This window comes from Pygocentrus nattereri, chromosome 9 (assembly GCF_015220715.1).
Source record: "Pygocentrus nattereri isolate fPygNat1 chromosome 9, fPygNat1.pri, whole genome shotgun sequence".
Taxonomy (NCBI): domain Eukaryota; kingdom Metazoa; phylum Chordata; class Actinopteri; order Characiformes; family Serrasalmidae; genus Pygocentrus; species Pygocentrus nattereri.
In genome coordinates this window covers 44,277,811-44,349,419 of record NC_051219.1, presented here as the reverse complement: position 1 = coordinate 44,349,419, position 71,609 = coordinate 44,277,811, and the positions used below count along the sequence as shown (strand labels likewise).

General features: G+C 44.1%; 3 protein-coding genes across 3 annotated transcripts; 2 read left to right on the top strand and 1 right to left on the bottom strand.

The window, feature by feature from the left end:
* Positions 1 to 19,913: 19,913 nt before the first annotated feature.
* Positions 19,914 to 24,804, top strand: krt5 (keratin 5). Its single transcript, XM_017700935.2, has 9 exons — positions 19,914 to 20,584; positions 22,207 to 22,415; positions 22,508 to 22,568; positions 22,686 to 22,781; positions 22,898 to 23,062; positions 23,155 to 23,280; positions 23,384 to 23,604; positions 23,688 to 23,749; positions 23,845 to 24,804. Exons 1-9 carry the CDS (start codon positions 20,018 to 20,020, stop codon positions 24,084 to 24,086), a joined length of 1,749 nt encoding a protein of 582 aa, XP_017556424.1. The 5' UTR covers positions 19,914 to 20,017; the 3' UTR covers positions 24,087 to 24,804.
* Positions 24,805 to 36,316: 11,512 nt separating this feature from the next.
* Positions 36,317 to 41,235, top strand: LOC108429265 (keratin, type II cytoskeletal 8-like). Its single transcript, XM_017700904.1, has 9 exons — positions 36,317 to 36,817; positions 38,068 to 38,276; positions 38,379 to 38,439; positions 38,557 to 38,652; positions 38,769 to 38,933; positions 39,026 to 39,151; positions 40,274 to 40,494; positions 40,578 to 40,639; positions 40,735 to 41,235. Exons 1-9 carry the CDS (start codon positions 36,332 to 36,334, stop codon positions 40,935 to 40,937), a joined length of 1,629 nt encoding a protein of 542 aa, XP_017556393.1. The 5' UTR covers positions 36,317 to 36,331; the 3' UTR covers positions 40,938 to 41,235.
* Positions 41,236 to 45,509: 4,274 nt separating this feature from the next.
* zgc:171775 (STKc_p38 domain-containing protein) lies at positions 45,510 to 68,465 on the bottom strand. Its single transcript, XM_017700936.1, has 12 exons — positions 68,167 to 68,465; positions 66,028 to 66,157; positions 62,720 to 62,778; positions 57,792 to 57,903; positions 57,544 to 57,573; positions 56,745 to 56,792; positions 56,490 to 56,604; positions 53,802 to 53,873; positions 51,118 to 51,197; positions 50,586 to 50,664; positions 48,998 to 49,171; positions 45,510 to 45,832 (listed from the first exon to the last, which is right to left on the bottom strand). Exons 1-12 carry the CDS (start codon positions 68,283 to 68,285, stop codon positions 45,771 to 45,773), a joined length of 1,080 nt encoding a protein of 359 aa, XP_017556425.1. The 5' UTR covers positions 68,286 to 68,465; the 3' UTR covers positions 45,510 to 45,770.
* Positions 68,466 to 71,609: the final 3,144 nt, after the last annotated feature.

Sequence of the window (71,609 nt, the reverse complement as noted above, 5' to 3'; positions counted from 1 at the left end):
CACGGTACCACGCTGGAACTCACTGAGCTCCTGAGAGCGACCCATTCTTTCACTAATGTCTGTAGAAGCAGTCTGCAGGCCTAGGGGCTCGGCTTTATACACCTGTGGCCATGGAAGTGATTGGAACACCTGAATTTAATTATTTGGATGGGTGACTGAATATTTTTGGTTATATAGTGTACAACATCACACGTAAAGACAGCATAAATCTGACCTCCCACGCATCATAAAACCCAATGGAACATAAAACTGAACAAGTACCGTCAAAGATCTTCAAATGTGTAGTGACCGAGAGATCAGACCTGTCCAGGCTATGGTCTTTTTAGTGGTTCTGAAAATGAATATGAATACTGGACAATACAAATATCGCTGCCTTTGGACTTCTGAGGCTTTTGAAGACTTATGAGAGTGACTTGACAGACGACAATCAAATGGATTCTTGATCATGTGTCTCTCTCAAAGTCCAGGTATCTAAAGCAAAGCTCTCTTATCTCCTATTTAACTATACATTAAAGAAGAAGAACCAGCTCACTGAAAAAGGCGATTATGCTTGAACAGTTGAAGGTAAAAGTGGAAGAGAACAACCAGTAACAAGATGGATAAGCAAAATCAGAAAAACCGTGATCATTAGGAACCTTGAATGCACAAACAGAAGATCTGGAGAAATATGGTCATCAGGAGCTGGAGCTGACTTAATAATAACAATAGACTGCATGCCTACATCATCACACTTGCATCAAACCAGGCTGAGTTGTTAAGTAATCTTAAAAACTTACTTATGACTTGCTTATGAGGTCTCATACAGTGTTTAACACACTATTAGCTGTAAAAGTGGACAAAAGTATGCTGCATCAAATTTTTCGGCTGCTGTTTATTTCATCAACCCTCTACTGCATGCATTATGATAGCAATTTGATCATTAAACTAAAAAACATAACAAAAAATGTGTGCAAGGGTCCTTTTGGAGTATGTTGCCTTGAGGCAACGTGGTGAGACAATGGGAAGAAATGACAAAGCGCTGTGTTCCCTGAAGTGGTGAGATCTGGCTTGTGATTGGCTAAATCCATTCCACTGCCGCACAATGTTGCTTCTAGGCTTCTTTATGCAAATCCTCAAAACAGAAAATCATACTGAATGTTAAATAAAGAGGTTTAAATGTCCACTAAGAGATCATTTTACCAAGCACATGCTTTTTATTGGCTTACTCAAACTCTTCCCTTTACTGTTAACCCTGTCACTGTCTTTAAATATGTATAACGTTATTGTGAAGTGAGGAAAATGAGTTTGTTGCCCTGAGGCAACATCGTGCAATAGAGGGTTAAATAATCAATTTGTAAATTCTGAATTTCGGTTTACATAGTCTACCTTTAGCAACGTTGATGTAATATTGTAACATCCTGCCACTGGTTATGCTGCCATAGAAGCACTTTTCCATGCAAAGTGGCCACGCGTAGAGGCTCTCGGGTCGGCGTCGCGCTCCTGACAAGGAAAGACATTTAATGTTCATCTTGATGCTGTTCAGTCTAAGATGTGCACATGTGATTGGTGCTGTTCTGCACTGGGCTATTGGGTAGTTGGCATCCGGGTTTGTACCTACTATAAAGAGAAAGTGCCTGACTCGAAGTGACCTGTCCGCTATCCTGACCGTTTGACCAGCACAATGTTTCCCATGTCACCTTCTTCACTAAAGCTACATGTTATTAATGTGAAAATTCTCAGAATCCAGTAAATTCAAAGCAACATGCCATATGTGCACACTCAGAGTTGAAGAGAGGACATGTCAAATTTACAGTCGTCACTGTAGCGAATCATGTAATAACACATAACGGATACTACAGGGTGGTGCCAGGTGATTGGCAGCTTCTCCCTACAGGGCAAAGCAAGTGGAATTCACACTCCATTCCATGCCAACCCTCAACATTCCCCTTTAAATAAAGCTTACGTGATTGGAACAACACTGCTGCAGCCTCTTTGTAATTCAGCTTAGTGTAAACACAGGACAGCAAGAAGACCAATCAGCATGTTAGGCACAGCTCTAGGCCTCAGGGGCACCGCACCCTCCTGTCAGATGCAAACCCAGCAAAAACTGAACAAGATTCACAGTCGCAAACAAAACAAGATCATAACTTATTGATTTACTGCCATTTGGTGAAGGGGAGGATCAAGAGGATCACTGGTGAATAGCTGTTGCTTTATTAATGCGCTTCTTTAATAATACGAAGTGAAAGCAGCTTGTGGGTGAAACAGCGTAGCTCCATGTTAAAAGAGAGCAATTATGTGACACCAATATTAAGTGTTCTCACAGTTATCTAGCCTATCTGTTTCATCAGGCCCTCAGGTTCAGTTTGGGACTGTAAAGCAGCCTCGCCCTTCAAAACACATTCACTTTCTTCGCACCTGTAGTGGCTATTCTAATTAGCTCAGCAGGTTCGGAATGGTCTCTGGCTCTCGGTTTCTAGGAGTCTCCAAAGGATCTAATGAGGCCAATTTCGGATTCTTGCCTCGACTTGACGGCCTGTAATGAGTTTCCCAAAGACTGTTTCATAACAGAAAGATACCAGAGCAAGTGTTACACTGAGAACTGAAACTAATGATCCGAATTTTATACGCTCTGAAAAATAAAGGTTCCCTAAAGAAGTTTCAGTTCAGCGGTTTCACTTTAATTTTAAAGAACTGTCCTTTGAAACGAAACCAAAAGGTGGTGCCATAAACTGAGCATTCTTATAATATTCTCTTTGTAGCTTGTCAGGCATTGTAAAAACACACTAATGTGTCAGCAGGAGGATCTCAAATAAGTATACAAAAAACATTCGTGCAAATCATCCACTGGCATTCCGTGAGTATTCCCGGTGTGTAAATGATCAAATCAGATTTTTTCAAGGGGAGACATTTAGAAGCATGCAATGCCAGTAAAGAATTCCATGCGCATGTTGATTTCCAAATATATGATGATGATGATGTTCGCCTCTTTTTAACATTCTTTAAAATAAAACAAAATGAAAACTACTTTATGCAACTCCAAAAAAGTAAAAAAATGTCTTATTTATTATTGAGCATTCCCAAAATACCTGCCAGTGGGCAGCTTCCTGCTTCCCACACATCCTCCAACATCCCTGAGGTTTCTGCTTTGGAGTAACAGAAAATCGAGTAACACACTTCCACCCAAATTCTCTCCAGACATGTCAATTATCTTTAATTCCACTGAAATTCACGTCTTAAGCCATATTTCACTCGAAATGGTAATACTACTCTCTTTCTGGGGCAGTCGTGGGGTGGAGGTTAGGGATCTGGCCCTGTGACCGGAAGGTTGCCGGTTCGATCCCCAGGGCCGACAGTCCATGACTGAGGTGTCCTTGAGCAAGACACCTAACCACCAACTGCTCCCCAGGCGCCGTGGATAGGGCTGCCCACCGCTCCGGGCAAGTGTGCTCACTGCCCCCTAGTGTGTGTGCGTTCACTAGTGTGTATGTGGTGTTTCACTTCACGGATGGGTTAAATGCGGAGGTGGAATTTCCCCGGTTGTGGGATCAAAAAAGTATCGCTTAACTTAATTTTTTCCCATTTTTGCTTCATATATTCTGTTGAACTTCCTTTCTTTACCATTAAGCCTTTGTACATTTTAGATATGATTCCTTTGTGAGGCTGAGACTGATACAAACAAATGAAGCTCATATGAACAAATTCAATATGACGTTTTTTTTAATCTAATGAAACAGTGGAAGGACGTTTCCTGAAAAACACTAACAGGACTTTTATTCTATACTGTACATGCCAGTTTTCTGTTCTATAGAATAGCTAAAGAGAAATTCCACTGTGTTACTGTGCAATGAAAGGCATTCAGAGTGGGTTACTGTGAAATATGGCATCGTAGACAAGCTCACCGAGTCAGAACTGTTCTCAGGGGTGATGAAGAGAACCAGAATTCTGTAGTATTTAAAGCTTCGAAAAGCATCCTCACAGAAAATTATTACAGGGAATGGCTTAAAAATACGCTGCCTGAACCCTGAGTCTTCGTTTTAGAACACTTTTACAATAAGCTTTTGGCCTAAAACATATTTTTAAAATCCACTCATGCTGGAGAGGTAAATGCAGGGCTTTGTGAGGCAAAATTGTTCTATTTTTATTTTTATTATAGTTTTATTCTCTGATTTATCACTAGTTTACGATTATCAATATTACAAATACAACCCCATTCCTAAAAATGTTGGGACACAGTGCAAAATGTAAATAAAAGCAAAATGCAATGATTTGCAATTAATTTAAACGCTATATTTCACTGAACACAGTACAAAGACAACATATCTGTAACGCCGGGGAGCGAGAAAGCGGACGCATATGTGGAGATAAGCGAGATTTATTAGGGGCAAATCCAGGGTCACGGTCAAGACAGTCCAGGTTCATGTAGCCAACACGGATAGATTTGGGTACAGACATGACGCAATAAACACAGACTGAAATCTACAACAGAGAAACAGGCCAAACAAATCAAACAGCATGAGCATACAACCAAACAATTCAAACAAAGACCAGCACTAGACTAAGGAAACCACAAGGCTTAAATACAAGAGGGCTAACGAGGGTTCACAAGACACAGGTGGAAAACACAGGTGGGAACAATCAGGGGTGGAGTAACCAAACAAGGGGCCTGACTGGGATCAAAACAAAAAGCACATGGACTAGACCAAAACACAACACGAACACATGGACAAAACTGGGAGGGGCTAATCGTGACAATATCAAACGTTGAAGCTGAGAAGTTTTAGTTTTTTGAAAAATAAATGTATTTTTTTTTGTATTTGATGCCAACAGCATGTTCCAAAAAGTTGGGACGGGGGCGTCACTGTGTTTCACCACCTCTTCTTTTAACAAACTCTGTGCATTTTAAATGAGCTCAGGCCCAGAGAAGGTGGCAGCGTTTCTGGATCCTGTTTATATTTGGGTTCTTCTTTGTGTTTTAGAGTTTAACAGCGTTTGTGGATGCAGTGATGAACTGTGTTCACAGTCAGTGGTTTTCAGAAGTGTTTCTGAGCCCATGCAGTGATTTCCACTACAGAACCATGTCTGTTTTTAATGCAGTGCTGCCTGAGGGCCCAAAGATCACGGCCAGCAGATACTGGTGTTCAGCCTCGTCCCTCACAGACAGAGATTTCTCCAGATTCTCTGAGTCTTTAATGATATTCTGCACCGTAGACGATGAAAAGCAGAAGCTCTTTGCTGTTTTATGTTGAGAGACGTTCTTCTTGAGTTGTTGCTCTATTTGATGGTGCCGTCTTTCACAGAGTGGTGACCCCTCCTCCTCTTTACTTCTGAAAGACTCCGCCTCTCTGAGATGCTCTTTATACCCAGTCATGTTACTGACCTGTTGTCAATCAACCACCAGGTGGTTTTTTTTTTAGCATTACACGATTTTACCAGCCTTTTCTTCCCCTGTTCCAACTTTTTTGGAACGTGTTCTTGGCATCAAATTCAAAACAGGCAAATATTTTTCGAAAAAACTAAATTTCTCAGTTTCAACATGCCAAACATTGTCTTTGTACTACTTTCAATGAAATATAGGATTTAAATGATTTGCACATCATTGCAATTTGTTTTTATTTACTTTTTGTAAAATGCTTCATTTTTTTGTGATGGAACATATGACATATCTGAATTATTAAGACTGTGCAGATTTACTGTTCTACAATTGTAAAGATAAATTATTACTCTTAGTCTGAGTAATCTAAGGATTAAATGCTATTCTTGTATCATGCCTAATGAGTTTGACAATTCAAGAGGCTTTCATAACACTTTCACCAACTTCATATGTGTGAAAAGCCCCAAGGTGTGGCGGTAAATCCTTCGAGGACGGCATTCAGGAGACTCTTAAGCATACCATACATAGCACATTCCTTATATAACCTTACATATAATGCACAGGCCAACAAAAACCAGCAGATTATATTGTATGTCCTGACACAATTCAGCAGCATGTATGAAGTAAAAGGGGCATTCTACTGAGTACTGATGCTCAGTCTTTGGGACTTTGTAACCACATATCTGTGGTTATACAACAGCGAGCTCCAACAAGACAATCTGACTGGTTTTAAGCCTTTTTAACCATATTACTCTAAACAAAAGAAACTGCCAATATTGAAAACATACACCGATCAGGCGTAACATCATGACCACCACCTCGTTTCTACGCTCACTGTCCACTTTATCAGCTCCACTTACTGTATAGCTGCACTCTGTAGTTCTACAGTTACAGACTGTAGTCCATCTGTTTCTCTGATACTCTGTTACCCTGTTCTTCAGTGGTCAGGACCCCCATGGACCCTCACAGAGCAGGTACTATTTGGGTGGTGGATCATTCTCAGCACTGCAGTGACAGTGACATGGTGGTAGTGTGTTAGTGTGTGTGCTGGTCTGACACTGGAGTTTTTAAACACTGTCCACTCTATTAGACACTCCTACCTTGTCGGTCCACCTTGTAGGTGTAAAGTCAGAGATGACAGCTCATCTGCTGCTGCACAGTTTGTGTTGGTCAACCTCTAGTCTTTCATCAGTGGTCACAGGACGCTGCTGGCTGGATATTTTTGGTTGGTGGACTATTCTCAGTCCAGCAGCGACACCGAGGTGTTTAAAAACTCCAGCAGCACTGCTGTATCTCATCCACTCAGACCAGCACAACACACACTAACACACTACCACCGCATCAGTGTTACTGCAGTGCTGAGAATGATCCACCACCCAAAGTAATATTTCTAAAATTAGATTGACACTAGGCAATGTCATTAGGTCCTGAAGCCCCACTTAACAAAAAAACAGCTTATTAAGTTTTAAATAATTAATTAAGGGGCCCTTATTCCCCACAACGGGGAAATTTCACCAGCACATTTAACCCATCCGTCAAGTGAAACACCACATACACACTAGTGAACACACAGTGAGCGGCAGTGAGCACACTTGCCCGGCGGGGTGAGCAGCCCTATCCTCAGTGCCCAGGGAGCAGTCAAGTCAAGTCAAGTAAAGTCAAGTCAAGAGGCTTTTATTGTCATTCCCTCTCTGTACAAGTACAGAGTGGAGTGAAATTACATTCGTCCAGGATCATCACGGAGCAACAAGGAACAAAAGTACAAAGTGCGAACGTGCAGACATCGTGTGCAAACAAAAAAATTAAACTAGAAACAATAAATACGATAAATTAAACAGACAGTAGACACAGTAAACAGACCGGACAGTGCAGCACCGACACAGCACTCACTCTGGACATGAGGTCGTGGAATAAGGTGCAGAGATATTAACCTGCTGTGATCTGAGAGTCACACAGTCAGACGACGGACAGAAACACAGCAGTTACTGAGGTAGAAAAACCAGAGTAAACAGTGTAAACACAGTGTAGCAGCAATGATCCAGATAGTGCAGGTAGAACATCAAAAGAGTTGTGTGTGTGTGTGTGTGGAGTGTGTGTGTGAGGAGGTGTGTGGTGGGGGGGTTAGCTCAGTCCTTGTGAGTATAAGAACCTGACTGCTTGAGGAATAAAGCTGTTGCAGAGTCTGGCAGTGGTGGCACGGATGCTCTGGTACCTTCTGCCAGACGGGACCAGTGAGAAAAGTCCTTGTGAGGGATGGACGGGGTCGTCCACAATGCTGGTGGCTTTCCGGATACAGCGTGTGGTGTAGATGTCCATGATGGAGGGGAGAGAGACCCCGATGATCTTCTCAGCTGTCCTCACTATACGCTGTAGGGTCTTGCGGTCTGAGGCGGTGCGATTCCCAAACCAAGTGATGATGCAGCTGCTCAGGATGCTCTCCACAGTCCCCCTCTAGAACATGGTGAGGATGGGAGGGGTGAGATGAGCCTTCTTCAGTCTCTGCAGGAAGTAGAGGCGCTGCTGGGCTCTCTTGGCTATGGAGTTGGTGTTGAGGGACCAGGTGAGGTTGTCTGTGATGTGGACTTGGTGCTCCTGACGATTTCCACAGCAGAGCCAGTGATGTTCAGTGGGGGGTGGTCACCTCGCACTCTTCGGAAGTCAACAACCATCTCCTTAGTTTTGTCTACATTCAGAGACTCATTCTTGCTGATCAGACCCACCACAGTCGTGTCATCAGTGAACTTGATGGTGTGATTTGACCTGTGCTTTGCAGTGCAGTCGTGAGTCAATAGAGTGAACAGCAGTGGACTGAGCACACAGCCCTGAGGGGCACCGGTGGTGGTGCTGGAAATGTTCTTACCCATCCTGACTAACTGAGAACGGAAAGTGTTCAGGTCCAGTAGGCTCAGTTTTCCAATCAGCTGCTGAGGGATGATGGTGTTGAATGCTGAACTGAAGTCTATGAACAGCTTTCTGACGTAGGTGTCTTTATTGTCCAGGTGGGAGAGAGCCAGGTGGAGTGTGGTGGAGATGGCGTCATCTGTTGAGTGGTTTGGGTGATATGCAAATTGCAGTAGGTCCAGTGAAGGAGGAAGCTGGTCTTTAATGTGCCTCATGATAAGCCTCTTGAAGCACTTCATGATGATGGGAGTGAGTGCAACGGGATGGTAGTCATTGAGGCAGGACACTGGAGACTTCTTCGGCACAGGGATGATGATGGTGGACTTGAAGCACGTTGAGATGACATCAGAGAGATGTTGAACATGTCCGTGAGAACATCAGCCAGCTGTCCGGCGCATTCTCTGAGCACTCTGCCTGGTATGCTTTTGGATCCTGGGGCTTTTCGTGGGTTGACTCTGTGTAGAGTTCTCCGCACATCAGCAGTGGACAGACACAGCATCTGTTCGCTTGGAGGAGGTGTGGTTTTCCTCACCGTCGTGCCGCTCTGTGCCTCAAACCGAGCATAGAAGTTGATAAGCATGTCAGGAAGGGAGGCCTCACTGTCACAAGCAGGTGGAGGTGACTTGTAGTTGGGGATGGCCTGGATGCCCTGCCACATGCGCCATGTGAGAGCAGTGTTTTGAAAATCATCATGGATTTTCTTTGAGTGGGCACACTTGGCCTCTTTGGCCCAGGAGAGATTGGCTCTTGCCACCCTGAGATTTGCTTTGTCCCTCAACTTGAAAGCCTTGTTGTGGGTTCTCAGCAGCATGCTCACCTCTGCAGTGAGTTGGTTTCTGGTTGGGGTGAGTTGTGATGGGTTTGGAGTCAGTAACATCATCAGTGCACTTGCTGATGTAGCCAGTCACTGATTCTGAGTATTCCTTCAGGTTGATGGAGTCACCGGTAGTTGCTGCTACTCTGAACATCTCCCAGTCAGTGCACTCAAAACAGTCCTGAAGAGCAGAGATAGCTCCTGGCGGCCAGGTTCTCACTTGCTTCTGGTCTGGTTTGGCACGTCTGATGAGTGGTCTGTGTGCTGGAATGAGCATCACAGAGATGTGGTCTGAGTAGCTGTAGTGGGGGCGGGGCTCGGCCCAGTATGTGCCGGGGATGTTTGTGTAAACAAGATGCAGCACAGAGCCCCCCCGGGGTACAAAGTCCACATACTGATGAAATTTGGGGAGCACTGACTTCAGATTGGCATGATTAAAATCACCGACAACAATAAACGGTCCGTCTGGGTTTGTGTTCTGGAAGTCACTGATTGCTCTGTACAGCTCATTCAGTGCGGCGTTAGTGAACTTGGCTCTCTGGGCAAATAAACTGGCCCGGCTCTGACAATCGCACCAGCGGTGAGCAGCGACTGGAGACCAGCGCCACGTCTTTACACCATTCAGTGTTGACGTAAACGCACAGGCCTCCTCCTCGAGTCTCACCGCTCAGCTCAGCGTCTCTGTCCACACGGAAGCACAACAGGCCGTCGAGCTGAACGGCTGAGTCCGAGTGGAGCTCGTCATCCACGTCTCCGTAAAAACGAAAACACAGCAGTCTCTGAACTCACGTTGGGCAGCCCGCTGAATCCGGAGGTAGTCCAGTTTATTCTCCAAGGAACAAATGTTAGAGAGAAGGAGCGATGGAACGGCTGGTCATGTGGGGTTAGCCATTAGCCTAGATCTCACGCCGGCTCGCTTCTGCCTCCTTGTGGCCAGCAGGCTCATGCAGCGCCGGGGACCGTAGCAGGCCTAGCTTGCGCAGCTCTTCCCGCAGTTCGCTTGGAAGCAGAGATTGTGGCTAACTTCTCAGGTATAGGGCTCTGGCGATGGTAGAGGATGGTGCTGGTTGAAACAGTCATGATATCTAGTTTTGGTCGGGTTACACGACAGACAGTAAACAAAAATAGCAAAAAAAGCACCGTTTTGCTGTTCCCGAAGTGGCCGCTGCAGCTACTCGCTGCGCCGCCGGAAGGAAACTTTGGGGGGGTCTACTTTGGGGTTAAGTGTCTTGCTCAAGGACACTTCAGTTACATATGGTCAAGCTCTTGGGATCAAACCGGTGACCTTCCGGTCACAAGGCCAGGTCCCTAACCTCCAGCCCATGACTGCCCTCTTATACCAGCACGAAATGGCTTATGTAGGTCTGGTGCTGGTTTAGCTGGTCATCCAGCATTGTCATTGACCGGTATACCAGAATCCAAAATACAACATAAAAAAAAATCATAAATTTTTCTAAATCATTTGAAAACAATGAATGTCTTTCACATTGCATATAAAAATTCATCATGAATGGACCAATAAAAAACCTCCTCTTTACGTTAAATGTAAAGAATATTTTTGCTTCTTCAGCTAAAGTTACTATTTAGTTTTTTGTTTGTTTGTTTGTTTGTTTGTTGTTGTTTTTGGACAGCAACAATATGTAGGGTGGTACCAATATTGTGCAGGTACGAAAAATCGTAAAACTTCTGCTGTTGAGTGATTTTGTACTGTAAAGTGGAAAACCGCTCATTAATTGTTCTGTTTCCTAGCAACCGCAGCCTACTGTGGTTACAGTATATATACTGTATATACTGTATATATACATGTACAGACTATATTGATTAGTAGAGGAAATGTTTATTGACATTGATTATCTGCGTTTTTTTATTATATTACAGCGTGTTTTGTTACCTCTATTTTATCAAAGTAATAAGCCACTCAAGACCATGCATTACAGGGATTTTACCTCAGTGAAGGGCAGAAGGCTCATAGCTTTAAAGTGAATAATGTCTTTGCTACCTTTTTACTACGAAACAAAAGTCAAACATTACAAAACAAATCTATAAAACCTTAATTTGACTGATGTTATTCATGATACCACACACCCTCATGTTCTCTTTCTTAATCTTGGATAAATAAGGGTCTATTATGAATCATACTGCAGTCATGCAGCAACTGAAATTGGGAAGAAGCGCCAAGCTAGCTAATGTCTACCCAGCTCACCACTCCCAACCCCTGTAGTGACTTCACACCTCACCACCTCCCCACCTCCACCTTGTCCTCCACGATTCTTACACTCTTGAACCCCCAGCAAGGATGGACTCAGCCTACCAGCAGCAAAGCAGAACCCAGAACTGCACCCTGAGATCTCTGAACTCTTTCCCTTTCCTACTGCTTTGCACAGATTCCTCAAACTACAGTCGATTAAATGAAGGTGTGGTTGGCATGTTTGGGTCCAATGTGTCCAAACATGCACGTAGCTTTAATTTTATCACTACTATCCAGCACACATTGAGTACTTCTTCCAAACCACAGTGAGTCAGTAAGGTTCTCACTGATTCAGAGCTTAGATTGACCACTGAATCATGCTGGGTGTTTACCTTTTGCTGTATTTCATATTTATGCCAGTACAATCCAGCCACACTAGGCTCTGATTATGGGGAGCGAGTTCAGCCTCATCCACTAAAACAAAAACATGCCCAGACGTGCAAAAAAGCCACAATAGTTCATCTCCTTATGAATGAATTCTGTTCGCTTCACCAGAATGAGAGCAAGTATTCAGGTCTTTGTACTTGCAAATGCAAAAGTTTGGATCAGACTGACTCTGTGCTGCGGAGGGAAAAACGCAACACATTCCAATAAGACCTCATTCTGAGCAGCGAGGCACCAATGCATGCTCATTAAACTATCAGGCCTAAGAAGACTTGCCGCTCAGTCTAGGATGGGCTTTGATATCTCAATGCTGGACAATCTGGGGGGTTTCTCAGATCGTATTTCTGTGAATAGTCATAACCATGTTTGGAAGTCAGCGTGGGGAGCCTGAGTGTACGTGACAAGAGATGTTTTGGGGGATGTGGCTCTGAGGGGTGGGGTTGTTGGCCCCGGGCGAAGGCTGTGCAACAGCAGGGAGGAAGCCTTCACCTGCGCTTTCTTGACAAAGTTAATGCGCCTGAACAAGTACAACGCACTCATGTTCCAGTGCAAAATCTGCCACTTCATACATTCTTTATACATGTATTTCTAGTAGATTCACACACTGCAATCGGTCTTGGGCTAAAAAGCAGAGCTATACTTTAAATAATGTCTTTTAAAGCTCTGTGGTTGCAGATTAGTATAATATCTAATGCTAAAAGAATATTTGAAAGCATTACTCTAACAGGGTTTTGCAGTAAGTGGTGCCAGACTTTGGGCCTGTGAACAGCTTGCGCCAAAATGAGTTTTCAATGATGGGATCACATTTGAAATTTCGCTTGAATGCATGAAAAGCCAGGCACAAAGACTGGGGGCAGTCGCGGGCTGGAGGTTAGGGAACCAGCCCTGTGACCGGAAAGTCCCCAGTTGGATCCCCTGAGCCAAAAGCACGTGACTGAGTTGTCCTTGAGCAAGACACCTAACCCCCAACTGCTCCCCGGGCGCTGTGGATAGGGCTGCCCACTGCTCCGGGCAGGTGTGCTCACTGCCCCTTAGTGTGTGTGTTCACAAGTGTGTATGTGGTGTTTCACTGCACAGAAGTCCCCGGTTGTGGGACTAATAAGGGTCACTTAATTTAATGTAAAACACCCCCAGGACACTTTGATTGGATGAGTGGATGAGCAGAAAGGCATCTACTGAGCACTGACCAACAGGCCGGAGTTGCCCCTCAAAACAAGAGCCTTCTTGGACTCCGAGCCGATGCAATGGTCCAAGCCAAGCCTGTTGACTTGTATCATGACAATGGACCTTATCTGGTCACAGTGGGGACACATTTTAGCGACATGCGTAAACAGAATCCAGCCCAACTGTTGTCAACTCACTACAAGGCCATAGGCCATTATACACACAAGGGTCATTTAGAGGTTGAATCAAGTTTATTAGGTACACTGTTTAATTGCTTGTTAACACAAATAGTTGGTGCCAGACGGGCTGGTCTGAGTATGTCAGGAACTGCTGATCTACTGCGATTTTCACGTGCAATCATCTCTAGGGTTTACAGAGAACAGTCCAAGAAAGTTGTGTGGACGAAAATGCCTTGTTGATGTGAGGGGTCAGAGGAGAATGGGCAGACTGGTTCCAGATGATAGAAAGGCAACAGGAACTCAAATAACCAACCAGAATCTCTGAGGAACGTTTCCAACACCTTGTTGAAAGTCTGCTACCTTTTACTAGCAAGGTCTGGGGAACGGGCGGGCCGGTCCATAGCTTCAATGCCTTCATCTTGCAGGAACTGCTGACACACTCCAGCCACATGAGGTCTAGCATCGTCCTGCATTAGGTGGAACCCAGGGCCAACCGCACCAGCATATGGTCTCACAAGGGGTCTGAGGATCTCATCTCAGTGCCTAATGGCAGTCAGGCTACCTCTGGCGAGCGCATGGAGGGCAGTGCGGCCCTCCAAAGAAATGCCACCCCACACCATACTGACCCACTGCCAAACCGGTCATGCTGAAGGATGTTCAGGCAGCAGATCGCTCTCCACGGCGTCTCCAGACTCTGTCACGTCTGTAACGTGTGCTAAGTGTGAACCTGCTTTCATCTGTGAAGATCACAGGGCGCCAGTGGAGAATTTGCCAATCCTGGTGTTCTCTGGCAAATGCCAAGCGTCCTGCACGGTGTTGGGCTGTGAGCACAACCCCCATCTGTGGACGTCAGGCCCTCATACCATCCTCATGGAGTCGGTTTCTAACCGTTTGTGCAGACACGTGCACATTTGTGGCCTGCTGGAGGTCATTCTGCAGGGCTCTGGCAGTGCTCCTCCTGTTCCTCCTTGCACAAAGGTGGAGGTAGCGGTCCTGCTGCTGGGTTGTTGCCCTCCTACGGCCTCCTCCACGTCTCCTGGTGTACTGGCCTGTCTCCTGGTAGCGCCTCCAGCCTCTGGACACTACGCTGACAGAGACAGCAAACCTTCTTGCCACAGCTCGCATTGATGTGCCATCCTGGATGAGCTGCACTACCTGAGCCACTCGTGTGGGTTGTAGAGTCCGTCTCCTGCTACCACGAGTGTGAAAGACCACCAACATTCAAAAGTGACCAAAACATCAGCCAGAAAGCAGAAAGGTGCTGAGAAGTGATCTGTGGTCCCACCTGCAGAACCACTCCTTTACTGAATGTGTCTTGCTAATTGCCAATAATTTCCACCTGTTGTCTGTTCCATTTACACAACAGCTGTGAAATTGATGGTCAGTGTTGCTTCCTAAGTGGACAGTTTGATTTCACACAAGTTTGATTTACTTGGAGTTATATTGTGTTGTTTAAGTGTTCCCTTTATTTTTTTTGAGCAGTGTATATATATATATATATATATATATATATAATAAAAATAATAAATACTGATTTTCTGGATGTCAGTGTGTGTGTTTACCCATTTCCAAGCCTCTCCTCAAGGAAGCCCAGTATTATATGTAGTTAAAAAGCAGCACTAAAATAGGAAGAGATATGAAGAAAAATGCAACAACAATGGAAATAAACCATTCAATGGTGGCTGAACACCCCCCCCCCCCAAGGCCTTGGTCCGTCTGGTTCTGTGACTACTTAAATCTGGTAACTACGGTGACCGAGAAGACCCAAACAGCAAATAAGAACGAGCTGCAAAACACTTTCACCACAGTGACGACTCAGAGGCCACATTTCATAAACACACCACAAAAACAGAAACACATGAACTCGACAGATGATTCCCATTACGATACAGTGATGTCAGCTTTTACAGGTGAGTGCTTGTGCTGCACAGAACTGAGAAGACGAAGTGGCTCCGTCTTCTCCGAGTGTCCTCTAGAAGCACCTCTATTTTGCGTTTATGAAATGTTGTCATTTTGATGAAAGAGCTTTCTGAGTTTACAGAGCCCAAAGGTCAACTTTTAGTAGAAGAAAGAAAGAAAGAAAGAAAGAAAGAAAGAAAGACAGAAAGAAAGACAGAAATCACACGAGGAGGAACAGCAGGTCTTGCGTTCTTGAACACCAATCATATTCCTCCAGAGCTTAACCAGGCCTAGCAAACTTTACCTGTCAGGGCAAAGAGGCTTTAAAATGACTCATTAAACACGCTTTGTGGGCTTCAGGCATTTGATCCTACCCAGATGTCATGGTACAGTTATTCACTCACGTACACACACTGAATATACATGTGTGTGTTGTTTCTAGGGTGATATTTACATAACCTACATCTACCGTCGTTAAACTATCGATCCTTCACTCCATCAGATCCACCGTTCGTGATGACTGTGGCTGGGCTTCCTAAAAGCTGCAGTGGCTATTTAAGTGTGGTCCACTCTTTCTGCAACAGCTTCTACTGCACTTTTCAATCGTACGAATTTCTGTCTTTGGAAAACACTTCAGGGAAAACCATGAAACTAAAGAACTCACAGAACTCGATGGACCTGTAGTCCTCCAGAGTGTTAAGCTTAGAGTGTGTCAATCACACACACAGCTTCAGACCCTGGGGCCCACAAACAGAGTAAAAAGCTGCTGCGGTCATGGAGGCCTGTGGTGGCTTACAACACATCCCAGAGCTTCGTTTACTCTTTAGGGGACAGGTTTCATTGCAGAAGGGCGGCGTCGGATTCAGACCGACTTGTTCAGACTCATGAAGTGAACCTGGAGTCCTGTGTACTGAAAAAGTAACGAGCTGCATTTATTAGATTTAAATAACGTGAATAAAATATACAGTTCTACACAAAAGCCAGAGAGCGCCCTTCATTACTTCACTTCCAGTCAAACTTGATGACCTCAACAACTAAATATAATATCCAATTTTCAGTATTTATAGTGTCCATGCATTTATAGTATGTGATTATTCTCCTCTCTCTCAAAGATAAAAGCTGTAATTGTTGTTTTATCTCATGTTTTGGTGATAAACCAGGTCTCACATGATTGTTAGGACTCGTCGTTTTTGTCTTTTGTCCTGAAACATCTGGTTTTTCACTTATTGTATTGTATTTATGGCACTTGACAGGCGCTCTTATCCAGAGCGATGTACGACATGATCATTTTACGCAGGTAGGCGAAGGTAGAGTTAGGAGTCTATACCAACCACAAGTGGATTATATCTAAATGTCCTTAGAAGTAAAATGAAGAACTTAAATGGTGGTTTCAACTGGAAATTAACCCTTGAATGGCTGAGGCCACCAGCAGGCCCAAGGTTTTAATACACACTTCCACAACAGCTCAGAACAGCTCAACCAGTTTGCACTGAAGTCGCTGTAGGTACTGAATAATACGGCTTAGCATGTAATAAACCTGGGGATTACAGGGGTTAATTAAATAGAAGGTGGTCTCTGACTTTTACACAGTACTGCAGTACATTAACATATCGCTGCTGTTGGAACAAAACCTCGTATCTATAAAATGGTAACTTTACAGGAGAAGGAAAAAGCATGCTTTACTTTCAATGGAAGTCAATGGAACCAGAATTTCCAAGTCATTTTTGGGCATTTATTTCAGTCCATCCTTCATTAAATTTACACACAATATAAAGGCCAATAGGGCGGCACGGTGGCGTGGTGGGTAGCGCTGTCGCCTCCCAGCGAGGAGGGCCTGGGTTCGATTCCCTGGCCGGGTGACTGGGGTCCTCTCTGTGTGGAGTTTGCATGTTCTCCCCGTGTCTGTGTGGGTTTCCTCCGGGTTCTCCGGTTTCCTCCCACAGTCCAAAGACATGCAGTCAGGCCAATTGGACACGCTAAATTACCCCTAGGTGTGAGTGTGTGAGTGAGTGACTGTCTGTCTGCCCTGCGATGGACTGGCGACCTGTCCAGGGTGTATCCTGCCTTCCGCCTGAAGACTGCTGGGATAGGCTCCAGCATCCCCCCGCGACCCTGACGGAGAAGCGGCTTAGAAAATGGATGGATGGATAAAGGCCAATATGCATTTTCAAATCAAGTAGATACAGCATGTCAGTAGTGATGCGTATTGGTATCAGACCAATAACAGCAGAGAATGCTGACTACTGGAATATCATTGCTGTCTGAACATTTTCTATCTCCGTTTATTTCCAATAGAAGACACCGGCTGGTCTTTACGTTGTGTCGGCTAGTCATGATGAACGGCCCAACAGAAACGCTCTAAAATGACTTTGAATAAAATTTTGTCACCTTAACTTTCATTGAAAGTGAAGAATGGTTTCGCTTCTCTTGTGAAAGTTATCAGTTTTGTTCCACCAGTGACAATATGAATCCAGGAATGAGCCACACGAATAGCTCATTTCAAAGCTTAGTGACCATAAAAAATATCTGAATATTAAATAAAAGTCTCAATATCGCTATCAGAATCAGCAAAGTAGAACTCAGTGCATGTGTTTCTTGGTTTATGCTGTATTCATACTTGCATGAAAGAGGTTTTGATTCATTACTAATTTAATAACCTGAAATATAACCCATAAACATGCTTTGTTGCTTTCCCGACTGGTGTAGCACAGCATTGTTTTGTTATTGTGTTTATGCTTGACTCAGTCATTCTCATTATTAATATTACATTCTTTAATGAACCTGAACTTTCTTTTGAGGAAAGGATTAAGCTCTCTGCTCTGGAGCATTGTCCTGTTTTATTGCTTGAATCTTGGTACATCCTCTCCACCACCACCACCACCACCACCACCACGCCCTACCACCACCATGACCATGCCCTACCACCACCACCACCACCACCACCACCACGCCCTACCACCACTATGACCATGCCCTACCACCACCACCACGCCCTACCGTAGAGTTCCACCATCACTGTTGTAGTTTCTGTGAAAATGTCCCTGCACGACACGTTTCTCTTCACTGTGTTGACCCACATGGCTTTGTGTTTATGTTAAACTCACCTCTCTTTTAGAGGACGACACTGCAAAACAACATATCAGTGGTTTTTCAAATGGTCTTGGCCTGGTCAGGCTCAAGAGTTGAACTCTAATGTGACACCAAATACCCTAAACACGTTTTTCTTCTCTTTTTACCCAGAAGGCTGTTACATCTAAAGTAATGAAATCTATTTTTTTTTATTCTTGCTTTTTTACTGACTGATGGTTTGTTGTTAAGCCTATTAAAATCTTAATGTTTGGCCATTTTGAGCTTTTGGCCCATTTTTCATGGAAATGTATTTATAATAATTCAACACTGAGAAACATGGAGCTTTGAACTGACTTGCTTCAAAATATCTGCAGGAGTCCCACATGAATGCACTTACAGCCAAAACAAAGGAAATAAAATACATTCATTGTGTTGATGTAGTGCCTGGTACTCATGTGGAACCGATGTACACGTTTGAATCAAGTGAATTTCAAGCACTTTGTCAACTTTAGAGTGCAGGGGTGGAAACAGACTCAACCTTTTTAAATCTAAGCATTATTATTAGTATTACTAGTATTATTATTATTATTATTATCAGCATTACAAGTTGAAATGTGGGCCTACATTTGAGCTCTAAGCTCTGGATTGCCAATAATATTACTTTTAGGGGTTTTCACTGTTTAATTTCAATGCAATTTGAATAAACTTTCCTTCTGTGCTTCATTTTATGTTGCAGTTCTAAATGAGTTGGCCATAACGCTACTCACAGACCTTAAAGGTAGAACCAGAGAACAACAGGCACAGAACAACAGGCCAGTACATGTTGTTGGATAATGCCATCTATGGACTTGTACAGTAACAGCATGCTGTTCAGTGCACGCCTATGATCCGTTACATGACCCAAACTGTGCTTGCGGGATTCTTTAGAAGAGAAAGTGGGTCCAGTCAAACTGCCTTTTGGATGTTTACACCACAAGGATAAAAGAAACACAAGATTTTTCACATTTTAATTTCTTCACAAGTTAGTTTCACAGTAGTTAGGTTATCCAGGGACGCTGGAACAGAGAGAAAGGTCAGTTATTTTATGGCCAGCAGGTGGTTAAAGATGGGGGGTCGTGTCTTGACTTCTTCAATCCATTATAACAGGTTTGGTCAGGTCTGTATTTTTCTGTCAGCCAGCAGATTCAGGTTTGAAAATGTTTGTGCCACAACTCCTGCATAAGGTCTGGCTACTAAGAGTGGCTTGAAATGCCAGCCTCTACTCCAAGCCTCTTTGCAGACGCCGGTGTTCAGCGACCACATAAGGCTGTAAATAGCCTGGTGCTCAGTTAGGAAGGGAGGCAATCTCTCAGCTGAGAGAACAGAGGCCCATTTGTCTGACTGGACACAGAAGCCAGTGAATGACAACAGCTTCTATGCTGGGAGATCAAGACGACTGCGTCAAAGCCCTTCATCAAATATTACCCTATTCTAAATGTCTGCTTCCAGCCTGTTGCCCAAAGCGAACAGCGAGCTCAGCATGTTTCAGCCTCATGAAATATACATGTCAATGCACCTCACACTGTATACCTTAGCAGTTGTGAAACTGACACCAAGCGTATCGGTTGCAGGGGAATGTGGGCTACTCTTGCGCAGAAACTAGTGGAGAATTTTGCACTGGAAAAGAGTCTCATTTGCATGAGAATTTGATTGACCTTCTCCTTCCCTCTGACTTTCTCTGGTGTGCAGCAGGCTTGTATTGAAGGCATCTCCCCTTACAGGACTTCTCTTACCCCATCGGTCCGACATGAAGGGCGGTACCTGCTCAGGTGAGGTGTAGGGGGAGGACGCGCCTGAGGCTGAATGAGGGAGGGCCGGGTGACTCCCTCCCTCTTTCCGAGGTCTTTAAAAACCTTCCTGCTCCACAGAGAAGGCACTCAGAGGGATTTCAGTCTCCTCTTAGTGAGCTCTCCTGCTTCAGTCCTCTTTGCTCTTTCTCTGTCTGTGCCCTCCCCTTGAAGATAACCATGAGCATCCGCACCATCAGCCTCAGTGGTGGCAAAGGTGGCATGGGAGGTGGAGGTGGCAGAACGAGTTTCTCAAGCTATTCCGCCTATGCTGTACCCTCGGGCTCAAGGATCAGCTCTACTACTGTTCGCCGCTCTGGCTTCGGCCTCGGTGGTGGTGGCGGCGGCGGTGGTGGTGGCTCTACCATCAGCTACAGCATGAGCAGCGGAGGAGCCTTGAGTGCAGCAGGTGGAGGAGGTTATGGAGGTGGCTTTGGCAGTGGAGGTGGCTTTGGCAGTGGAGGTGGCTTTGGCAGTGCAGCTGGCTTTGGAAGTAGAGGTGGCTTTGGCGGTGGCGGTGGGTTTGGCGGTGCCGGTGGGTTTGGCGGTGCCGGTGGGTTTGGCGGTGGCGCTGGGTTTGGCGGTGCCGGTGGGTTTGTGCCACCCCCCATCACAGCTGTCACTGTCAACTCAAGCCTCCTTCAGCCCCTCAATCTAGAGATCGACCCCAACATCCAGGTCGTCCGCACACAAGAGAAAGAGCAGATTAAGACACTCAACAACCGCTTCGCTTCCTTCATCGACAAGGTGGGTTTTCCTCATAAATATATTTGTACCTTTATTAACACATGCAAAAATATCCATTCCATTGAAATTTATTTGAGTGTTTATAATGCAACGGTGTCCAGTTCAAGTCCTGGATGAGCCAGAGTCCAACACAGCTTGGTGATTTCCCTGCTCAAACACACATACTAAACCTGGTAACTGTGTGCTGACTTGAAGGCAGGTGTGTTTGAGCAGGGAAATCAGTAAACTGTGTTGCACTAAGGCCTCCAAGGCCAGAGCTGGACACCCCTGTTATAGGGCTTTGGGCTTGTTCATTCATACGTCTTCAAACAACTGCCAGAGCTTTCACCTGAGCAGGTCCAATAGCCATTAAATATTTCAGAGTCATTAGCCTGCATGCAGAAATCCTGGGGATGGTGCATTTAAATACCCTAAGGTGTTTAAAAACAAATCAAGCCTTCATTTGCACAGTGCACCACTATATTATTTAGCCTTGCAGTGGTCAAAGTGCATAGGTGTCTTGCTGATGAAGGCTTAAAAACCGCTTGAGTGGTTTTCTTTGACAGTCCATAGTGGAGTTGGAGTTTGGAAACCTTAGCCTAGGCAGATCCAATGACAGCTAGTTCTCTCCAAATAAGGGCATGGATCAAGTTAACCATCTATTCCCATGGCAGCTCAAGTGTGTAGTATAGCATTTAAAGAGATGTAATGATGGTTAAACTCTCTGAAATGTTGAAAGTTTCTCTGAGAGGGAGCGGCACAGGCGCATATGGGTCATGTAGTTAAACAATTGTGCATGATCAATACTAGGGTGTTGTTTCCTCTTGGGGGAATTAGACTTCCAACCACACCCTATCTATTAAATGCTTTGTCAGCTTTTCACGATATGGTGCTGGATTCTTTTCATCCCTTTCAATAATCCTGGCAAGATCAACTTTCATACAGTTTTGGTCAATGCAACAGACAGGCGAAGCTTTGTTTATAGAAGGATAAAAGCCACTTAAGAAGAAACATGTATTATTCCAACTTTGCAGAGTTCAAAGACTCAATTTCTGCAGTCATGCACACCCAGAACCACTGAAACTGCATAGCAGGAATCAATATCTGGGAGTGACTCCACCCCTGTGCCCAGGGGGCAAGGAGTGTCTCATCAGGCAGGTTCAGGCCTGCCAACAAGGCTGCCAATATTCTTTGAGGGGCTTTGCCAATCTAATTTGATGGCAAAGAATGTGCCGAGAGCCCACACCAAAGCATAGGCCTAGCTGGAACATGTTGCAGAGGCACATGAGGGCAGTGTTTCATGACCTCAGAAGGGGAGTGTTCTAATAAGACTTTTAGGAAACCTTCCAGTGGACCGCCTCTGCCTCTGGGCAACAATTACTCCTCACTGCCAGCAAGACCCAACAGAAACGTGGTACTAATGCTAATAAATCTGCCAGGTGATGGATTAATTATAGTTATTTTAAGGCAAGTATCAACATGTACTGGGAATACACCTTGTCACAAGGTATATGTCACATCTGATAACAGTGTGACTCCTCCTTTATGTAGAGAGGAACTGATTTTAGGAACTCATTTGCCAACACTTTCTAAAGGATTTCATTAATTTTTAATATGATTCCACCCATTTATCCCTCCTGTAGGTACGTTTCCTGGAGCAACAGAACAAGATGCTCGAGACCAAATGGAGCCTCCTTCAGGAACAGACCACCACCCGCTCCAACATCGACGCCATGTTCGAGGCCTACATTGCCAACCTCCGCAGACAGCTGGACGGTCTTGGAAATGAGAAGATGAAGCTGGAGGGAGAGCTGAAGAACATGCAGGGTCTGGTGGAGGACTTCAAGAACAAGTGAGTCACTTATCCTGTCAAATTTGAGTTGCTTTATTCCATCAACTTCCACAACTTGCATCATTAAATGAGCCATGTTTTTAAATTTGCAGATATGAGGATGAAATCAACAAGCGCGCCTCTGTGGAGAACGAATTCGTCCTGCTGAAGAAGGCAAGAGCTTTGACTCTCTCCTCTCCAAACTGTGTTTTTCATATGTCCTAGAATATCTGTACAGTTGGTCACCTTTCAAGAAAACCCAGGATGATAAACTATACTAATCTTCAACAGGATGTCGATGGGGCCTACATGGGCAAGATTGAGCTTGAGGCTAAAGTTGATGCCCTTCAGGATGAGATCAACTTCCTCAGGGCCATCTATGAGGAGGTGGGAACCTAATCCAATTATATTTTCACTGTGATGTGATCTGTCTGCCTTCCTTTTATCAAGGTAAGGCTGCATGTCAAACAGAGCTTCATGTTTTACCATGCCTTACTTTTCAGGAGCTGCGTGAACTTCAGGGACAAATCAAGGACACATCGGTCATCGTGGAGATGGACAACAGTCGCAACCTGGACATGGATGCCATTGTGGCCGAGGTCCGCGCTCAGTACGAGGACATCGCCAACCGCAGCCGTGCCGAGGCCGAGTCGTGGTACAAGCAGAAGGTAAAAAGCTTTTTTGACGTTGGGAAATATAACATCCAAGTCTTTAGGAGCCACTTGAGTTACAAGTGATTGTGCTTCATCCTGTTTACCAGTTTGAGGAGATGCAGTCGTCTGCTGGCCAATATGGAGACGACCTCCGCAACACCAAGGCTGAGATCGCAGAGCTCAACCGCATGATCAGCCGACTCCAGAATGAAATTGAGGCTGTTAAGGGACAGGTGAGCAGTTCTGCTAGATTCCCAACAATACAGGTCACTGAATTAGATCGCAGTTGGGTGCAGAAACTTCAGTTTGAGTTTTCTGTGTCTTTCATTTTTCTAGCGAGCCAACCTGGAGGCTCAGATTGCAGAGGCAGAGGAGCGAGGAGAGCTGGCAGTGAAGGATGCCAAACTCCGCATTAAGGACCTGGAGGAGGCCCTGCAGAGAGCCAAGCAGGACATGGCACGGCAAGTGCGCGAGTACCAGGAGCTCATGAACGTCAAACTGGCCCTGGACATTGAGATCGCCACTTACAGGAAGCTCCTGGAAGGAGAGGAGACCAGGTCAGTCCATTTTCAACAAAAAGCTTATTTGGAGGTCATTTTTGGCTCTGAACTGAACCTAAACTGTATGAATCCGTCCACAGGATCGCCTCTGGTGGCGGAAGCGCAACCATCCATATTCAGGAGAGCTCCAGTGGTGGTGGTGGTGAGTTATATATGCATTATTACTGTTCACTGTTTGACAACCAAACAGACTGAAAGCACAGATGACTAAGCTCTTTTCTCTGTGTTGTTTTGCAGGTTCTGGATTCGGTGGTGGTTTCGGCTATGGTGGCGGCGCTGGTGGAGCTGGCTTTGGCATGGGTGGCGGCGGTGCTGGAGGTGGCTTTGGCCTGGGTGGCGGCCTGGGTGGCGGCCTTGGCCTGGGTGGCGGCCTGGGTGGCGGCGTCGGCTTTGGCGGCGGTTCCAGTCTCAGCCTGGGTGGAGGGGGAGGTTCAATGACCATGACCCGCTCCTCCACAGTACAGCAACGTCGCTTATAAACACACAATGTCCCTCCAAACCCCCCCCACCCAACTCTCCGCTCCATCTTCTACTGAATAACTTCCACTCAGAACCTGCCACTGAGTATCTAAGAATTTCTCAGCATCCCTTCTCTTCTTCATCTTCTCACCACACTGAATGTATTCCTAGAGTATCTGCTGACATGTATCAAATATGTTTACATGTGTTCAGCACAGAGCAAAGCTACTCAACGCACCACGAGCTCAGTGGATGCTCTAGGTCTACAGCGTGGGTTTGATCAGGTCTAGTTCTCTTAGGCTTCTGCTCTTTGTTCTATGAAATGCTTCTCCGACAGCTAAAGAGAGAGACATAGCAAGGAGCTCACCTTCTTTCACTGCCAGCCTGACCAATGTCTGTTGTTTAGTGTTAGGAAAACTCAAAAAATGAAGCAAATTGTTTGGACCATGGTCACTCCGCTCAGCACTGCCAACAGTTTGCTGCACTTTTTGAAAAGCACTCATGGTGTAAGAAAAGCTCAGCAATGTTCTTGAGGATAGAGCAGCTGTATGATCAGCCTCCGAGTTCCCCAGCTTTGCTTCCTGGATGCGATGGACTAAGTGGAGATCTTTGGAACGGCTGTTGCCACAGTCTGCTGTACTCTCTCTGTCTCAAAGGCCGATTGGCGCATAAAGATTTGTGCAATGTGATTGACCTGCCACCGCAAAACCTGAATAAAAGTCAATTCTGTACACTTAATATTTCGACTGTTGTCATTTCTCATTATTTCATGCTCAAAATTAATGCCAATAAACTCAAATGTACCACTGTTAGCGCTCAATTTCTATTTATTTGCTGAATTTTACAGGCTGAAAAATGGGAAAACATAAAAAATAAAACATGACTTTGGCACAGGCCACATTTAATATGTCATTATTATTTCCAATATGTTAAATTCTGCAAACGCACAGTATCTGTGTGTTAACAGGTGCAGGAGCGTGTTCTCTGTAGAGGATGCTTTACTTATTTTCACTTAGAAAATCAACAAAACATGTCATTTGACTAGGGGTGCCTAAACTTTTGCATACGACTGCACCTATGCTCATTCTCAGGCTGAATTATACTCTTACAGTTTATAACCCCTTGACCTCTAAATGATCTACATTTCAATACCTCTCAGTCAAACCTCTATAACTTACATGCTATTTTCATAGTGCATACTGAATAATTCAGTGTTTACAGCAGAATTAGTCTTAAAATGAATAAAAATAAATAATAAGCCTGCAGTTTAACCCCTTTAATTTACCAGGACTCGTCAGTGTGGTGCAAATGAAGTCCAGCAGTTTACCAGAAGCCCATGTAGTTACTGAATAATAAGGAAAGACAAGACAGAATAAATAAGCTGTTCAAAAAGCAAAGCAGCTGAAAGACAAACACAGTATATTTTAATATCCACAGGCCTGATTTCATTCATCACTTCAATGTCACTTTGCTTAGTGCGCTAAAACAGACAACCACTGACATTCCTCTCATCACAGAGAGCGTAAACAAATCAGACATAACATAATGACCACCTCTCTGTTTCTACGCTCACTGTCCACTTTATCAGCTCCACTTACTGTATAGCTGCACTCTGTAGTTCTACAGTTACAGACTGTAGTCCATCTGTTTCTCTGATACTCTGTTACCCTGTTCTTCAGTGGTCAGGACCCCCATGGACCCTCACAGAGCAGGTACTGTTTGGGTGGCGGGTCATTCCCAGCACTGCAGTAACACTGACGTGGTGGTGGTGGTGGTGTGTTAGTGTGTGTTGCGCTGGTCTGAGTGGATCAGACACAGAAGTACTTTTGTGGTCATGATTTTAAAGCAATGTTTACAGACAAGATAAGGTCTTGGTGAATTTGGGGGTCGTGACTTCTGTCTGTATGTTTCTGATACTGGGGGGATTTTTAGGTAGAGTGAGTTCCAAGGCAGTAACAAATCAGCTATTGAGCTCTTTTAAGTGGTCAGTAAAGGGGAAGGACAACACTAGAGGTCACCTTCGTGCTGTTAGTTTGTCACAGCAAACTGCTGCCCCCTAGTGGTGCTTCAGTTCTTGTGTCTGTCAAACTCTGAAATGAACGAGTGCCTGGGCAATAAAACAGAACAGGCACATTGTAACGTCTAAACTTGCGTCTCAGTAAAATCGAAGACTTTCTTGACGTATTTACTTGACGTTTATTTTGGCAGGATTATATGTAAAGGGCCCATATCAGAATACATTTTCTTGCATTTTATCATTTCTTCCACTTTTAACATTTGGGTAGTTTTATGTGCCAAACATGGTCTGCTTCATTTCTCTGAGACAATCTTAAGAAAGGATTTCTTTCCTCTGGGGAGCTTCAGCCTCGTCTTAGGCACACTCCTTATTTTAGAGCAGGAAGTGAGGCTGCATCCCTGTCCCTCATTACCACATGGTGAGCATTAAGAAGGGTCACTACCAAGACACATTTTCTGGATTTTTGACAACATTCATGACAATTACAATGATTTTTAGGTGTGTTTGTTTGTTAGTCATATACTGGCTCGCTTTTCTAAATGAATAATAAATGACTCAGAAAGTTTTGAGGGATCCATTTGCAGGTTTATTAAAAACAGGGTAACAACATTCGTAGTAAAGAAGGCCGAGGTGAAAAGGCCATAACTGTGAATCCGTCTTATGGGCTGGGCAGACAACGCAAAAAGGACAAAAGGCAGAAGCAGATTACAAAAAGTCAGGCAGACGTTCAAAACACCAGATGGACAAACAAAGCAGGTGCTGAGTTTGGGGAGTATTTAAGGTGAGACTGAGCTGGGAGCAGTGCAGGTGGCTTGATCCTGAGACCTCTGGTGGCCAGATAGGGACTTACTGACAGTGAATTCAACATGAAATGAATGTCAACGCATTTTCAGTTAGGAAGTCAAACCACTGTTTGCAGGCAGGACACCGTTTGTGTGTGTTTGCTCTCACTCGTCCACTCACCGATGTCCAGCTGCAGGCTCATCATAAGGTGGAGACTCCGGCTCATTTTCAGGTTCGTGGAACTCGCTGAGGTCAGACGGTCTGAGCTCCGGGTCCAGAGTCTTCTTCAACACGTCCACAGCTACACGGGCAAGACGCTTTACATCAGGGTTATGAAAAAAAAACAGGAGCTCCCAGACATTTTAGCTGCTTTTCTCACTGCATTACACAATCCTACCACTAGAGAGCGCCATCAGCAAAATCAGTCACTAACACGGCAGTTCTATGGAACTCAATAAACCGTGTATTTTACACGGTTAAAGGGTTTTTCCTGTTCCAACACTGGGGCTGAGAGTTGATCCACGAAAAAAAAATTCCTAGATTCCATTCAGGGATATTCAAGTAGGGCTGTTCAATTCCAGAAATTCTGAAGTCGACTCTGATTCAAAGAGTCTATTCCACAAAATAATCTCAATTTCAAAAACCAAGACATGTAGAAAGTAGATCATATTTTTTGAGACACTAGGGGCAGGAGGGCAGCACTAGGCAGTAAGCAAATCCAGTTGTAGGAAGACAATCTCCTCTCTCAAAAACGGGAACTTTATAGGAGAAGGAAAAAACCTACTTTACTTTTAATGTAAGTCAATGGAACCAGAATTTTTTATAAGTCACTTTGGGCCGTTTCATTGGGTCCATTCATCATGGAATTTACACACAATGTAAGGAACAACAGGCATTTTTCAAATGATGTCAAAAACTGAAAAATGACTAAAATGGAGATATGAGGGGTTTTTTTCCAACAGCAGCGAAATGCCAACATAAAAGTAAAGCCAAAACTTCCATTTTAGACCATTTCAAGTCCCAGATAGACACTTTTGAGATCTAAAAAAAAGAGTATCTCATGGAAAAAGATGATGTACAGTCAGATAGAAAGAAAAAAGGAAGCCCTGGTAAGGTATGTTCATTTACATAGCATCGTTAATAAACTACTGTAATTACACTTCAAGAACTACGTTCATTAAAACGCCCTGAAAACACCAGATCTGAGACACATTAGGGCAGGAAATCTGATTTGTGCCACTTCAACCAGGAAATGTGAACATAGGCTTACACACCTGCTCAAATCATCAGGTAATTATCGAGATCATCACGATAGGATTATTACTCGCAGACTGATCATTAGTCTAAATCATAGGTCCCCCTATTAATCACTAGAGAGTGTGGAGACCCACAGAAAAACCAAACAACTTTCTCAAGTGCTGACAATGAGTGCGTTTCGCGTGCACTTAATAATCCGATAACTGCAGAAAAACACATTGTCAGTAATCCAGTCAACACATTTACATGAACTTGAGTAATCAGATAATGGGGAGACTCCAGGTCTGCATGAGTCAGACAGTAATCAGATCAGCCGATAAACTCACAGAAGACGCTGCAACGGAAGCGTGACGCTAAAACTCAAACTTAATTTAAAACATTGCACGACTTTAACTGAAAATATGAACAAACATCATCTAGAAGATGAAGAATATTTCAATCCTTCCTTTCGCCAAGCATGTATTTGGTTTCAGCGTCGATCCAAAAGTGTTTTGTTGCGTCTCACAGTGACGCTGCTCACTTATGTCTGGTACCACCGTCTGATCTCACACATGCCCAGACCATGAAATCCGAAAGAAATCAGAATAAGAGTTCACACGAACTGAGAAATCTGATTACTGAGCTAAAATCCAGCCTCAGATTTCTACATGACCATTCGAATAATCTAATAACTGCAGAAATCAGATTATGGTCAGATTATTGAGTGCATGTAAATGTAAAAACATGATAATTATGCCCTTAATAATAACATTCTGTACAGCAATTTGTACCATATACATTGTTTACATAATATATGAAATAACAGTATTTATAAATACATTTTTAATGTAATTAATTATAAAATCAATATTGTCTTTCCAACCAGCCATTCAACTCTGCATTGTAATCTTTGGCAATAAAAGTAAGTTTAAAGATATTTCTCTCTCCCTTCTTGATCTTAATGTTAATGTTAGGCTAATTAAAATACAGGTTTATTGGCTGAATACTGAATGCTGCTGGGTTAGTGTTAAAAGGCTCACATTCCTATATTTTTCTTGTTATTTTTATTTTTTAAGTTCCAAAAATGGTCAAAATTCACCCTTCATGCCTTTTTTCCATCACTGTTTATCCCTTACTAACAAACAAGTAAGATATAAGAAATAAGATAAATAAGCTCTGTTCGGATTGGCTGCCCTTTATTGTGCCCATTCCAAAAGCACTCCGAGCTGAAGACTCAACATGAGTATGCAGGACTGAAGTGCTGAAGGCTAAATAGGTGAATGTAGCTTATGGAGCTGGTTCTCATGACATCACAGAAACAATCATTTCAAAGCTGTCATTGAAGAGAGATACGATGCACCTTGCCTGCGAGCACATACAGGTTTCATTCAGATTCACCGGGTAAAACGAGAAATGTAGATTCTGTTCGTTTAGTTTTATCAGGTATTACAGTGGAGCACCATTACTTTCTGATACAGCTGAAAAATAAGTTACAGGTCTAAACTTGTGGGAACTGGAGCATAAGAAATATCTACAATTTGCTCTGCATTCTCTACAGCATGCTTCGGGAGTACGGGGTACATGGCTCTTTGCTACGAACTATTCAGGTCCTGTACAAACAAAGCTGGAGTTTGGTTCGCATAGCCGGCAGTAAGTCAGACTCGTTCCCAGTGAGAGTTGGACTCCGTCAGGGCTGCCCTTTGTCACCGATTCTATTCATAATTTTTATGGATAGAATTTCTAGGCGCAGTCAGGGGATGGAGGGTGTCCGGTTTGGTGACCTGAGGGTCACATCGCTGCTGTATGCAGAATCATGTGGTCCTATTGGGGACATCAGGCCGTGAACTTCAGCTTTCGCTGGATCGGTTTGCAGCCGAGTGTGAAGTGGCCGGGATGAGAATCAGTACCTCTAAATCCGAGGCCATGGTTCTCAGGCAGAAAAGGGCGGAGAGTCCTCACTGGGTCGGGGATAGGCTCTTGCCTCAAGTGGAGGAGTTCAAGTATCTCAGGGTCTTGTTCACGAGTGATGGTACAAGGGAGCGGGAGATTGACAGGCGGATTGGTGCTGGGTCAGCAGTGATGCGGGCTCTTTACCGGTCTGTTGTGGTAAAGAAAGAGCTGAGCCATAAGGCAAGGTTCTCGATTTACTGGTCGATCTACGTTCCCACCCTCACCTATGGTCATGAGCTTTGGGTAATGACCGAAAGAATAAGATTGCGAATACAAGCGGCCGAAATGAGTTTCCTCCGCAGGGTGTCTGGACTCTCCCTTAGAGATAGGGTGAGAAGTCCGGTCATCCGGGAGGGACTCTGAGTAGAGCCGCTGCTTCTTCACGTCGAGAGGAGCCAGCTGAGGTGGTTCGGGCATCTGGTTAGGATGCTTCCTGGACACCTCCCTTGGGAGGTGTCACAGGCAAGTCCACCTGGGAGGAGACCCTGGGGAAGACCCAGGACACGATGGTGTGACTATATAGCACAGCTGGCCTGGGAGTGCCTCGGAATCCCCCTTGGAGAGCTAGTGGAATTGGCTAGGGAAAGGGAGGTCTGGGCCTCATTGCTTAGGATGCTGCCCCCGCGAACCGAACCCCAGAGAAGCGGAAGATGATGGATGGATGGATAGTCTGGGTCTTCACTCTAGACCTGTTCACCCTGGGAGCTTCTGACAACTTAGCTCTGAAGATCCTTAGACCACACAAGCCCTTCCGCCATGACAAGGCCCAGATCCAGGAAGGGTATGCAGACATGTTATTCCATGTAAATCAATGGAAAAAGAAAATCATAGAATGCCCATAGACCAATAGGCAATTGCCCATAGGCAATTAACACTAGCAGCAAAACTATCCAGTTCCCAACTGCATGTTCGACACCAAGGCAGTTACATCCATCCATCCATCCATCCATCCATTTTCTAAGCCGCTTCTCCGTCAGGGTCGCGGGGGGATGCTGGAGCCTATCCCAGCAGTCTTCGGGCAGAAGGCAGGATACACCCTGGACAGGTCGCCAGTCCATCGCAGGGCAGACAGACAGACACAGACAGTCACTCACACCTAGGGGCAATGTAACATGTACAATTGGCCTGACTGCATGTCTTTGGACTGTGGGAGGAAACCGGAGAACCCGGAGGAAACCCACACAGACACGGGGAGAACATACAAAACCAAGGCAGTTACAGTGCTGTGCAAAAGTCAGAGACCACACTTCAACTTTTAATGCAAGAAAGAAATAAAGACAGAAATCACACGAGGAGGGGCAGCAGATCAGGTCTTGTGTTCCTGAACAGTAGCCAATCATGTCCCTCCTGAGCTTGACCTAGCAAACTTACAATTTACCGGTCAGGGCAAAGAAACATTAAAATGACTCATTAAACACTTTTTGTGGGTTTCAGGCATTTGATCCTTCCCAGATATCATGGTACAGTTATTCACTCACGTACACACAATGAATGTACACTTACCAGCCACTTTATTAGGTACCTTGCTAGTAAAAGGTTGGACCCCCTTTTGCCTTCAGAACTGCTTTAATTCTTCATGTCAGACTTTCAACAAGGTGTTGGAAACGTTCCTCAGAGATTCTGGTTGGTTATTTGAGTTCCTGTTGCCTTTCTATCATCTGGAACCAGTCTGCCCATTCTCCTCTGACCTCTCACATCAACAAGGCATTTTCGTCCACACACACACACACACACACACACACACACACACACACACACACACACACACACACACACACACACACGGGGCAGTGGGCAGCCCTATCCACGGCACCCAGGGAGCAGTTGGGGGTTAGGTGTCTTGCTCAAGGACACCTCAGTCATGGACTGTCGGCCCTGGGGATCAAACCGGCGACCTTCCGGTCACAGGGCCAGATCCTTAACCTCCAGCCCACAACTGCCCCAGCAGGGGCTGTGGACAGCTGCCCTCATTCCGTGTATTTGACGATACACCAGGGCAATGCCTAATCTAATCAGCAAGCCACCTGTGATTATGGTTCTGAATAGTTAGACGTCCTCAATATCCTATAGGGAGAGAGCCGCCAGCTGCAAACGTTCCGGCGGGACAGAGTGGTTCCCCCGAACCAGAACTTCTCATCGAAAAGATGGTGTCAATTACGTTGAGATACCATTTGATCAAATCCATTTTTTAGGTTTGAAGAACAGTGCAGAGAGAGTCTCTCAGTAAAGAGCATAGACAGTAGACCAGACACAGAAGCAAAGCAGGAAAGATAAGGGAGAGGAGAGGGAAAAAGTGCGACCGCCTTCGTTGAGAGCCAGAGAGAAAAAAAAATGTGTGTGTTGTTTCTAGGGTGATATTTACATAACCTACATCTACAATCATTAAACTACCAAACCTTCACTCCATCAGATCTACCATTCGTGATGACTGTGGCTGGGCTTCCTAAAAGCTGCAGTGGCTATTTAAGTGTGGTCCACTCTTTCTGCAACAGCTTCTACTGCACTTTTCAATCGTGCGAATTTCTGTCTTTGGAAAACACTTCAGGGAAAACCATGAAACTAAAGAACTCACAGAACTCGATGGACCTGTAGTCCTCCAGAGTGTTAAGCTTAGAGTGTGTCAATCACACACACAGCTTCAGACCCTGGGGCCCACAAACAGAGTAAAAAGCTGCTGCGGTCATGGAGGCCTGTGGTGGCTTACAACACATCCCAGAGCTTTGTTTACTCTTTAGGGGACAGGTTTCATTGCAGAAGGGCGGCGTCGGATTCAGACCGACTTGTTCAGACTCATGAAGTGAACCTGGAGTCCTGTGTACTGAAAAAGTAACGAGCTGCATTTATTAGATTTAAATAACGTGAATAAAATATACAGTTCTACACAAAAGCCAGAGAGCGCCCTTCATTACTTCACTTCCAGTCAAAACAGCATTTAAGGTGTTGATATTTCAGCATCAGAAAAAAATCAGAAAACAATTGACAGAAAATTCCACAAAATCTTCACCAGTTAAATATGACAGCCCACCCTTTGCCTTTATTACATCTTCCATTCTTTTTAGAGGTCAGGATGTTAGAGTGGTCAGTCCATTCTTCTGAGGGCACCAAGTGCTTCTTTAATTTGCATGCTTTCTCCTTTTCGTCTGTTTCCTTCTCTCAGTAACGACTTCTTTGCAGCTACACATTCTCGCAGACTCATAGCACAGAGTTGTCTTTTTACAGCAGAAGGAGATGAAAGCACTGTGTACCTGATGGCGATGGTTTTGGTGGTCCATCAAGTCCTTCTTGCACAGCTGATAATTAGCCTTTTCCACTTTCTGGATTACATCTGATCTTAGAATTATCATCTGAAAACTGAAGAACTTATTTAGTGACGGTTTCCACTGCAAATGAACTAAACGAACTCAGTTGTGTCTTTTGATTTACCTTACTGTGTTGATGCATCATCAATACATTTTATTTGTGCACAAATGAGTGGAGACAGCTTGTCAGTACTGATGGGTAAAATTCAGAAAATGCTGAATATTGGATGCCAGCTGGACTTCAGTGTCTTAAACAGTCATAAAGAAAGAACCAACAGAAAAGTTGTAAAATCCATGCATCCATCCATTTTCTAAGCCGCTTCTCCGTCAGGGTCGCAGGGGGTGCTGGAGCCTATCCCAGCGGTCATCGGGCGGAAGGCAAGATACACCCTGGACAGGTCGCCAGTCCATCGCAGGGCAGACAGACAGACAGTCACTCACACCCAGGGGCAATTTAGTAATTCACTCATATATTACATAAAGGAAGCGTGTGTCATGTGTAGAGTTCGCAAATAACACACACATTATTGTGTTTATGCTGAGACTCATTATTAAGGTTCTTTAATGAACCTGCAGTTTCCTTTTAGGAAAGGATTAAGCTCTCCACCCTGGAGCATCATCCTGTTTGACTGCCCACCACCACCACCATGCCCTACCACCACCACCACCACCACGCCCTACCGCAGTGGTCAACCATCACTGTTGTATTTTCTATGAAAATGTCCCTGCACGACATGTTTCTCTTCACTGTGTCGACCCACATGGCTTTGTGATTATGTTAAACTCACCTCTCTTTTAGAGGACGACACTGCAAAACAATGGGCCAAGCCCAACATACCAGTGGTTTTCCTAATGGTTTTGGCCTGGTGAGACTCAAGAGTTGAACTCTATGGTGAATGTTTGAGGTCACATTAGTGAGCCATCAGTGCTGAGTGGAATTACACTGTCATGACTGGCCCCTCCCAGTCCTGTCCATGTGTTCGTGTTTAGCCCATGTGTTTTTGTTTTGGTTTTTAGTCCAGCCCCTTGTTTGGTTACTCCATGCCTGATTGTTTCCACCTGTCTCTCGTTTACCCTTATGAAAAGTAATGAATTGATACTGACCATCAACAAAGTATTAAAATATTTAGAACAATTTAAAATTTATTAGCTGGACATACTGGACAGTATTGATGCACATAGATCTTTCAGTAAATAATAACCATCATGTATTCAGCAATATTATTAATGGTATTTTATATTTTAAATTGTGTTAAAGAGAATCTGAGAGAGCCAGCTTGAATGAGCCTGAAGCAGCTGGTAAAACTAATAACTTATTTTTCAGATGATGTGTATATGCTTCTAAGTACACTCACCAGCCACTTTATTAGGTACCTTGCTAGTAAAAGGTTGGACCCCCTTTTGCCTTCAGAACTGCCTTAATTCTTTGTGGCAGACTTTCAACAAGGTGTTGGAAACGTTCCTCAGAGATTCTGGTTGGTTATTTGAGTTCCTGCTGCCTTTCTATCATCTGGAACCAGTCTGCCCATTCTCCTCTGACCTCTCACATCAACAAGGCATTTTCATCCACACAACTGACCGCTCACTGGATGTTTCCTCTTTTTCGGACCGTTCTCTGTAAACCCTAGAGATGGTTGTTGGTTAAAAATCCAAGTAGTTCAGCAGTTTCTGAAATACTCAGACCAGCCCGTCTGGCACCAACAACCACGCCACGTTCAAAGCCCCTTAAATCCCCTTTCTTCCCCGTTCTGATGCTCAGCCATGTGATTGGCTGATTAGCAATTTGTGCTTACAAACAACTGAACAAGTACCTAATAAAGTGGCTGGTGTGTGTATATGTTAACATTTACTCTTCAAGAATCAATAGAAAATATTCTCTTTACTAAATATTGTTTATCTATACCTCATTCTGTTCCATACACATCTCTCTATTCTTAGACTGACAGATGCAGCAAATAGTTTGAAGGAAGGAGGACAGGGGTGTCAGGTGTGACTGTGAGGCAATTGAAAATATTTCACATGTCTCACGAGTCAGGTAAGCGGGCCCCTTTGCAGAGTTTTGCCTCAGGGAGGTCAGGACTGGCTCTGATTTTATCACAGTAGGTGGTTAAGGATCTTGCTTGAGGATACACCTGGGGTGGGTAACATGCTGACTTCTTCAATCCATTATAACAGGTTTGGTCAGGTCTGAATTTTTCTGCCAGCCAGCAGATTCAGGTTTGAAAATGTTTGTGCCACAACTCCTGCATAAGGTCTGGCTACTAACCGTGGCATCATGTACCTTGAAATGCCAGCCTCTTTGCAGACGCCGGTGTTCAGCGACCACATAAGGCTGTATATAGCCTGGTGCTCAGTAGAAGGGAGGGAATCTCTCATCTGAGAGGACAGAGACCTATTTGTCTGACTGGACACAGAAGCCAGTGAATGACAACAGCTTTTATGCTGGGAGATCAAGACGACTGCGTCAAAGCCCTTCATCAGATATTACCCTATTCTAAATGTCTGCTTCCAGCCTGTTGCCCAAAGTAAACAGCAAATTTGGCATGTCTCAGCCTCAGCCTGTATACCTTACTGTATACCTTAGCAGCTGTGGAATTGATCCTGCATGTATTGATTGCATGTGAACGTGGGCCACTCATATGCAGAAACTAGCTGTAAATGCTGCACTGTGAAAGGGTGTGTAGAGGGTCAGTTGTATGTGAATTTGATTGACATATTTTCCTCTTGCTTTCTCTCTTGTGCAAAAGGCTCAAGGGCATCTCCCCGTACAGAAATTCTCTTACCCCACCGGTCCAACCTGAAGGGCAATGCCTGCTCAGGTGAGATGGAGGGGGAGGACACGCCTGAGGCTCCCTCCATCCTTCTGAGGTCTTTAAAAGCCGTCCTGCTCCACAGAGAAGGCACTCAGAATCTCATCTTACTGAGCTCTTCTGTTCCAGTCCTCTCTGCTCTCGGTCCGCACCCCACCTTGAAGATAACCATGAGTACCCGCACCATCAGCATCAGTGGTGGCAGGAGTAGCCTGGGAGGTGGCAGCGTCAGACAGAGCTTCTCAAGCCACTCAGCCTTCGCTGTGCCCTCAGGCTCAAGGACCAGGGCTGTCAGTGTCCGTCGCTCTGGCTTCGGCCTTGGTGGTGCCGGCAGCGGTGGCTCTGCTGTCAACTACAGCATGAGCAGCTACGGAGGAGGCTTGGGTCTCGGAGCAGGAGTTGGTGGAGGTGTCGGAGGAGGTCTTGGAGGTGGCTTTGGAGCTGGAGGCTTCGGAGCTGGAGGCTTCAGCGGTGCAGGTGGCGCTGGGTTTGGGGGTGCTGGTTTTGTGCCACCCCCCATCACAGCTGTTACTGTCAACTCAAGCCTCCTTCAGCCTCTCAATCTAGAGATCGACCCCAACATCCAAGTTGTCCGCACACAAGAGAAAGAGCAGATTAAGTCTCTCAACAACCGCTTCGCTTCCTTCATCGACAAGGTGGGTTTTCCTCTCCTGCCTTGCAGGGTAGATTGTTAATGAACGTATCTGTAACTTAATACATGCAACATGCCAATTACATTTGCATATACTGGATGGTCAAAGTCCAGCACATTTTGGTGATTTCCCTACTCAAACATACCTGTTATCCATTAATTATTAATGGTAACTGTATGCTGAGTTGAAGTTGAAGTTGAATCCAGGGTTTGGTCATACACATCTTCAGATTTCCAAATGCCTGTCAGAGCTTTCACGATTGGCCCCTCCCTGTCCTGTTCATGTGCTCATGTTGTGTTTACTTCCCATTCCTGTCCATGCGCTTTTGTTTTGGTTTTTAGTCTTGCCCCTTGTTTTATGACTCCGTCCCTGATTGTTCCCACCTGTATTTCTGCCTGTTCTTCATTAACCCTTGTGTTTAAGCCCTGTGTTTTCCTGAGTTTGTTGTTCTTTGCTTGATGTTTGTTGGATGTACTGTCCGAAGTGTATGTATTTGTTTGAAGAGTTTTGTTTTTTTTTCCTGGTCTGTTTGGAGTTCTGTATTCATTTTGTCATGTCTGTCCCTCCTGCTCTCCGTATTGGCCATTTGAACCTGGACTGTATCGACCACGACCCTGGATTTACCACAGACATTAGCCTGCATGCAAAAATTCTGGTGGTGCTGGGTTTAAATGCCCTTAGGTATTTAGGAGGAAGAGGTATGGGTGCATATGGGTCATGTAACTTCATGTAACCAACCACACCCTATGTATTAAATGCTGTGACAGCTTTTCACAGTATTGTGCATCTTCATCACTTTCAACAGTCATGGCAAAGACTGATTTTCATACAGTTGTGTTCAGTACAACAGATTGACTAACCTGCTAGAAGGATATAAGACACTTAATCTCTTACATGGCCAGGGCCCCGTCAGCAAGCCCAATGTTTTATTACACACATCTATAACCTAAGAATAGCTCAACCAGTTTGCAGTGAAGTCCCTATATTTACTGAATAATAGTCTTTAGTATGTAGTAAGTCTGGGATCTTAAGGGCTTCAGAAACTTGCATTATTTTAATGTCTCAATTTTGCAGCTATGCATACCGAGAACCACTGAAAGTGCATAGTAGAAATAAATACCCTGTTCTGCAGAGGCATATGAGGGCAGCATTTCATGACCTTAGAAGAGGAGTATGCTAATAAGAACCTACTAGAGGCAGCAGCAGATCCAACAAATACGTGGAACGTATTCTAACAAATTTCCCTCCTGTAGGTACGTTTCCTGGAGCAACAGAACAAGATGCTCGAGACCAAATGGAGCCTCCTTCAGGAACAGACCACCACCCGTTCCAACATCGACGCCATGTTCGAGGCCTACATTGCCAACCTCCGCAGACAGCTGGACGGTCTTGGAAATGAGAAGATCAAGCTGGAGGGAGAGCTGAAGAACATGCAGGGTCTGGTGGAGGACTTCAAGAACAAGTGAGTCACTTATCCTGTCAAATTTGAGCTGCTTTATTCCATCAACTTCCACAACTTGCATCATTAAATGAGCCACATTTTTAAATGTTTTTAAATTTGCAGATATGAGGATGAAATCAACAAGCGCGCCTCTGTGGAGAACGAATTCGTCCTGCTGAAGAAGGCAAGAGCTTTGACTCTCTCCTCTCCAAACTGTGTTTCTCATATGTCCTAGAATATCTGTACAGTTGTTCACCTTTCAAGAAAACCCAGGATGTTAAACTATACTAATCTTCAACAGGAAGTCGATGGGGCCTACATGGGCAAGATTGAGCTTGAGGCTAAAGTTGACGCCCTTCAGGATGAGATCAACTTCCTCAGGGCCATCTATGAGGAGGTGGGAACCTAATCCAATTATATTTTCACTGTGATGTGATCTGTCTGCCTTTCTATTATCAAGGTAAGGCTGCATGTCAAACAGAGCTTCATGTTTTACCGTGCCTTACTTTTCAGGAGCTGCGTGAACTTCAGGGACAAGTCAAGGACACATCGGTCATCGTGGAGATGGACAACAGTCGCAACCTGGACATGGATGCCATTGTGGCCGAGGTCCGCGCTCAGTACGAGGACATCGCCAACCGCAGCCGTGCCGAGGCCGAGTCGTGGTACAAGCAGAAGGTAAAAAGCTTTTTTGACGTTGGGAAATATAACATCCAAGTCTTTAGGAGCCACTTGAGTAACAAGGGATTGTGCTTCATCCTGTTTACCAGTTTGAGGAGATGCAGTCGTCTGCTGGCCAATATGGAGACGACCTCCGCAACACCAAGGCTGAGATCGCAGAGCTCAACCGCATGATCAGCCGACTCCAGAATGAAATTGAGGCTGTTAAGGGACAGGTGAGCAGTTCTGCTAGTTTCCCAACAATACATTTTACTGTTGTAACATGTTTTTTAAAAAAATACAATGCAATGATGTGCAAAATCACTTAAAACCAAAATTTAATTGAGAATAGTCCACAGACAACGTCATGCAGGGAAAATGTTTATACCTGTTTCATCACCTTCTTTTAAAAAACCTCTAGGCATTTGGGAACTGAGCAGACCAATTGCCATATAGTTTCAAAAGCAAAATGTTTTTCCATTTTTGCTTGATAAGATTCCAGCTCCTCAACAGTTCGGGATCTCCTTTGTTGTATTTTTCCTTTCATAATGCATCAAAGGTTTTCAGTGAATGACCTGTCTGGACTATACAGGTCAGTTCAGCACCAGGACTGAAAAAGATGTCACCTGGATGGCAACACATGTTGCTCCAAAATTTTTATATCTCGTTCAGCGTTAAAGGCGCCTTCACAGATGTGCAAGTCACTCATGCTATGTGCACTAATACACTGGTCCATCTCCTCTTTATCCAGGAGGACAGTGTCCATAATTTCTATAAAGAATTTCAAATTTTATTTCATCCAACAATAGGACACTTTTCCACTTCACCTCAGTCCATCTTAAAAGGAGCTCAGGCCCAGAGAAGGTGGCAGTGTTTCTATATCTTGCTTATATATGGTTTCTCCTTTGCATGGTAAAGTTTTAACTTCTAGCATTTGTGGATACAGCGATGAACTGCTCTTACAAACAATGGTTTTCAGCAGGGTTGCTGAACCCATGCAGTGATGTCCACTAAAGAATCACATCTGTCCAAAGATCACAGCCATCCAGTATTGGATTTTGGCTTCGTCTCTTGCATATAGAGATTACTGTGGACTCATTTAATGATCTTATTTGGCATAAAACATGATTGTGGTGAACCTCTCTCCATCTTTACTTCTGAAAGATGTGCTTTTTGTACTCAAATCATGTTACTGACCTGATGCCAATTCTTTAGTTGTGAGATGTTCAACCAGTATTATACAACTTAACCAGTATTTTGTTACCCCCGTATCAACAGCATCATAAATAATGGACATGTCTTTTGTAGCTGGGTGCAGAAACTTCAGTTTGAGTTTTCTGTGTCTTTCATTTTTCTAGCGAGCCAACCTGGAGGCTCAGATTGCAGAGGCAGAGGAACGAGGAGAGCTGGCAGTGAAGGATGCCAAACTCCGCATTAAGGAATTGGAGGAGGCCCTGCAGAGAGCCAAGCAGGACATGGCACGGCAAGTGCGCGAGTACCAGGAGCTCATGAACGTCAAACTGGCCCTGGACATTGAGATCGCCACTTACAGGAAACTCCTGGAAGGAGAGGAGACCAGGTCAGTCCATTTTCAACAAAAAGCTTATTTGGAGGTCATTTTTGGCTCTGAACTGAACCTAAACCGTATAAATCCGTCCACAGGATCGCCTCTGGTGGCGGAAGCGCAACCATCCATATTCAGGAGAGCTCCAGTGGTGGTGGTGGTGAGTTATATATGCATTATTACTGTTCATTGTTTGACAACCAAACAGACTGAAAGCACAGATGACTAAGCTCTTTTCTTTGTGTTGTTTTGCAGGTTCTGGATTCGGTGGTGGTTTCGGCTATGGTGGCGGCGCTGGTGGAGCTGGCTTTGGCCTGGGTGGCGGCATTGGTGGCGGCCTGGGTGGCGGCATTGGTGGAGGCATGGGCTTTGGCGGCGGCTCCAGTCTCAGCCTGGGTGGAGGGGGAGGTTCAATGACCATGTCCCGCTCCTCCACAGTACAGCAACGTCGCTTATAAACACACAATGTCCCTCCAAACCCCCCCACCCAACTCTCCACTCCATCTTCTACTGAATAACTTCCACTCAGAACCTGCCACTGAGTATCTAAGAATTTCTCAGCATCCCTTCTCTTCTTCATCTTCGCACCACACTGAATGTATTCCTAGAGTATCTGCTGACATGTATCAAATATGTTTACATGTGTTCAGCACAGAGCAAAGCTACTCAACGCACCACGAGCTCAGTGGATGCTCTAGGTCTACAGCGTCCACTGCCACTGCCAAACCTGAATAAAAGTTGACTCTGTACACTTAATATTTTGACTCGTTTCTCTCTGGCTTATGCACAAAAACATTACCGCTGTTCTGCACAAATGCTTTTTATTTGCTATTTGAGTTTTACATACTGCAAAAAAAGGAAAACTTTATCAAATGCGACCCACCCAATATGTGAAATTCTGCAAATATACAAGTGTGCAAAAGGTGTGTTCTCTGTGGAGGATGTGTAGACTTATGTTCACTTAGGGGAAAAAAACACAAAACAAAAAAACCCAACACCACAAAACATCATTTGCCCGGGAGGGCCCAAACTTTTATATATGACTGTACGGAGGCTCATTCTCAGTGATCATTTCAATACCTCACCGTTAGCTTTTAACTAACACACACACACACACACACACACACACACACACACACACACACACACACACACACACACTTTCTAAGCTGCTTTTCCCTCAGGGTCACAGGGTTTAACTTACATATTTTCATAGTACATGCTGAAGAATTCATGGTATTTACTGTATAATTAGGCTTGACCTTATTAAGAATGAATAATAAGCAGTGACAGCTGTACTTTAGGGTCTGACCCCACCAGTGGAGCAGTATAACTTTATTCTTTTCAGTATAACATTTTTGTTTTCTTCATAACAAATATTGCTGCACAATTATTAGATATGAAATTGGTAGGGCTGTCCAATGCATTCCAAATATCAGATCAAATTTATTTGTATAGCACTTTTTACAACTGATGTCACAAAGCAGCTTCACAGAATTCCAGTAAAGACAAAGTATTACCAAGAATGTAAAACCCCCAGGTGAGCAAGCCAGGGGGCGACAGTGGCAAGGATATATATATAAAACTGGTGTTGTATCTTTGCATTGTGGTTTTCCTTGGAGCCATCTCATCACTTAGAACTTAGAAGGAAGACCAAAAGAACCATTGGCTGGTCCATCTTCTCCATTCTTGCAAGAAAGCCTTTTAAACTTTTTGACTGTTACCCTTTTTGCATTTGAGAACAGATTAAATTAAAACTAGAACTTTAACTTAAAATGAATTAGTTGCAACGTAACACCATGTCCTGGACTCTGGGTGGAGGCTGGACTGCTTTGGGTCCCGACAGGAGCAACCCTGTGGTGCTGGTCCAAGGACTCCCGTTCAGGGTACTCCGAGCGCCAGCAACGTTTCAGCAGCTCATGGACAGAATTTTCCGGCCACACTGCTTATGCGCTGCCTATTTAGATGACAAATCATATTCAGCAACAACGGTCAGCAGCATGTGCACAGTTTGTGGAGGGGGTTGTTCAGGGGTCATGGCCAAGCGTCACTTGCAGGACGGAGAGCCAGTCGGGCTGAACCAGTGGGCTTAGTAGCTGATATTCAGCTGAGCCTCGTTTCTGCCAACCTACTTCGTCATCTCTGTCCTCAGAAGGTGGCAGAGCCCACAGAGAAGGTGACCAGTGGAGACGCGAGAGCAGAGCTGAGCTGAGAGAAAGCAAAGACCGAAAAGTCCCAGGAAGCGTTTGCTTCAATTTCCTCTGTGGGCTGAAAAGCCGAGGCTCTCGGTCTCCTCCCACCCTACAAAAATCATTACAATATAACAAGATAAGACATGAAGGCCTGAGCTCCAGTCAACCGTGCATTGTTGTTGAATGGTGACTTCACATGAAACACTTGTTGGCCAAACAGATAAACATCAGCTTAGTGCCATTCAAGGTGATTCTCATGGGATCCTGGAACCGTGAGGGACTCAGAGTCAGTGGCTCAGGATGCCACCGAGTACCAAATGCAGCTTTTATTTAGTGCCGATTTCATTGGCAGCTCAGAGCTACACATTCCTCTCAAAGCACATTGGTCAGTCGGTCATTCACATCAGTCTCTGCTTTAGAAATAAAGCTGTCCAAATGAACCCAAACAGGAATGAGATCAGTTGTTTTTTGTCTTTTGTAACCAACAAAATTATTTTATTGAAAAATGTACTTTTGTGGTCATGATTTCAGAGCAATGTTTACAGACAAGATAGTCTTTAAATTTGGGTGTCATTCCCTGTTCAAGGGGGTCGTGACTTCTGTCTATGTTTCTGATACTGGGGGGATTTTTAGGTAGAGTGAGTTCCAGGGCAGTAACAAATCAGCTATTGAGCTCTTAAGTGGTCAGTAAAGGGGAAGGACAACACTAGAGGCCACCTTTCTACTGGTAGTTTGTCACAGCAAACTGCTGCCCCCTAGTGGTGCTTCAGTTCTCGTGTCAGTCAATGAGAATGCACACAGTTAAAGGAAGCATGTTTATTAGAATACTGCATAAAAATAAAATTGAAAGATACTGAAACTGAAATGAATGAAAACCTGAAAAAAAAAACCCCAAAAAAAACACACAGCACCGGTTCTCTGGCACATTCTACTATCTAAATATTTCATATTTAATGTTCTTTTTTCCTGGTTCATTTTCATGTATTTCTTTTCTACTTTAAGGTTCACTTTTAACATTTGTGCACACTCACCAGCCACTTTATTAGGTACCCCTTGCTAGTAAAAGGCTGGACCCCATTTTGCCTTCAGAACTGTCTTAATTCGTCATGGCAGACTTTCAACAAGGTGTTGGAAACGTTCCTCAGAGATTCTGGTTGGTTATTTGAGTTCCTGCTGCCTTTCTATCATCTGGAACCAGTCTGCCCATTCTCCTCTGACCTCTCACACCAACAAGGCATTTTCGTCCACACAACTGACCGCTCGCTGGACATTTCCTCTTTTTCTGACCGTTCTCTGTGAACCCTAGAGATGGTTGAGCGTGAAAATCCCAGCAGATCAGCAGTTTCTGAAATACTCAGACCAGCCCGTCTGGCACCAACAACCACGCCACGTTCAAAGCCCCTTAAATCCCCTTTCTTCCCCGTTCTGATGCTCGGTCTGCACTTCAGCAAGTCGTCTTGACCACCTCTACATGCCTAAATGCACTAACTCGCTGCCATGTGATTGGCTGATTAGCTATTTGTGTTAAGCAACTGAACAGTGTACCTAATAAAGTGGCTGGTGAGTATAGTTTTATGAAAATGAATTACCAAAAATGAATTTCTACATGATAATTTTTCAAACTTCTCTTTATCCCTTACAATTAAAAGACAGTTTGTTACTGTGCTTTTAACATGCATATAAACTGAAGACTGATAAACGAGCTCTGGTCTAATTGGCTGCCCTGTATTGTACCTCAAACAGCACTCAGACCTTATAACTCAGGACGAGGCTAAAACTCCTACAGGCTGAATAGGTGGATTTGGGCCATTCTACCAAATTACATACTTATAATACTTACAAGGATTATGTTCTGATCCATTTAAACACCTTTAACTGAGACAGTAACTTTACAGAAGGAAAAAACCTACTTTAAAATTTAATAAAAAGTAAGTCAATGGAATCTCAGACTCCAAAAACTGAAAAATGGAGATGGGTTTTACTCTGACAGCAGTGATATACACAATCATTATTTACAGGATACTTCCTATTGGGCAGCTACTGTCCAAAACCCCAACCCCTAAATTTCAACTTGTGAAAATGACACTAATTTTAACACTAATTTTTTATACTTTGTGTTTTTATCTCAAAAGATCCATCAGCTTCTTTTAAAAGTCGAAAGATTTATCACGAATTTTATTTAAAATAAAATTAAAAGCCATCCCATCTTTTCATGTTACTATTGAAACCCAATTTTAGTCCATAGGCGGGGCATTACTTTAGTCACACCCCTTTATTTTAGAGGAGGAACTGAGACTGCACCTCTGTCCCTCGTGGCCACATGGTGAGCAGTTAGATCCCATTGTTGTAAAGTAAATGTTTAACACTGAGAAAGAGTCACTACCACAATTCATGTCAAGTAAACTGTTTTAATGAAAAATATTATGATGACCATTTGCTTGTCATGTGCTGGCTATTTTTTTGGACTGTGCTCAAAGTGACACGATTTTGGCAAAATAGTTTCAATGCATAGACTGTAGTAAATGGGATGTTTCAGAAATGTTCACATCAAATTGATATGATATGGGCCCTTTAGAGCCTTTCACCTGTATTAAAGTGAAAATACTACAGTGGAAAAGGAGTTAAAATGACCTCCTGACCTACTCAAGCGAACACACGAATGCATCTCATTTTAAACCAAACTTTTTTTAGTGGTTCACTCACTGAACATCCAGGCACCCTCAGCTCCAAAGACCGCAGAGTGATGTAGTCAAAGGCTCTAGACTGCCGACTGCCTTGCCTTAGCTTAACTGATGACGCCTACTCCAAAACACTAATACAATACGCATCAAACGTTCATAACTGATCATTCCCCTGGTTTATTCTTTCTGAAATGGTACTGCACATTTTTGTGAACATAAAAGTAAAAGGTGGGGTAGAAGCAGAAGAAAACATCAATATAAAAGCCAAAGGAAAGTCGTCTATACATCCTCTGGGAAAAGCTAAGGCATTACTTTCCCCCACAGCTCTCATCAGGATCACTAATACAGACATACAGAACATCCCATGCACCTTAAAACGCTTGTGATTCTTGTTGCCCTCCCAGTATCTGATGAGGTGTTATGTTGCAGTCTGTCTGGGATTGTCAGGGTCAAAAGTCATGATCTCCATGTGTAGGAGGCCTGCGAGAGATGGAAAAGAAGAGAGTTACAGGGAGAATCTGAGGGTGCATCCTATACTCTAGGCCAGGGGTCTTTAATTTAAATTCAATAAAGGTCCAGTTAGAGAAAATTCTGAAGCGAAAGTCCAGAACATCATAATGTCCAACTTGCATTATGATTCAGTGCCATATGCTGTTTACTGAAGTAGCCCAGTAGGAATATCAACATCTTATACAGTCAACAACGGAATATCAGATCAAATAAAAGTAGCTACTCAAATCAAATAACCAAATTCAACTGACTACTGGTTCTAATTTCACTGGCCACACCTGGGCATGATCACTGCCAGACCTGCTGAACCTAAACACAACCTGTCTGGCAATGTGAAGCAGCTAGAAGGTCTCAAAAAGCAGCCCATGATGCCACGTTCTAAAGAGACTCAAAACACCAGGTACCCAACACCTATTGGTCTGAAAAGGGATTGGGACCCCAGAGAACCACAGCGAGAGCCGTTATCCACAAATGGAGTAAACTTTGAGCAGTGGTGAACCGTCCCAGGAGTGGCCAGCCTACAAAACTTCAAGAGCACATTGACCACTCGTCCAGGGGATCACAAAAGAACATCTAAAGAACTGCAGGCCTCAGGTATTGAAGTGTTGGCCCACATACAAGAGATTTATTAGATTAATACGCGATGTTGCTTCACAGCAAGAATGGCCTGGGTTTGATTCCCAGCTGGGGTGGCCAGGGTCATTTGAGTCTGCATGGGTTCCCTCCAACAGTCCAAAGACATGCAGTCAGGTCAATTGGACAGGCTACATTGGCCCTAGGTGTGAGCGAATGTGTCTGTCTCTCTGCCCTGCGATGGACTGGTGACCTGTCCAGGGTGTATCCTGCCTTCCACCCAATGACGGCTGAGATAGGCTCCAGCACCTCCCACCCCCTTGACCCAGAAGGATAAGCAGTTTAGAGGATGTGTGTAATTCAGGCCGAGACTGAGCATTTATAGGCTGTTCTACTCAATGAGTTCAAATTGTATCACAGTTTAAAAAAAACAAAACAAAAAAAAACCACACAATTAAGTATTTAGACTTTTCATATTTACATAGATTGTTATGATCTATTTAAACCCAAGACATCAGGTAGTAATAACCTACATGTAGCCACAATCACTGCATTTTTTCCCCAATGTCCTCAACATTTAGATTTGTTCTCAGTTTAATTTTTTAAAATGTATATATATATATATATATATATACATACACACACACACACACACACACACACACACACACATACATATAATATATATATATACATAAAAAATGCTGTCGTTCACTTTCCACTTTCCTGTCACTAGCAAGTTTTAGTCCATAGGCGGAGCTGTACTGGGAACTAAATTCAGCTCTGGACTTCTGCCTAAACCAGCTCACTATATCCACAGTGACCTGGTCCCCACCACAACTCCCAAAAACGATGGACACACTGAGAACACAGTGGGGCACTACACACACTCCAGTATTCGCTTGACTTCATTTCATACAGGGTTACATTAGAAATGGTCACGCATTTCTGTTCCTCGCTCTTATCGGCCCCCACACACAGCAACCCACTGGGAATTGTCCCAGTTCTCCCGATGGCCGGTCTATCCCAGCCCACACTCCAAGTGAGACTGCACTACATTTGTTGAAGTAAATGTGTCCAAAAGTCTGAAAGTCAGCATGTGCCATTAAGAACAGTCACTACCGAAACATTCTCCAAATTAAGTAAACATGTGTTTAATGAAAAATCTCATTGTGCACAGCTGTTCAAAGCCGTGTCGTCATGTATGTCAGTGTTCAATTTCCACTCAACATTGGCTAAAAACGTCACTACCAAAACGCTGAGTTTTCAACTCTGATACTGAACGAATTTGATAGAATGATTCCGATACGTGTGCAAATAAGGCAGAAAGTAAAAGTAACATTCCCTACTGTAGCACAAACTATACTACTGAGAACAAAAGAACTTTCCTTGCTCAAGTTTTGGGTTGTAACTGCAACCAGTCTTGTTGTGATAGATTACAGCCTAATGCAGTTTAATGTTGGCTGCATTCTGGGCCACATCTCATGAGACACAAACAGTTATTAGTAGTGTTATTCAAGCAAGACGAGAGAGAGTGCGTTATTGCTGTGATTTGGTCGCCATAGCTCATTAATAAACTGGCCGTGAACGCGGCGTTTAATATGTTTTAATGTTCAGCTCCTTCCTCCTAATTAGAGCTCCTTAACGAGCAGCTTGTTGCTACGTCAGAGTAACGAGCTCCGCCCACTCGCTGCTCAGCCGGCAGTTCGTTCTCCAGCTCCTTACACTAAAACAGGATAAATCAGACAAAGAAAAATGCCAAAAATGGTGTAAAACAAAAGATTCAAGTGACTAAACCAAGATACCTCTCTAAGAAGAGACGGGGAGCTGAATCTATTTCAGCCTTTACTTCTCTTTCTCTTAGTTTTCATTTTATTTTTTCTTGTCTTAAATCTAAACAATATTTCTTTCTCCTGCTTTCCCTTTTCTTCTGTCACCTAGTTTAGAATCGTGCTCTGTTTTCTGCTCTTCTTTCTTTGCATTTGTTTGTTTGTTTGTTTGTTTGTTTGTTTGTTTGTTTGTTTGTTTGTTTGTTTGTTTGTTTGTTTGTTTGTTTGCCACTTAGGCTAAGTACCATACCGGTCACCCCTCTAGAAAGGTGGGACAAGGATAAGCTGTCGGCCACGGCCTTAAATGCCGGTACCAACTGGTGCACCTGATTAGTACTAATTACCGCTTGGTATTCTGGGATTTAGAGTTTTCCGCAAGTACCAGTGCCTCGCCGCTGTCGCCCTCTGCTGGCAGCTGGCAGCACAGGCTGACCCTTTACACATCCAAATGTTAATATGTTGCTGGTCCACTTCTGCCTTTGTGGCAGAGACTGCATGTGCACGTCAAAGGAAAACCTTGTATCTCCAACATGGTAAGTTTACAGGAGAAGGAAAAACTCTAATGTAAGTTCAGTGGAGCCATAAAAGTTGTTTCGGGCTGTTTCTTTTGGTCTATTCTTCATTAAATGCTCACACAATGTCAAAACTGAAAAACGACAAAAACAGAGGTACAAGATTTTCTGACAAAATTCAAGGCAGAACACTGTTTGCGTTTGTGTGTGTTTGCGCTCACTCTTCCACTCGCTGACGTCCAGCTGCAGGCTCTCAAAAGAGTCATCATAAGGTGGAGACTCCGGCTCGTTTTCAGGGTCGTGGAACTCGCTGAGGTAAGGGTGAGACAGTCCATCTTTAGCCGTGAGTCTGACCTCCGGGTCCAGCATCAGAGTCTTCTCCAACACGTCCACAGCTACACATTCAAGTCACTTTACATCAGGGCTATGAAAGAACCAGGAGCTCCCAGACATTCCAGCTACTTTTCTCACTGCGTTACACAATCCTACCACTAGAGAGCATCATCTTCATTGGCAACTCAATAAACAGTGCATTCCTGGGTTTTTTCTTGTTCTAACACTGTCAATCCCCCCAAAGTCGATCCCCCCCAAAAATTAATGGCTAGATTCCATACAGGGATGTTCAAGCATGGCTGTTTAATTCCAAACATTTTGGAGCTGACTCTGATTCCAAGTGATGGGAAGCAAAACAGTCGATTCTAAGAGTCGATTCCACAAAATAATCCCGATTTTGAAAACAAAGACATACAGAAGGCAGGAAGATCATATTTTGGTTTTCAAAAGTTGACAGAGGACAATCGGGTGCAGTTCATTAGAGAATCAGCTAATGTCAGCTAAGATCAAATTCAGGGTGATTCAAAAAGATTCGTCCAATTTTCAAACTGATTCATTTCACCTGTAAATCATTCCAGATCAGTGCAGTGAGCTGTAAACGGTTTAAATGAGTGTAAAGTTTATTATGTAGTTCTACAAGGTCTCAGTCTGAACCTCCTCCAGATGTACGGACGACATCAACACCACAGTCAGACTCATCCCAGACTGGACTGAGCGTGTCGGGCGTCGCTGCTCTCGCGGCTCTTTCAGTGGGATCTCGGAGATCATCCAGTGCTGTGGAACCAGCGCCGAACGCTCTGAGCTGCTGGAGCTTCACTGCTGATGAAAATCCCGCTGCTCAGTTCTGACGGATTCACTCTTATTGACGTGGAGAACGCAGAACGTTCTGCTCAGGGGTCTCATCTCCTCTCAGTCTGAAGGAGCCGGTCAGAAACTCTATGACCCCCTCTTACAGTTGGACTGTGATTGGTTCCTCAGCGCCTCACAGTTGTAAAAATACTGCACTTTGAAATCAGACAAATCTTTTTGAATCTCCCTGTATAATAATACTGTTCATTTTTTTTGGCCACATGTCTTTCTATATGTCTTTTCTACTGTTTTTGGAATAAAGTGTGGAACTGACCCATGATCACCGCTTGGAATCAAAGTCAGAGTCAAAACGTCTGGAATCAAACAGTCCTATCTTACACACCTGCTTCAGATAATTAGATCATTATCAAGACTTTCATGATGATCACTGGGATTATTACTCTTGGACTGATAAGTAGTCCAAGTCACAGGTCCCCCTATTCGTCACGAGAAAGTACCCCACAGTAAAACAAACCATCTTTTCTCCAGCGCTGACTCTGGAAAACCTGGGCATTATCCTCTTAACAATAGCAGTTGGCACAGCAATTTGTGTTAAATCATACCATTTATTTTGTTCGTTTCTCTCCAATTCCACCCTAATCTAAATCTAAAGAGTAAAGGACTTACCCCAAGAATCCATCGCTGGAAAGACTTTCCTGAAGTCTTTCTTTTTCTGGACCGGGAGAGACGATACATATGTCCTTGCCTGCAAGCACATACAAGTTTCACTCAGTTTCAAATAAGAAATGTAGATGATTCTGTTCATTTAATTACACTGGAGCAAAATTACTTTCCGATACAGCTTGAAAACACACACAGTTACAGGTGTAAAGCGATAAGCGATATTTTTTGATCCCACAAACGGGGAAATTCCACCTCCGCATTCAACCCATCCGTGAAGTGAAACACCACATACACACTAGTGAACACACACACACTAGGGGGCAGTGAGCACACTTGCCCGGAGCGCTGGGCAGCCCTATTCATGGCACCCGGGGAGCAGTTGGGGGTTAGGTGTCTTGCTCAAGGACACCTCAGTCATGGACTGTCGGCCCTGGGGATCGAACCGGCGACCTTCCGGTCACAGGGACAGCTCCCTAACCTCCAGCCCACGAATGCCCCATTAAAATAATGGTAGCTGATTATTATGGATTCCTACATCTTTGCTCTGCATTTTCTGCAGCAGGGATGATTGCGGCGTTCCCGTCAGATCGAGGATCATATTCAGCTGGTCCATACCTGTGATTTGGTGTTAAGGAATCTGTAGTTTATCTTTAGCTTATAAGTTTACCAAGCAGTTTAGTGCACGCTGAGCTGTGACCTACCTTGTATTTACACTCATTAGCCATTTTATCAGGTATACCCACCACACAGGTGCACCTCGCACTGACTGTAGCTTATGCCTTGTCATGCAAACACACTCTACCATAAATCAATGGAGATAGACTATCATAGAATGACCGCTGACCAGATATCATTAGGGGGGTAGACCATTCACAGCACAGCTGGGACAAAAACATAGTTAACATCCAGTCAACGGTGGTTCTGAAACTGACCACTGATGTGGGACCAGGGGACAGTTAGAAATATGCAGCTCACACCTACCGACACGGTACATACAGTATTGTACAAAACTCAGAGACCACCATTCATGTATTTCAGTTTTAGTCAAAACAGCCTACATATTTCTCAACATCAGGAAAAAATAATGTACAGCAGAAGCTACTATATTAAATATAACATCAAACGTTCTAATATTTAATGTATTCATCCTTTGCCTTTATTACAGCTTCCAAACTTTTCGGGAGACTTGCTTTCAGATTTTCAAATCACCTCTAAAGTTCTAGAGATGTAAGGGCCCACCATGAGCCGCCGGCTGCCAGAAGAGGGCGACAGCAGTGAGTTGTCACAAGTTCAGGGAACTCCAATTCCCAGAAGCCCTCGAGCTGATTAGGCCCAACCTGGCTCACCTGTGGACTCCTCTACTTAAGGCCGTGGCAAACATCAGCCCTTTGTCACATCTTTGTAGAGGGGTGGCTGGTATGGTACTCAGCCCAGGTGGGTATATAAATGAAAGGATGAAGGCTGGGCAAACAAAAGAGAGAAATTGCCCCCAAACTACTTAAAAGACAAAAAAAGAAGACTTGATCAAGAAACGATTCCAAGCCATACGAAAGGTGTTCGCTCCACAAAAAGTTGACCTTCCTCTCAAAATCACAGAGGAAAAGTCTTTTGTTTTCTGATTTATCTTTTATTTCACTTTTCTAGTTCAGCCTGTGTTGGAGTGCGTCACTTTCCCTTTGTTTGCCTTTTTCCTGCCGTTTTATTTCCCGTTCATTTAGGTCAGCGGTGATTCGAGCCTGACTCTGAACCAGCTCAACTCCAATATACACAACCACCAAATTTACATTCCATCACCTCAAAAAACGTTTAAGATCCTCTCTCACGGGTTTTTTTCACGAGAACTTAGAAATTGGTGCGTTGTCTGCTTCTCACGATTCTAGTAAATTCTAACACTTTCAGTAATTCTGGGGTGGACAGTCCATTGCTCTGAGAGCATCAGCAGCTTCTTTGATTGATTTTGCAAATATTCTCAGTGAGGTTCTTCTTGATCAACTACACATCCTTACAGACCCACAGTGCTGAGAGGTCTTCTCGGAGTGGAAGGATGGAGAAACACCTGTGGATGTTCTCAGATCTAAAGCGGCTTGATTTTCTCCTCTCTCGCTCTCTCGGAGATCAAAGCTTTAAGTGCTGCTGATCTGATGGTAACCGGTTTGGTGGTCGACCAGGTCTAGTGTTGATGCTGGAACTCCTCAGTTTTTGAACTCCGGCTATGAAAACTCCTGCTTTTCACTCATTTTCCTATGACCGTCATCCCCTGTATCTGAGCAGATTATCCGACGTCTAATCTTCTCAGCTGCATCTCCTGGATGGCGAGTTTTAAATGGAAATTATATAAATGAACGATGGTTCAGTACTGCATGTCTAGTAGTGTCTGTTGTGCATTTTATACACACATGAAGTCTGGCAGCAGTAAAATGCTGCCAGTTAAATAAATATTAAACTGCTATTTCTGTAAATGTAATTGCAGCAAAGTACCTTAAATTATTATTTTTTATCCAGTTTTATTCCACTTTAGTCATGGCAAATTCCCACTAGTTAGTTACAGCTCCCTCTATGGCACAGTGCTGTCAGATGCTCTGTCTTACAATCTTCATTAAAATGCCATTAAAATCTATTTTCTAACTGTAGTCTATTTATAAATGACTGAGTTTAGGAATATGACAATAACAGGGCATAATTAAAGCAATTAATTGTAATAGTCTGTTGTGTTCAGGTAATTTCTACAATGAAAGGCAGGCACTAGATGTCCACCTCTAAACCCCCCCCCCCCCCAGAAAGTTACTATATGAAATACTTTAGTACAAATACACAGCTTGATATCTGAGACACTGTTTTATATTTGAGTAGCTGTTCTTTATTAATCCTGTGCATTAATATGCATTCTTTTTTTAGAATTTTTACTGTGTGTGTGTGTGTGTGCAATAGACATCCAAACACTCTGAATAACTTTGTCCATCATTACATCTTTAAAAAAAAACGGGAATTCCTCTTTTAATATGCTTTCACTGCTGTGCTGAGAACGGCCCACCACCAAAATATGTGGTCAAATATACTCCCATGGTAGTCCATTTCATTGGTGGATGTGTTGGAGGGCAGCTGACCAGTTGCAACAGGCAGTCAGTCGTTGCACCTGCATGGTAGGTGTACATGATGAAACGCCCAGTGAGCAGAAGTACAAAGAAGTGCACAAAGATGAACATCAAAAAGAAAGGATACTGTCATTTCCTGGGAAGAGCACCTGCCCAGTGATCATCTCAGCCAGGATGCAGCCAGCAGACCATATGTCAACTGCGGAAAAAAAAAAAAACAGCAGTTCAGAATTTACATCAGCTACACAGGAGTGACCGGCCGCTTCACTGTAGTTCTACAGTTACAGACTGTAGTCCGTTTCCTTTTACCCTGTCCTTCAGTGGTCAGGGCCTCCAAAGAGCAGGTATTACTTGGGTGGTGGATCATTCTTGGCACTACAGTGACCCTGACGCTGACGTGGTGGTGGTGTGTTGGTGTATGTTGGGCTGGTACGAGTAGATCAGACACGGTAGTGCTGCTGGTGTATCAGCTCAACACACAATAGCACCACTATGTCCGTGTCACTGTACTGTACTGCAGAGCTGAGTGATCCACCAACCAAGTAATACTTGCTCAGTGGTGGTCCTGACCACTGAAGAACAGGGCGAAAGGAGGCTAACAAAGTATGCAGAGAAACAGATGAACTACAGTGCACCTACACGGTAAGTGGAGCTAATAAAATGGACAGAGTGTAGAGTTCAGGCGTTTCAGCCACATTTACTGCCAACAGGTGTGTAAAATCACGCATAGTCACGCGTTCTCTACAGACAAACTTCGGCAGTAAAACGGGTCTAACTGAAGAGTTCAGTGAATTTAAATACAACGCTGTCATAGGATGCTGCTCCTGCCACAAGTCAATATGTAAAATTTCTTCCCTGCTAGGGCTGCCTAGTCTTAACCGTGAGCACTATTACTGTGAAACTGAAGGAGCAACAAGAACTCAGCCATGAAGTGGAAGACCACGCAAACGCGCAGAGCGGCCGAGTACGGAGGCATAATGAGTAGAATTTGCCAATCCTCTGATGCATCCCTCATTACAGAGTTCCAAACTGTCTATGGAAACAAGATCACCAAGAACTCTGCACCAGGAGCTTCATGAAATTGGTCTCCATGGCTGACCATCTGCACAGAACCTTAAGGCTATGTTCACATTATAGGCCTCGTTGCTCAAATCCGATCTCTCTGACTCGATGGTTCACACTCGTTTAGGTCAGTGACTCAAATCTGTCGTTAATGTGATGAACCGGCCTGAAATGACCCTCATGAGCTCCTCCTACTCAGTGACATCACATGACTGAATCACTGCATCATCAGCACAAACTAACGAGCAGAACGAGCTTCGCTGAGAAGATCATTAACTCTGATCAGCTCTCAGCTTCATTATTAGAGCCAGACGGAGGAGAAAAAGGCGAGACGAGCTGCTTTTCCACCGTTTACAGGCTTTGACGGCTGTTCGGCGCTGTTGCCATGGTAACGCTGAATGACGTGAATTGCGATCTGAGGGTCACATTAAGGTCACATGGCCATGAATCGGATACGTATCCGATCTAGGACCACATATGAAAGTGGCTCAGGTCTGATTTGAGAAGATCAGATTTTCCCTGAAAACACCAGATCTGCGTCGCATTGATTAGGGCAGGAAATCGGATTTGTGCCACTTCAGCCTGATGATGTGAACGTAGCTCAAGACCAACATGCCCAATGCCAGCCATTGGCTGGAGTGGCGTAAAGCATGGACTCATCACTGGAGCAGCGGAAACATGTTTCCTGGAGTGACGAATCACGCTTCACCGATGGATAAATCTCGGCTGATGGATGCCAGGAGAACGCTACCTACAAACAGGCCCCATAGCGCAAGTGAAGGATGATGTTAATGCTACAGCACAAAGACATTTCAGACAATTACATGCTTTGTGGTAACAGTCTGGAGAAGGTTCTTTCCTGTTCCAGCATGACTGAGCCCCTCAGCCCACCCCGTGCACAAACCAGGGCCCATAAAGACCTGTTTTGACAAGTATGGTATGAAGAACCTCCAATAGTCTGCTGAGAGCCCTGACCTCAACCCCAGTGACCACTATTGGGATAAACTGGAAAGTTGATTGTGAGCCAAGCCTTCTAGTTCAAAATCAAAGCCTGACCTCACAAATGTTCTTTTGACTAAATGGACACAAATTCCCACAGACTCATTTCTAGATCTTGTGGAAAGGCTTCCAAGAAGAGTGTAGGGTGTTGTAGCTGCAAAAGGGGGCCCAAAACCATATTGACGCCATATTGATTCAGAGTAGAACGTCCAACAAGCTCATATAGGTGTATATGCTGCCTTTCTCCCATCTCCGAAAGAAAGCATTTGTAACTTATTGTAAAATGTCTTTCAATGTTTGACTATTTTACGAGGCTGAAGATGCTTCTTATTCTCCAGCTTCTCATTAGAATTTTCCCATTCCACCTTAAATTCTGCCCGAGGTGCCGAATGTAGCTGCTGCACGATTTAAGGTGGAACGGAAAAATTCGACAGAGAAGCCAACATCTCTCGTTGCAGGTTTAATGTGCCAGGATGTTCAGGTGTCCACATACTTTTGACCATATATTGTAGCTCAGCAGTTTTTAAAGAGGAAAAAAAGATTTTAGGATTGTAATCAGAAAAAAGGGCACTGTGATATTTCCAATGATGCGTACGATGACCATAACTCTCATTTTTGGCAGTTGGGAGGAATTCCGGCTACCATAACCCACAGTTGGCCAGAACAGACCTGTGATGTGTAGCGTAATATCACCGTAAACACTGATGGAACGTGAAGAAGTAAAATATCGTTTATAGGGCCATTTATATGTCACCTGTCTGAGTGTAATGCATCCAGTTGAAGATGACCTCAGGCGCTCTGTACCACCTCGTCACCACATAGCCGGTCATCTCCATCTCGGCATGTCTGGCCAAGCCAAAGTCCAAGATCTGTTTTGGTGTGGGTGAGCGAGCAAAGGGGAGAGAGAGAGAGATGAAATCATTACATCGCAGGTTGTTCAAACAGTCACTTATCTCAATACGACAGAACACGGAGTCGGAAGCGCAGCTCTCTAAATTATGGAGCTTACCTTTAATTCACAGTTTTCATCAACGGCAAGATTGTTTGGCTTCAGATCCTGATAAAAAAGCATCATGAATAACTTGGTCATATAAAACACTTCAATCATGACACTAATATGCTTATGACTACAATAGACTGTAATGATTACAGACGCATGCAAAAACACTGGTCAAATTACATGTTTTGTTGTTTTTTTAGTGGAAATAAGTTGAGACATCCCCTACAGAAAACAAACATACACAGGGAATTTTCCTGAACATTTTAGTGCAGTTATCTCTATTTACCTGCTTAACATACTGAAAGAAACCATTTGAGTTACGAGGTTAACTTTAAAGGAGAAGGAAAAACCATACTTTACTTTCAACGTAAGTCAATGGAACCAGACGTCATTTCTTTTGACCCATTAATCAGTTTTATGCACAATGTAAAGAGGAATAAACATTTTACACTTATGGGATTTGGCAGACGCTCTTATCCAGAGTGACTTACAGAGGCTGATTTCATGTTATTCCACTGTTAAATTCAGCAAATAAACAGTAATTGTACATTTTAATGCAGTTTTTCCGGGGGTACCCAAACTTTTGCCTATGACTGTGTGCTGACGTTTGGTGTCCATGCCCATAACATCCATAATACACTAATCATCACTAATCATTTTAATAAGATTTCCACAACCCCCATATGACAGCACAATGCTGCATTAGTTTGAGGAGATTCAAATCAATTCAAATTAACTGATAAGTGCCCGAGTGATCAAAGTAATCAATAAGTTAAGTAATGGTATAGGTTACGAAGCGTGTACATACCCGATGGATGATCCCAGCAGAATGGATATACTGCAGAGAAAGGGTCCAGTTACTAACTGCATACTCAGGTCTTGAGCATCAGAATGCATGAAATAAATGCCAGTATTAAGCTTTTATGATTATCGTGAACCAAAGGGACTGAAATCAACTGAGAGGCACTGTATATAAGAACAAAACTGGCGCCGTTTCATCTTCTATAGCCTTATATTTGAATCAAAGGAGATGAAAAAGTAGTGAAGCATCCAAACCTTCAGTCCTCTCAGCAACTGATAGAACAGATACACAATCACTCTTTCTGTCAGTCTCCTCTTTTTCATTATGTGGCCCAGATCCTGAGCCACAAACGGCATCACCAAGTAGCTGTACACACACACACACACACGTACAAACATATATAAGACATAAAACTAAACACAATATCCCTGCTCTCTCAATCTCCAAAACAATAACTTTACAGGAGAAGGAAAAAACCTACTTGAATTTTAATGTAAGTCAATGGAACCAGGGTTTTGTCCAAGTACTTTTGGGCTATTTCTTTTGGTCTATTCACCATGAAATCTGCACACAATGTGAAGGGCAACTGGTATTTTCAAATTATGTCAAAAACTGAAAAACGACAAAAAAATTTAGATTTGAGGTTTTGTTCCAACAGCAGTGATGTATATTATTTCTATAGTGGGTACTGAGGCTATATGATTAAGCATTTTCATGATGTCTGCAATGAACACATCAATAAGGGCTGTGATAACAGGACAGATATCAGATTACATACACAGCACCAGAGTGATGCAATCAGATTGGCAGGAATGTGTCTCACCCATGCAGAGCTACTGACTTAACCACTCTGCTATACATCCTCTTACAAACATGCACAGCTTGAAAACTACTCTACCCTTAAATAACTAACTAACATGTAATGCTAATATTTTGGGAGTAAAGTGTGTGAAGCAGTAATTCTAGCATGAGTTCTTAAATAATTAAATATATATTTTACTGTTATAGGCCTATGGTTGTTTGCACTCCCATCAAATTATTTTTTGTTTATTTTCTAAGTGAAAATAACTTAATACAGTGGGTTGCAAAAGTATTCAGCCCCCTTGAACTTTTCAACCTTTTGCCACATTTCAGGCTTCAAACATAAAGATATGAAATTGTAATTTTTTGTGAAGAATCAACAACAAGTGGGACACAATTGTGAAGTGGAACGAAATTTATTGGATATTTTAAACTTTTTTTAGAAATAAAAAACTGAAAAGTGGGGCGTGCAATATTATTCGGCCCCTTTACTTTCAGTGCAGCAAACTCACTCCAGAAGTTCAGTGAGGATCTCTGAATGATCCAATGTTGACCTAAATGACTGATGATGATAAATAGAATCCACCTGTGTGTAATCAAGTCTCCGTATAAATGCACCTGCTCTGTGATAGTCTCAGAGTTCTGTTTAAAGCGCAGAGAGCATCATGAAGACCAAGGAACACACCAGGCAGGTCCGAGATACTGTTGTGGAGAGGTTTAAAGCCGGATTTGGATAGAAAAAGATTTCCCAAGCTTTAAACATCTCAAGGAGCACTGTGCAAGCGATCATATTGAAATGGAAGGAGCATCAGACCACTGCAAATCTACCAAGACCCGGCCGTCCCTCTAAACTTTCAGCTCAAACAAGGAGAAGACTGATCATAGATGCAGCCAAGAGGCCCATGATCACTCTGGATGAACTGCAGAGATCTACAGCTGAGGTGGGAGACTTTGTCCATAGGACAACGATCAGTGGTACACTGCACAAATCTGGGCTTTATGGAAGAGTGGCAAGAAAAAGCCATTTCTCAAAGATATCCATAAAAAGTCTCATTTAATGTTTGCCACAAGCCACCTGGGAGACACACCAAACATGTGGAAGAAGGTGCTCTGGTCAGATGAAACCAAAATCGAACTTATGTTTGGCGTAAAAGCAATACAGCTCATCACCCTGAACACACCATCCCCACTGTCAAACATGGTGGTGGCAGCATCATGGTTTGGGCCTGCTTTTCTTCAGCAGGGACAGGGAAGATGGTTAATATTGATGGGAAGATGGATGGAGCCAAATACAGGACCATTCTGGAAGAAAACCTGTTGGAGTCTGCAAAAGACCTGAGACTGGGACGGAGATTTATCTTCCAACAAGACAATGATCCAAAACATAAAGCAACATCTACAATGGAATGGTTCACAAATAAACGTATCCAGGTGTTAGAACGGCCAAGTCAAAGTCCAGACCTGAATCCAATCGAGAATCTGTGGAAAGAGCTGAAAACTGCTGTTCACAAACGCTCTCCATCCAACTTCACTGAGCTCGAGCTGTTTTGCAAGGAAGAATGGGCAAAAATTTCAGTCTCTCGATGTGCAAGACTGACAGAGACGTACCCCAAGCCACTTGCAGCTGTAATCACAGCAAAAGGTGGCGCTACAAAGTATTAAAGCAAGGGGGCTGAATAATATTGCACGCCCCACTTTTCAGTTTTTTATTTCTAAAAAAAGTTTAAAATATCCAACAAATTTCGTTCCACTTCACGATTGTGTCCCACTTGTTGTTGACTCTTCACAAAAAATGTCAATTTCATATCTTTATGTTTGAAGCCTGAAATGTGGCAAAAGGTTGAAAAGTTCAAGGGGGCTGAATACTTTTGCAACCCACTGTATATCCTCAACAGAGAACAAACTTAAGTGTGTGTGTGTGTGTGTGTGTGTGTGTGTGTGTGTGTGTGTGTATGTATGTATGTGTGTATGTATGTATGTATGTATGTATATATATAATCTGCTAATTTCATTGCAGGTTTTCTAGTTATTTACTGAGTTACAATATTGTCAAAAATAAAATACAGGCCACATTTTATGTTTGAGCCAGGTTTAGTGGTTACTGAATAAAGTCTTAACTAAATAAATCCAAGCAATTGTTTCTGAGAGATTTTAGATTTTGTCGTATAGAATAGTAGAACTATTTAGAAATCTATGTATCTTCCATTTTATCACCTTTTTTATTATTATAGTTTTTATAGGGCCATGTCATCTGTTATCATGGTGAAAAAACACATACACAAAGTTTAGTTTTTATTGCTTATTAACTTTCTGGATTTTGTTGTTTTCTAGTTTAATGACGTTGTAGTAAACGCCTCTGTCTTTTAATTCAATAATATTTATATCATTCAAAACAGGGAAATGGGTCGTTCTGTTTTTCTACTGCAGGATCAGAAATGGAAAACCAGTTAATGAAGGGAACACGGGCCGACATGCACGGACATAAATGTCTGCTGTACGTGAAACGATCTGTTGATTTTGATGGACTAAAATAAAAAAAGGGTAACACTTTATTTGGATAGTCCACTTTAGATGCTTTGTAGATACTTCATTTATATTCAAGTTACATTTAATTAAATATCTACTCAATTGTAATGTCCTTTAACTTTAAACCTGTCTCTAATCCTGACCTCAGCTCAAAACCTAAACCCAGCCCTCACCCTGCTACCAGCCCTCAGGCCTCACCCTGCTCCCAGCCCTCACCCTGCTACCAGCCCTCAGGCCTCACCCTGCTCCCAGCCCTCACCCTGCTACCAGCCCTCAGGCCTCACCCTGCTCCCAGCCCTCACCCTGCTACCAGCCCTCAGGCCTCACCCTGCTCCCAGCCCTCACCCTGCTACCAGCCCTCAGGCCTCACCCTGCTCCCAGCCCTCACCCTGCTACCAGCCCTCAGGCCTCACCCTGCTACCAGCCCTCAGCCCTCACCCTGCTACCAGCCCTCAGGCCTCACCCTGCTCCCAGCCCTCACCCTGCTACCAGCCCTCAGGCCTCACCCTGCTCCCAGCCCTCACCCTGCTACCAGCCCTCAGGCCTCACCCTGCTCCCAGCCCTCACCCTGCTACCAGCCCTCAGGCCTCACCCTGCTACCAGCCCTCAGGCCTCACCCTGCTACCAGCCCTCAGCCCTCACCCTGCTACCAGCCCTCAGGCCTCACCTTGCTCCCAGCCCTCACCCTGCTACCAGCCCTCAGGCCTCACCCTGCTCCCAGCCCTCACCCTGCTACCAGCCCTCAGGCCTCACCCTGCTCCCAGCCCTCACCCTGCAACCAGCCCTCAGGCCTCACCCTGCTCCCAGCCCTCACCCTGCTACCAGCCCTCAGGCCTCACCCTGCTACCAGCCCTCACCCTGCTACCAGCCCTCAGGCCTCACCCTGCTCCCAGCCCTCACCCTGCTACCAGCCCTCAGGCCTCACCCTGCTACCAGCCCTCAGGCCTCACCCTGCTACCAGCCCTCAGGCCTCACCCTGCTACCAGCCCTCAGCCCTCACCCTGCTACCAGCCCTCAGGCCTCACCTTGCTCCCAGCCCTCACCCTGCTACCAGCCCTCAGGCCTCACCCTGCTCCCAGCCCTCACCCTGCTACCAGCCCTCAGGCCTCACCCTGCTCCCAGCCCTCACCCTGCAACCAGCCCTCAGGCCTCACCCTGCTCCCAGCCCTCACCCTGCTACCAGCCCTCAGGCCTCACCCTGCTCCCAGCCCTCACCCTGCTACCAGCCCTCAGGCCTCACCCTGCTCCCAGCCCTCACCCTGCTACCAGCCCTCAGGCCTCACCCTGCTCCCAGCCCTCACCCTGCTACCAGCCCTCAGGCCTCACCCTGCTCCCAGCCCTCAGCCCTCACCCTGCTACCAGCCCTCAGGCCTCACCTTGCTCCCAGCCCTCACCCTGGTCCAAATCCTAACCCTACCCCCACCACTTTTAGTCAACTGAATTGCAACAGATAGTTTAACATGGCCATCTGTAGATCATTTATAGGGGACTATAGTGGACTATCCAAACAAAGTGAGAGCAAAAAGAGATTTTTTTTGTTAACCAATTTTTGAAAACATTCATTTTTATGACCTGTATACACGTTCATATAATATAATATATATATATATATATATATATAAAGAACCCGTCGTCCTCTGGTCGACACTGGACAGCACACAACGTTAGCAAACAGCGCCTCTCTCTCTCTCTCTCACACACACACACACACACACACACACACACACACACACACACACACACACACACACACACACACACACACACCCACACCCATACTTTTCAACTATTTAACTTGTCATGACAGGCAGAGAATTCCGGCACAGGAATGTGTTCTGCTCATCTCGCTACTTACAAACTTTGGAATTTTTCCAGCGAGGATTCGGGGGTGAAAACATTCAGGAGACAGATCACCTTTGGAGAGCAAAAAATACAAAGGGGTTGGATTATTCGCTTCTGTAAAACCAATAACGGCATTAATAACTCACCATTAATAACTGAGACAGGCCTTTTACCGCAATCCAGTCACAGGCGCGTTTGCGTTTACTGCCCAATTCTGAACAGCGCCGCCCGATTTAAAAAGCTCTACAGTGTAAAATTAACTTAAAGTTGCCTTGCTGTTGAAATTATCTCATTATACACCTGCACAGGTACATTTTTTGTCTTCCTAGGTACAAACTACGTAAATGTCCCTTCACAGGTACAGCCTGGTCCAACTGTACCACAAATGTGCTTAAAGGTACAGTACAGTCACCTTCCCAGCAGACAGGAGCATATCGTGCACAAAAAACACTGCACACTCGCAAAAAGAGCCCGAAGAGTCCTGTTTAACTGGATTTAGTGCAGCGCAGCTGGATTTGTAGTTTTTAATAGAATTTTAAAAACGTGGCACTTTTTCTGTTCCAGCTCATCTGATTAAACTGGAAAATGGCTCTATATGGAACCAGGCACACTCAAAGAACCCTTTGCATGATTAAAGGGTTCTCTGCCTGGTCAAAGGGTTCTTCAGATTGATGGACAACGTGCTGTGAACGGCTCTTTTACAGAAGCTTTTTGAAACGGGTTCTACAGAGCTATACAGAGAGCCCCTTTCAACAAAGGTTCTATATAGAAGCACCTTCAGCACCTGGTCCATCAATCTGAAGAACTATTTTACAACCTCAAGAACCATTAAATCATGCTAAGGGTTCTTTGAGTGTTCATGGCTCTATAAGGAACCATTTTGTTTACTGAAGAACCTTTGAAGAACCATCTTTTTAAGAATGTAGCTCACCTTATGTGACTAATCAGTGAGTTTACATGCACTTATTGATCCGATGACTGCAGAAAATCAGATTTAGTCAATAATCCGATCAACACGTCTACGTGCTGCTGAGTAATCGGACACTGGGGAGACTCCAGGTCGACGTGAGTCGGACAATAATCAGACTTCTGCTTTGTAACCAGACAAACTCGCAGAAAAAGACGCGACGTAAACGTAACGGAAAATTAGACCTCTGCATTTAACCCATCCGTGCAGTGAAACACCCACATACGTGCACACTAGTGAACACACACACTAGGGGGCAGTGAGCACACTTGCCCGGAGCGGTGGGCAGCCCAATCCACAGCGCCCGGGGAGCAATTGGGGGTTAGGTGTCTTGCTCAAGGACACCTCAGTCATGGACTGAGTTCATATAAACTGAGAAATCTGATTACTGAGCTAAAACCCAGCCTCTTTATCGGATCCCTTAATCGGATTTCTAGATGGGAGTGTGGGGCTTCCATGACCGTTTGAATAATCGGATAACTGCAGAAATCCGATTACGATCAGATTATTGAGTGCATGTAAACGCCAACTGATTAAACAACTGGAGTCAGCGGTGTTTCTGCTTAGCTGGAATGGGAACCTGCCGCCTCACTGGCTATCTGTGGATAGACTGGTGACCCTGGTGTATGAAATATAATAATTTTTAATAAAATTGCTCTCGTAGTTGTTTATGAAGCTACTTTTTCAGCATACTGTGATACCATGTTGATACACTGGTTGGTGGTTGGTTAGTGTAGTGGTTAACACCTCTGCCTTCTATGCTGTAGACTGGGGTTCAATCCCCCACCTGGGTAAACACCCTACACTATACCAATAAGGGTCCTTGGGCAAGACTCCTAACACCACCTTCGCCTACTTGTGTAAAATGATCAAATTGTAAGTTACGTCTGCCAAATGCTGTAAATGTAAATACACTGTACATAAAAATTAAAATTCCGTCAGATGCCAGTGAAAGACACACATTGGTCCATGAATTGTCCCTGATCTCCAAATTGAACAGAGGCGAGTGGGTCTAATGGGCTGTTTACCCAACAAAAACAGGTTTGGTGAGGTGGGTGGCGACGATGCTCCTCGTTTATTTATAGTTTAGGTTAGTCGGTCTGAATGGAAGCTACTCAACAGCTTCTTCAGGCTAAACACTGTTTCTAAACACGGTTTCCACACAAACTAAGACCCTCAGGCTCAATCCCTATTTCTTATTTCCCCTTGTTTTCGAGTGTCACCCCTTGTTCCTGAGCTACAAGGCAGTGGTTGAGATCTTCCCTCTGAAATGAGACCCTCTAATAAAAGAGCATCACTTCATTAACAGCTACTAGCGCCGCTCTGTAGGCGACCCTGCCCGTCTGCAGGGACAGCAGAGGAGGGGAAAGTTCAGCTCCTCACTGCTGGGCTTTAGTTACATTTAGGGATCAGACGCCTTCAAAGAGGGGGGCAGTTATTTATTATCACCCCCCCTAATTCTTCAGTGATGTGAAGCTGAAGTCAGATGTTCTCCAGATTCTTATTGCAATTTTCCTGTTCCACCTTAAATGGTGCAGCAGTTCTGATGCCCGAGGCACCAGAATGTAACTGCTGCTCCATTTAAGGTGGAACGGGAAGTTTCGTGAGATTGCTGATGTCTCAGTATGTTCTTTTTTTTTTATGCTCGTTATGAAGAAAAACGACCAAAATACACATTAAACTAAGATAATATGATGATTATTGTGATTTTTTTAACAGAGAAAATTCACATTTGTGGGTTTCTTTGGTCTCTTGTTCTCCGTGTGACCAGCTTTTCTCATATCTCTCCGTTTGGAGGGTCATGTAGCCCCAACACTTCACCCCACCCCTCTATCTCAAGAAGAATCAGGACCCCCCCCAGGCGTGAACGTGTAAAACGGAAGGTATGGCTCGGTGGTAGGGGCGAGGGGTGAAATGGGACTGGGCCAAAATGTGAGCAATTACAAAGTCTCCAGATATTCACTAATAGACTCTTAAATTGCAATTAGACGTCACTGCAATGGCACTTCGTGTCCACTTATCTATCTTTGCTGCTGGACTGAACCAGTGCCCCCACTACATCACCCCTCCACTACATCACCCCTCCACTACATCACCCCTCCACTATATCACCCCTAACACATGTCACTTTATACATTACCAGTATTAAGATGTACACCTTCTACCTCGTACTCATGCTGCTGTTATTTGCACGTTCTATTGTTTGTTACTTTGGGAGTTTAACTGGAACGTGAGTACAACGTTTCGGTCCACCTCATGTACCACATGTGATGCGAATGACAATAAAGCCTCATCTATCTATCTATAATACGACACTGGGTCCAGACTGGGCTCAGTAAGAGTTTGGGACTCACGTTGTCGTGCTGGATGTGGCGCAACAGTCGGAGCTCTCGGTACGCTCGCTTGGCGTGGATCAGAGACTGAAATGGCCTGTACAGCTTCTTAATGGCCACTTTCTCCTTCGTCTTCTGGTCAATGGCAGAGCTGCATGCACATTAAAATAATGACATGCAATGGTGGAAATAAACTACAATCTTTACAATTGGTTCTTTTAAAGGTTCTTTAAAAAGGGCAAAGAGAGCCATGGGCGCTCAAAGAGCCATTTGAAGGCATTACGGTTTGTTTTCATGGCTAAGCGGTTCTTCTCTATGACGGAAAAACCACTTGTATACAGGCTTTTTGAAGAACCCTTAAAAATAGTTCTATACCATTGGTGCTAGAACCGCCATGTTTGGTTCTAGCACCAAAGAGTTCCACACAGATATGGGCCACACTCTTTTCAGTTCTACACAGAAGCCTTTTTGCTAAGAGTGTGTCATTCAAAAGTTTGGAGTCGCCCGTCATAATAATCCTTAAACGGTGTAAACTGAAATCTATTGGATGGTATTTTAAGATGGTTTATTGGGGAACTGAATTATTAAATAATAATAGAGGGAATGTTATATCTATCTCAGAGTTCCTTGTTATCTGCCTGAGATTCCTTCTCCATGTTTAAAACACAAGGTATTCCAGATGTTTACCTGAATGTTCTACAGCTTCACTCAGGCTCTGTTCATCGTTCTAGACACACCTAAACTTTCTACAGCTACAGCACAGGTCAGTAAAGTCGTGGAGCAGTTTTATTACATTTATCTGCGACATTTTTATTTTATTTTATCGGTAACAGTGGTCCCGACCTTTGAACTGTTATTCCCAACTTTGGAATACTGCTGAATACTAGGGTTCTTTGGTAAAGGGAATGGTTTGGTCTAGACTCATGAGTTTCGATATAGAACCACTGCATTCTTCAATTAATGCAAAGGTTCTTTGCCTGGTGAAACTGTTCTTCAGATTAATAGAGAACGTGGTGTATATGGTTCCACATATAGAACCCTTTTGAAAAATGGTTCTATGTAGCACCAAAAAGGCTCCTTCTATTGCTTCAAGCTTGACATAAGAACAGAAGAACCCTCATTGATCCTACGTACACTATTTTTTCTATACAGGACCACAAACACATCATACATCCGTCTGAAGAACCATTTTAGCACGAAATGGGTTCTACACTTTACCAAAGAGCCACTGAGGAACCACCTCTTTTAAAGCGTTTACATGAATGGAAAGAAGGCGAGCTGAGGCAGATGGGCGTGAGAGGTTGAGTACACAACTAAAAACGAAGGTTCTGTTCAGGTGCATTTCTCGTTCATCAAGGTCCAAACAGTGTAAACGTTCCCTCCAAAGGTTCTACAGTGGTTCGAAGGTCCGACTGTGAAGCTTAAATCAGTTCCTCCAGGTGAAAAGTTGGTGTTTGTTCTTTTTCATAACCAAATGATTTAAAACAGAGCAGCAGAGTAAAAGCCTGGAGGCGAGGCGACGCGTGTGGAGTCAGTCCAGCTTAGAACAGATCATCTCAGTGGATTATGGTTCAGTTATGTTCCCTGACTAAAGGTACTGAGATGGAGCCTCGAGGGTCCCACCCCAGCGACGAGAGGGGAACTGACCCAGTGATGGTCTAGTTCCTTTATTTCTGAGAGCTCCTGGTTTGAATATATTCATTAATTTCAAGTTAACAGAGATTCAGTCCAGCAGATGTCCACACAGAGACATGGCCAACAACTGACCGCTGCTTTAACATCTTCTGTCCTGACATCATCAAACCAGGTTAGCTCAATTGACTGGATCTTATCTCCAAAGACTTGCCGATACTTGCGTCAGGTATGCAACCCTGCAACGTAGCACATGTGTCCGTTTTTCCATAAGATAACAGTATCTGGGCTGATCTGGGGTCAGATATCCGTCTAGTTTCTTTCTCCCCATATCAGGTCATTGAAGGAGATCCCTGGACAGTAAACATGGCCTGAGGCTATGGAATTTACAGCATGCTGGGCGGACATTATTCCCAGAGTAATAAATACGGGCTACATAAACAAACATACATGTGGAGGTCAAGCAGTTCCATTTAATGCACGTTTAAACGACGGAAAGAGAGGAAAACAGGTTTATAGAGCTTTTACCACACTGTCCCATACGCGCCGGACCCCACGGGGTTCAGGGACGTGTACCGATCCGGGATGTCCCAGGTGGTTTTCTGGACCTCCTGCCTGTGGAAGCCCGCTTTCAGAGGGGAAGCCATGACCACAGCCGCGTCCCTTCTCCCAGTGGGCCAGCAGGTCAGCGCAGCTCGGAGGGGGAGTTTCCTCTCAGACGTCTTCCAGTCTCAGGTGAGCGAGTTGCGCTCGGAAACGCCTCAGCGTCGCGCTTCACCGGTCCAATTCACACGTCTCCCCCTCGCCGACTTCTCTGCGCGCGTCCCAATCCCTCCAAACTGAGCCGACGCACCCTCGTCCGCCTGAACACCTGTGGGCTAGTCTACACCTTCTCCACGTCAACGGAGAAGGAGGGCCTTAGGGCTCTTGGTGGGAGAAATGGGACAGGGCCCAAGTGCCTCTTCAAAGTGGGCAGATTTTCTAAGGCTCACTAGGGGCGCTACAGAGCACACTTGGGTAGACATAGATGTACATTCCTAGACGCCCCGTTGTCGGTGGTTCTCTACCTGAGGTGATGCGTCTGAGCGTCCACCATATTGGAGAGGTCAAGATCCGCTTGTGAACAGATTCACTTGTATTGAGGGACGAAGAGTCTCAGGATTAAATCAGCCACAGCTTCCTTACTACTCCACCCATTTACACCACATCTGTTTAGTTCTAATCCTCAGACTCAGATTAATCTGGGCTGCAATGATCTGCTCTCGGTATGGTGATGGTTCCCGTCCAGACCAGCAGAGAGGGATTCAGTCTGCACCTGATGTTAAAAACCAAGTTTAACGTTAGTAAAAACATTAAAACTCACAAAATCCACCAATGTGTGAATCCCTTCTAATATTAATACACACAAAGCTGAAATTGGCGTCCTATTCGCCAGCTTCTTCTTCGAGTTTTCCCGTTCCACCTTAAGTGGAGCAGCGGTCACTTTCTGGTGCCTGCACCGTCTAAGGTGGAATGGGAAAATTCAAACAAGAAGCTGGCCAATGAGAGAACTTCAGGTTTGAGTAAGAAGCTGCTAACGTTAATCTATTAGAAATATCCACACGGGTTAAGTGATACTTTTTTTAATCCCACAAACGGCGAAATTCCACCTCCACATTTAACCCATCCGTGAAGTGAAATGCCACATACACACTAGTGAATACACACACACACTAGGTGGGCAGCCCTATCCACAGCAACTGGGGGTTAGGTGTCTTGCTCAAGGACACCTCAGTCATGGACTGTCGGCCCTGGGGATTGAACCAGCAACCTTCCGGTTACAGGGCCAGTTCCCTAACCTCCAGCCACTCCAACCCACCACTGCCCCAATGCTCTAATTCACCACTACAAACCAATAACCATTGTTAAAAGTAGCTACTTCATAAAGTTAAGACTTCTGAATACACTATAAAATAAAATAAGCTTAATGTAATATCAGAGGAAAACAATCACAACTGGTTCTCCTCACCAACCTGGTGCCTTTGCCTCCGTTATATAACCCTATCCCGCTTTCTGAGAGCAATATTCCTGAAATAGTGGGAATTTGGACAGTATGTTTCTTAAACTGCCGCTCTGTATTGGTACTGAATGCAGTCCAGCAGTAATGTTGACCTCCCCAGGATGGAAGTGCCGTTGACGTGCCTGGGTGGACCCCACGTGGCTCTAGGTATGTGTATCTATGTGGGTGGCTCAGCCAGAGCAGTAAGAGAACACTAATGTTAGGGCAAAAGTCCACAAGGGTTAGAATTGGGACACCTCCTTTGTGTGCTCTTTATCTTGCTTCCAGTATGTAAATAAGCGGTTAAGGCCTCTTCTGATTGGCCGAATCAGACTGCCATTCTTTGACCCTTTACAATAGCCCTGTAAATTCACTGAACAAGCGGGATGGTTGCAGTAAAAGTGTTAAATCAAGTGTTAAATCGAAATCATTACTTGACCTGTCCAATCACTGACTTATTATTTTGTAATAAAGACTCCCTAAAATAATTATTCTTATTTGAGGAAAAAATGACAGATTATTTTGAAATATTAAGTCAGTATTTATTATTTTGAGGCTAAATTAATGTTAAATTAATAGACTTAGACTTTCGCAAATGCAATTATAAAATTCCTCCATGCATCTGACAATTATTCCATCACTTTTATCACTTTAATTTGCTCCTAGGAACCTTTTAGGAACAAAAAGGTTGAATTGCCTTTACCATTTTAGTGCTGTATGTTACAGAATGATCGTTTGCGTAACTTCATTAATAATTCCCTTTATTGAAAAGGTTTAGAAACTGGTCATTTATGTTTTTTCTTTTTTACAATGTTCTTTATCTGTGATTTTTCAACTGTGTCCTGAGCAGCTGGGTTATATTGAACATGTAAATCAATAGTCAGTCAGTCAGTCAGTGGCTAAATGCACTGGTGGCAATAGTCCGTAAGTAAACTGATAACACTGGGTTTATAAGAGTGCTATAGAATTCACATCTGACAACGTTTAAGTGGAATATTTTCTGTTTCTCCATCTCTGTGTGGATCTACAACATGTTCTTCACGTTCTGGTGTTGCGCCAAATACTGCGGCAGTGTTCAAATTCCTCGTCCACTGCCTTCCGTGTGTAAAGAGCAGATGAATCTAGGAATAAACGGAGCCTCTCAAGAGGGGCCAAAGGGCAGAATTCAGCCAGCCGTAGGCCGGAGAGCTCGTATATGTCTGCTGTAGTACCTGGTTTGAACTTTCCTTCAATCTGTTCTCTATAGATACACATTCATACATAAACAGAGGACCTACATCGAGCCTGTACTGCCTGATACGCAGTGGTGGTTCAGTTAAAGTCGAGACCCCCAAGGTAAAATATTCCTCCAGTAAAAGTAGAAGTTCCTCCCTTTAGACCTCCACTTGAGTAAAAGTACTAAAGTATTTACCTTCAAATGTACTTAAGTATAAAGTAAAAGTACTAAAAGAGTAATTCTGGCTCTGATGTCCTGTTATCATTTTTATAACCAGACTGGCTTCATGAACTCATTTCAGGTGAAAGTCCTCCAGCGTCTCTCTTGGTAAACCAGTCTTTTAATAGAACGTCATTAATTAGTGACGCTGACGTCTATTAAAATGATCAGAAGCACAAAACACTGAAGGTAAACAGTTTCCATCAGGGAGAACCGAGTGGCTCTGAAATCACTTTTTACACACAAGCAAAGTTTCAGTTTCAGATTTATTTACAACTTAGTTCCAAGTTTAAGTTGAATAAAAACTGGCTTTAAACTCAGGATCACAGATGAGCTCCTTTACTATGTTGATCTGTAGGCGTCTGTTCATAAACATAAACCAGCCCAAACTCATTTACTATAAAATGAAATGGTGTTTGTAGAAATTCAGAAAAAAGCCGCGTCAGTCTCGACTGCATATGTGGACATATTTCTATATTGAGCTCTATTTACACAAAG

Excerpts from the sequence above, each read along its gene's own strand:
- krt5 (XM_017700935.2), top strand. The coding sequence starts at position 20,018 with ATGAGCATCCGCACCATCAGCCTCAGTGGTGGCAAAGGTGGCATGGGA. Across the intron at positions 23,281-23,383 it reads TTGAGGCTGTTAAGGGACAG|CGAGCCAACCTGGAGGCTCA; the intron begins GTGAGCAGTTCT and ends TCATTTTTCTAG. Across the intron at positions 23,750-23,844 it reads GAGCTCCAGTGGTGGTGGTG|GTTCTGGATTCGGTGGTGGT; the intron begins GTGAGTTATATA and ends GTTGTTTTGCAG.
- LOC108429265 (XM_017700904.1), top strand. The coding sequence starts at position 36,332 with ATGAGTACCCGCACCATCAGCATCAGTGGTGGCAGGAGTAGCCTGGGA. Across the intron at positions 36,818-38,067 it reads TCGCTTCCTTCATCGACAAG|GTACGTTTCCTGGAGCAACA; the intron begins GTGGGTTTTCCT and ends TCCCTCCTGTAG. Across the intron at positions 40,640-40,734 it reads GAGCTCCAGTGGTGGTGGTG|GTTCTGGATTCGGTGGTGGT; the intron begins GTGAGTTATATA and ends GTTGTTTTGCAG.
- zgc:171775 (XM_017700936.1), bottom strand. The coding sequence starts at position 68,285 with ATGGCTTCCCCTCTGAAAGCGGGCTTCCACAGGCAGGAGGTCCAGAAA. Across the intron at positions 56,605-56,744 it reads ATGAAAACTGTGAATTAAAG|ATCTTGGACTTTGGCTTGGC; the intron begins GTAAGCTCCATA and ends ACACCAAAACAG. Across the intron at positions 51,198-53,801 it reads GCTCTTCCCAGGAAATGACA|GTATGGACCAGCTGAATATG; the intron begins GTATCCTTTCTT and ends ACCAAATCACAG.